The sequence below is a fragment of the Salvia hispanica genome, chromosome 6 (assembly GCF_023119035.1).
Source record: "Salvia hispanica cultivar TCC Black 2014 chromosome 6, UniMelb_Shisp_WGS_1.0, whole genome shotgun sequence".
NCBI classification, from domain to species: Eukaryota; Viridiplantae; Streptophyta; class Magnoliopsida; order Lamiales; family Lamiaceae; genus Salvia; species Salvia hispanica.
Window position 1 is genome coordinate 7,027,292 of NC_062970.1, and position 71,780 is coordinate 7,099,071.

The following is a 71,780-nucleotide window of genomic DNA, read 5'->3' on the forward strand; positions in this document are numbered from 1 at the left end:
CCATTTACCAAAAATAGAAAAAAGCAAAGTGGACAATTTTTCACGGACGGACCAAAATAGTAAAATTGGATAACATTTCAAGAACGGATGGAGTTATTAATTTTAATATAGAATGTAAGTGTAATAAGTTACTAGAAAGTGACCTCCATTGACAAAAATGAAAAAACAAACAAACAAACAAATAAAATGGACAAAATTTTATGGACGGATCAAAATAGCAAAAATGAACAACATTTTATTGACGGAATCACCGGCAGAACCAGCATAGGCCAAAGCCCCCGCTTGAGCGGGGGCTTTGCCGGAGCCGTCCGCCTGTTTATACAGAGAAAGAGAGTGTCCGCCATTTTAGAGCATCCGCAATGGTCGGCTAGCGACCGGCTAGCCGATTCGTCGTGCTGGCCGATCGGCTAGCCGAACCATTGCAGTCGGCCAGCGCAAAATCGGCGAGCGGATCGGCGTGGGCTCGCCGATCGCTCGTCGCTGGCCGAAACGCTAGCCGATCGGCTAGCCGCCATTGCAGAGGCCCGATCGGCCAGCGATCGCCGATTTTCGATTTTTTTTTTTTTTTTTAAATCATATATAAACGCGATTTTCGTTTCATTTTCATTTGCACCACTTGTTTTAACGAGTTTTTCTCTCTCTAACTTTCTGTTCAAGAGCATCATCGAGCGATGGATCACGCGGGTGGTAGCGGTAGCGGTAGTGGTGGGGATCCCGAGGAGTACGAACGGAGGATGAACGAGGCTATGGAGGCCTACATGAACCGCGGGATGGAGCGGTACATGCGTATGGTGGAACAACAGGCGATACCTCGCCCTCCACGAGTTGTCCACCACCGAGCAGTGATTGATCGGGATCACGTAGCTGCATATCAGCGGCTGTACGACGACTACTTTGCAGAGAACCCGCGGTTTCCCGCCAACATGTTCCGGCGGCGTTTTAGAATGCGCAGGGAGTTGTTTATGCGCATCGTTGGCGCATTAGAGCGTCGATATCTGTGTTTCCGCTTCAGGCACGATGCGGCTGGCAGACCCGGCCACACCCCTATTCAAAAGTGCACGGCGGCAATCAGGCAAGGTTGGCCTACGGAGGCGCGGCAGGACATGTGGGATGAGTACCTCCACATCCGGTGAGTCGTCAGCCCTGAAATGTCCGAAGGAGTTCTGTGGGGCGTGATCAGCATTTTCGGTGAGCAGTACCTTCGAAGCCCTACTCCCGAAGATTGTCGAATTTGATGCAGATGCACGGGGAGAAGCATGGGTTCCCGGGATGTTAGGCAACATAGACCGTATGCATTGGGAGTGGAAGAACTGTCCGACTGCCTCGGAAGGGGGCCTACACGACCGGCTACAAGTCAAAGAACCCCACGATAATCCTCGAGGCCGTAGCTAATTACCGGCTGTGGATCTGGCATGCGTATTTTGGGGTAGCCGGGTCGAACAACGACCTCAACGTCCCGAACTCGTCTCCCCTCTTCAACGAGAAGTGCCAGGGCGTCGGTCCAGCCGTCTCATTCGTGGCCAACGGCAACCGGCATGATATGGGCTACTACTTGGCGGATGGGATATACCCTCGGTGGCCGGTCTTTGTGAAGACGATCCGACAAACAAGTGATGAAAAGAAGGCCTACTTTGCGCAACGACAGGAGTCGGCGCGCAAGGACGTGGAGCGCGCATTTGGTGTGCTCCAGCTTCGATGGGCGGCAATCAAGGGCCCAACGCGTTTGTGGGATGTCGGATGCGTTTCCGAGATAATGTACGCCTGCATTATCCCGCACAACATGATCGTCGAAGACGAAGGCGTACAACTGACTAGTTGGGCCAAGTGACGATGAAGCCGGTCCAAGCCACGGAACGGCCACCCCTAGTGTACGACAGGGGTACCTCTCGATGAAGCCGGCCGACTCAAGGAATTTGCCGCATGCGCCAAGTGGATGCTCATATTCAACTCCAAAAGGATATAATTGAAGAGTTGTGGGCACGGAGGACTGCACGACGATAGTTTATTTTCTTTATTATGCATGTACTTTTTTTTTTTTATCTATGTAACTTTTTTAAATGCAATTAATGAATTTTCCCGTACACGTGTCTAAATTTAATTCCGTATTTTAATCGTAATTTTAATTCCGTAAATGTAGTATATTTTGAATTTTTTTTATTGCGGCTGGCCTATGGCTGGCCTAAATCTGACGTGGCAGGTGGTTTTTTTAGTGTTGTTGACGTGGCAGAGGAGAGAATGGCTGGCCTATGGCTGGCCTACCGACCATTGCGGATGCTCTTATAGAACTTAAAAATTGGAGAGAAAGGGGAGGGTGAACTGGGCAGAAAAGAGAGACTGAAATACCCTATCTAGTTTGCAGACTTTTCATTTTTTTCATACATTTTGTGGATATTAGTGACATAGAGTACAGGATATTTTTATTTATAAAACTTTATCCTATGGTTAGAGTAAGGGAAATCATTTTATAATTTTATCTTTTTATACTTTAAACAAAATGTCGATTTAGAGGATGGGATATTTTTATTTTTATTTTTTTTTCTTAATAAAGTTTCCTATATTTTTATTTTTTCAATTACCATTTGAGAATTTATTATAATATTACTCCTTTTATATTGATTCATTATATCTATACTTTATACTCCCTCTTCACTCTAAGTGAATCATTTTCCTTTTTAAAATATCCCACTCTAAAAATAAAAACTTCATTCCCTCTCTCCTACTTTATTCTTTCTACTTAACTCACAAAACAACACTACATAAAATCTCATGCCGAAAAAGAAATGCTCCACTTAAAATGGGACGGAGGGAGTAGTATATTTTACTTCCATTTCGTTAAAACTTTCGCAATATCACAATATCTATGTGTATGTATTAATATAAGTACTATTAATATTTGCTTCACCCATAAATTGATAATTATGATGCGTCATTGCGGACAACTAGTACGACTAGAATTGGCTATCCACTCTCGAAGATAACAACAGAGTCGGCGTTGTGCTATTTTATTGTTAAATTTCAACACCGGCTTCATTAAATTCCTGGTTCCGCCACTGGACGGAATGGAGGGGAGTAATAAGGTATGTGGGCGATATGTGTCACGCCTGCATAAATAAGGTTTAAAACACGGTGAATCACGACCAGGGGAGGGTTAAAGAAGCGGGGAAGAAAGGGGAAAACAATCAACGGCTCGAAACATGAATCAACCTTGGAAATTCATCCATTTAAATCAGAGTATTCAATCTCAATAGTTCAACAATTAAAAGAAACAATATTCTATCATATCAAAAGATAAATGAAATAACGTTTAGTGGAAACATTTCGAGAGTAGAATACTGCTATGTTTGAAGACACAACATATTCTGAACATTTGATAAACATTCTTCACTTTTATGCTCAACATCCACCGTGCTCGTCACAGCTCAACCTGCACATTTTTTACAACAAATGCAGGGTTGAGTACTTTATGCACTCAGTGGACTCATGCCGAAAACATTTTTATAAAAATTGTTTACAAAGAGATAGCGCACGATCTACTGGGTGTATACCAGCCTGAGTAGGGACTCACTCCCTAGTCAGACCCGAATTTGATTAACCATACATGGCAAAAGCCACTTCAGATAGGTCCACATCAACACAAAAATATGGCATGACAAACATATTTTGCACCATTTAAAAATAAATATACTTAGGACATAGTCCTTATTTAAAAAGAAAGTCCACCTCAAATGCTTAACTCCTCAACTCGGCTTTCCATTCCGTTCTCAAATACTCCCTTCGTCCGCCATTAGGAGTCCCGGTCAATTTTGCGCACTCATTTCGTAAAAATAATAAGAAATAGTTAAAGTGGAGAAATGGTAAAATAAGAGAGAGAATAATGTTGAGAAGACTCTTATCAATGTTATTCTCTCTTTTACTTTACCAATTCTTGACTTTAACTATTTATTATCATTTTTACAAAACAAGTGCGCAAAAGTGACCGGGACTCCTAATGACGGACAGATGGAGTAGCATGCAAAAATTCACCCTTCTTATGAAAAATCATATCATGCAAAAATTAGACTTCAGTGAACACAACATTTAATTAAAATATCCTATGTGATATTAAATCTTACCCTTCGATATTACTTAGAAAATTCTGAAATCCTCGTCCGTTGGGATTCTTTTATCCAATCCTTGAAGCTCCTAGCTACTGGCCCAAATTCAATACACCATCACCCTTATTTCTTCTGCTCAATCTTCCATTCAAATAATTTGGCCCAAACTATATTAAGTCCAATTCATCTCTTTTGTTAAAACAGTAAGCCCAAAATTTAAATTAATTCATTAAGCCCAAAATATTTAAATCAAACAAGACCCAAATCCTTAATCTTCCATCCAGAATGGAGTTGAAATCCTCTTCTCAAATCAAAACACACGTTGTCATCTCTCTCTGCTCACTCTTCTACAGCTCCTCCACACGGGGCTGCCACCATCATCGCGTTCGTCGCCCACGCACAGACCATCGCGTCACCTGCTGCTCGTCGATGTTCTCTCTCTCCGTGACAAATCTCCTATTTCTCTCTCAATTTGTTCCCAATTCCAAAAAGAACTCGTCGCCTACATTCTCCTATCCCAAAGCAACTTCTTCTCTTTCTCCCCTTCTCTTTTCTTGGCAACACAGAGCTGTCGCGACGACTAGTGCACAGTCGCCGCTGCGGGTTGCTGCTGCTACTCGCCCTCCAAGTCCGACCCCGCCGTCGCTGAACTGCTGCACGGCTGTTGTTCCTTCGCGCAGCTATTGCCCCTGTTCCCAAACTCGCTCTCTCTGCCCTCCGATCTGTGCTCCGTCGAGCTCGAAGGCTCAGCTCTCTGCCTATCTTCTTCTCTCATCATCGCTGCTGCCTGCTGGATACACGTTCTGCCCACACAGCCTTATTCTCAAAATCATCATCCCCTGCTACTGGCCTCGTAAGGAGCACTGCTTCCTCTTGCTTCTCACGCCACCATCTCCGTCTTACCCGAAAACAATCGCCTCCGCTATCTCTGTACCAACACAGTGCCGATGTCGCCGGCCGTCACCGATCGGACCGGTAACGCCTCACTCTCGTCTCTTTCCAACGCTGCTGCACTCCATTGCAATCAACTCAGTCAGGCCCTCCAATCCGGCGTCGCCGCTTCTGTTCACGACTTGTCGCCGAGGTGCGACGGTCAGCGCCGCTCTGCTCTCTGTTCTCGATTCTAGTTTCAGATTTGCTAGGGTAGAGTTTTGTTTGGTATAGAATAGTGAGAAAGTGATGGTAGAGAAACTGATATGCATATATCCATAAACTCAAATCGAAGATTTGTTGGGATTCATCGTGGAATTTAAAAGTGCAGATAGTGGAACAAATTAACGTTTGTAGCGGAAAAGAAGTGGGATCGTGGTGATTAAGAAAAGATCTCTTTGGGCTGCTTTTGATGAACTGAACAAAAATAGAGCCCAAATATTATAATTTGATTTGAACTTTATCCTTCTTTTATAATACAAAGGATTTAATGAAAGAAAATTTGGTTTGCAAAATTCGTTATCGTTTCGAGCTCAATTAAAAAGATAAAAAAAAGTTGGGGTGTTACAATACCTGAGCACCTTGTGTATCTCTCTCACCCCACATCTCCATGTATTTCTCTCTCATGATCGTCTCTCTCCTAGAGCCCTCTCTATCTTCCACCATTTTTCCTCCCTCCTCACTTTCTCCACGTCCCTTCTTTCTACCAAGCACAATCCGCCAGCCCATTAAAATTAATTGATTTTGTATAGTAAATCAATTAATCTCAGTCACAGTTATATTTGCAAATGAAAGGCGCAAATAGATTGTTAATAAGGCATAACGTTTCATCTCAGCCCCAAATCCAATCTTGCAGATTGAATGAAGACTTATTCTCAGCAAAACATCCTGTAAATTATTCAAAAAAAATAGAATTCAACTATTTCTACTCCCTAGGGATAAATATATGTTGAGTCTAATTTCCCAATAAATCGCGTCTCCGGCAATTGAATCAGAGTTCTTCATCGACGACGGTAAGTTGAATTTTAAAATTAAGAATGAGGCAGACGACGTTTCTGTGAATTTGCTTGATATTGAATTTGAGAACCCAAAAAAAATGATGGAAGAGAGGGGAGCGTGAAAAAATTAAGAGGCCGCCATGGTTGTGAACTCAAAAAAATGGTGTAGAAGTGAGGGATTGAGCTTGGCGTGGTTAAAAAAAGAGGTTGTCTGATGTAAATATGTTTGATACTGAATTTGAGAAACAAAAAAAATAGTGGAAGAAAGAGTTATTGAGAGATCAATTCTCTGTTCTTATATCACCAATTAATTGTATATACTACAGTAATATAGGTTTACACTTTACAGATTCGTGAATGTTATTTAAGCTCAAATATGATTTAGTAGTATGAGAAATGTTCTGCTGAGCGCTCAATTTGAGCGCCAGCGTGAGCGACAGAACAAATTCCCCTCTCTCTCTAATTTTACACGGTTCCGTCTCATAAATTTTATTCTCTAAATTGAAATTTCACAAAACATACTTCCAATTTCTTAGTTCTCCTAAAATCAAAGAAATTTCAAAATTGCAGAGATGTAATACCACAACAAATTTCTTATTCCCACTCTTGCCTATTGCCATTGATATTGCTGCAAATAAAATTTTTTATACCAAGCGTCGAGAATTGATTCAGAAAAAAAGGAGAAAAAATTGGCTTCAATGGCAGAAAATATTGATTTAAGCAACAATTAAGATAAATTTCGCCAGAATTCATATGAACCCAAGTTCTTTTCGTCAAGTTAATTCAATGAAGATAAATTTGTGAATGGTTAAAAGAAAAGTTAACAAAAGCTGATTAATTACAATAAAAAAAAAAAAAAAGAGGAAATTATTCGCCTCTTATTTGGGGATATCAATTTCGTCATAATTCAATTAATCTAAGTTTTCTTCTTCTTCCTCTTCCAAATGACTGAGAATGTCGGTGAAATTTCTTCTTCTTTCTGCTGGGTTGAACCGAAGAGATGAGAAATTGGGTGAGGGTTTCTTCTTTCTACTAGGTTGAATCGAAAGGGTTGAGAAAGTGGGTGAGGGTTTTCTTCTTCCTGCTGGTTGAATCAGAGGGAAGCAAAAGTGGGTGAGGAGAGAGAAATTGATGATAATGAAAATGAATGAAAAACGTGGAAGAAGGAGAGATAGAGAGTAAGTGAGGAAAGAGAAAATATAATGACGCTCAAATGTCGCTCACATAATCACGCTCAGCAGATCATTTCTCTTAGTAGTATAACATGCTCCTACATAATAAACAACCACAAACAATAAAAAAAATCCTCCACTTTAAATAATTCTAGAAAGAGGGTAAAAAAATCAATAGACAAGATACTTTTAGGGTCATGATGTATAAATTCGTTTACTTATTAAGTAATAAAGTCACCGACTCAATTTACATTCGTTTATCTGTGATGTGCCATTTATCTCTGTTGGTTGAATATGAATAAGTGGAAGATAGTTGGTGGTCAAGACATATCACTTGGCAATATGATATGGTATGTTCACTAAATGAATTTTCAACAAATGGAAAGCTATATATGGAAATTAACAAATGTAAATTTAAATCTACTCATAATTCTAAAATATTCTATAAATATTGAAATTTTCCCAAAAATTATTAGGGTATAATTAACAGTTTTTAATATTTAGTAGTAATTTTTTTCTTAATAACATATAAGAAATTCAAGACATTTTTTAAAAATTATGAAATACTATTAAATATTCTTTACTCCCTCCATTCGCCATTAGAAGTCTCATTCATGGGCGGCACGAGTTTTAAGAAATGTTAAGAAAAGTGTGTGGAAAAAAGTTAGTGGAATAGAAGTCTCACTTGTATATATTAGTTTTAAATGAAACGTGGGTGAAATGAGTTAATGGAAGGTGGGACCCTATTACTATTTATGGTAAAAGTGAACCGGTATTTCTATTCGTGGACGGACTAAAATGGAAAACGAGACTCCTATTCGCAGACCGAGGGAGTATAACTGTATAGCATAAAAGTTAGAATAACAATTTACGAATAGAATTGTGTAATATGATTAATATATTCATTATAAGATCTACATAGTCAGTATATATTAAATTAAATCCACTATCGTGAATATATGAATATTTTGTTAGTTATAGAGTATAATATTTTAGAATATTCATGTACGTGTATTATGTATATACTGAGATGCCCATAAATTTTTACGAAATTTTCCATATTTTAGAACTAGTATAAACTAAAATAATAATATAAACGATTCTATAGTGTATAAAGTAAATAAACTATATGAATAATTCTATTTATAAATTATTATTCCAACTATTATGTTATAAATAATATTTAATATTATTTCATAATTTAAAAAATATCTTGAATTTCTTACGTGCTATTAAAAAAATACTCATTAAAAACGGTTAGTTATACACTAATATTTTTGTTGGGAAATTTTAAGTATTATAGGATATTTTAGAATTATGAGATATTTATATTTACATTTGTTAATTTCCATATATGAATCTCCATTTGTCATAAATTCTTTGAATATACATGCCACATCATATTGCCAAGTGGTATGTCTTGACCACTGAATATTTTCTCCACATCATATTGCCAAGTGGTATGTCTTGACCACTGAATATTTTCTCGAATAAGTGATGTTCACAACAGGTCAAGTTCAATGTTTAATTAACCAATGAGGAGCTTCTTAAAAGAAAACCACTGAAATTCATTCATCTTATTGCACTTTCATCGTCTCTCTAACTGATTTACAATCTGTTAATGGCATCTCCTACTCAATGTAAAAATGCATGTGATGCTTCGACTGCCTTAAACAGTCGATAGAAAATCATGTACAAATATTTATACCAACGTTCTTCACTCATTTTCCACAACTAGAAAACTAGCTGATCCTCGTGGAGAAAATACGAAGAACGGGTATGAATAAAATCTAACCTATGAATGCAACGAAGGTAGAGAGCTGAGACAAAAATAACAAGTCAAATTTTAAGGACCTAATACCGTTTCTTGTTAAGTGACTAAGTAGGTATTAGAGCCAATATCTGGTTCTTGATGATGCCCACACACTTTTGTATCTCGGTATAAACAGGAAGATTTTGCGAACTGCGTGGCTGTAGGCTTGTCACAGCAGAATCTAGTATCTGTGCCACGTCAGATGGAGGGAACTGTCTTTCTGTACATTTCTGCAATGATAAAATAATTCCAAATCAGCAAATGTAGGGGAAATACGCTATCCCAACTCTGTCAGGGACTAAAGTACTTTCTTGAGAGAAAGATATCTTCGCTTTGTGTTTATATTTCACCTGAATCATTAGCAAAGTTGCTACACATTTTGTGATCAGCTCAGAAGGAATTTGGGCCTCAATATCAGATGCATTTGTAGATTTAGGATCAGGTCTCTGCAACAGTTTACAGTTAAAAAAAAGATCATAATAGTTGAGGCGATACATAGAGAGAGAGTTAGATAAGGTAAGTAGAAGATTCACCACAGGCATGCAGGAATCGTCTGAGGGAAGCCGGTCATTTACATAGTCTATGGCTTCCTCAATCTTCTCCATGGTATCCTCCCTATTCTTGAGTGATGATATTGCCTGTAGAGGTATGATAGTTCGATTTTTGAATGTGCTCCAAGCAGAAGGATATAATTATTAAAAAGGGTAGGAAATAGATCCAAGTTTTTCGTTTTTTGTTTTCATGTTCAAGGGGCTAGGAATTTTAAATATTTACTACTCCAGAAAGCAACAATGACATAAACTTTGAGAAATTGTAGTACCAACTCCATGCGAAAGAGAGGGCCCAACTCAAAATGGAAAGTTCGTGGATTTCACTTTTAAGGAGCACCACACATTAAAAGGGTCACTTGAATTTGACTTGTTTACCTGCAATGCAGCATCCACCATTGTCCGAGCTTTTGTTCTCGAGCTATCCATGATTTCATTCACATGTGATCCCAATTCTTGAGTTTGAAATGCAGATCGATCAAAAGAATTGAATGTGCTATCCAGATCAGCAAGACCAAGCAGTGGCCTTGGCCATGCAAGTGAAAGTTTTCCTTGATATGTGTTTCGTTCTCTCAAGCGGTGTAAAGCTGAAGAGACCTGCCAACGAAAATAGTAAGCTTATATCTAAATGCAACAAAATTTGGTCCATAAGACTCAGTATCTTTTATGGGACCTCTACCTGTTCATTGGCTTCATTCAATTGTATAAGTACTGCAGCATATTGCTTTTTAAATGGTTCCGATTCTTTTAAAGGGCTATCACCATCCTTCTGACTTTGCACCACATCATCGTTCATACGCCTCAACTCGAGAACAATAGCTTCCTGTACATATTACAAGCAATAAGGCCACATATGCCCAGTTGTTAAATTTCCAATCACCAAAATGCAACAGCTACTTATATATCCAGAAACAAATCATTAAATAATCCAAGGAAGCATTACTTTTTTATCAAGAGCACGAGTCAGTTGTGCTAGAGCTTGAATGTCTGCTTCCTTTGCCTGGATCTGCGCTAGTGTACCTGGCTGAGGATAAGTTTGCTGGTACGTTGTGGTATCACCAGTTCCCAGCCTTGTTGAAACATCAGATGCAACCTGGAGGATAAAATCTACGTGAGATACTAATGCTTTACAGTAACGTGTCATTCTGCGAGTGCAAACTAGCATATTGGATCGAATAGAACATATAGTACAATCAGATATTTCAGGACACAGTATGAAATAAATCAATGTCAATCAATCATATGCAGTGCAGTGCGATTAATAGAATGTGTATATACTGATATAGGGACAACATATCATCAGAACAAATAAACGATGAAATTCGGTCAACAGAGACAATTAACTTTAGTTCAAAAAAATTTGCGAACTCATGCATCAAGTCTAAAAATTCTAATAGGATCAAGTAGAAATAACGTATAACGCAAACCAATGAGAATGAACAGGAAGGAAGAGAAATAATGCCTTTGATTGCTTCAGCAAACTGGCAGGATTAGCTAATAAAGATAGCCGAGAAATATCATCCATATTATCCAGGTTGGTGTTAGGAGAAAGCTTAATATACTCCTTTGCTCGTCCATTCTCTTTCAGTTCATTGAAGCTCTCAAAAAACTTGTCAACTGTGATTGTGTGTCTGCCAAGCATTGCAGGCATGATCTCAAAAGGATTTACAGGCATGCAGTCAATGTCCTGCCACGGGAAAAATCACATATCATTAGGAAAATAAAATAAACATAATGGAGGCACAAGGGCTTCCTTGTACTTCTTAAGCACATAAACTGAAAAATTCTGAATCAGACAAACAAAACTGTTAAGGAAACTTGCATTTTAGGAATGTATGCAATTTCACTACCTAAAGTGGACATGCTGATACTACGACATATCTGAATGGTATCAAAATTTATATATGAAAGGATTAAATAGCATAATTCACCATGACAAATTCAACCCCTAGCTCTTGACGGTCAAATTGAACCCGGCACTTCAAGTGGTCAACAGTTAACACACTTCCATCATGAATCTCCCTTGTTTTTGGATGAATAGCAATGACACGCTGACCAACTGATAAAGGCCTTGCAAGGTCAGTCGGTAGTCCGTCCCTTAGACCTTCACGGAGCTCAGTGTAATGTTTTCTGACAGACTCTCGATACTGATTAAGCTTATCTTTTTCTTCCTTCAGGAACTGCTCTGAAAACCGCCGTGGTTTACCAAGTGAACTGCTTGAACAATAGAGAAACTAGTTATCAGCCCAGAGCTGGTGCAGAACTCGGGTGACAAAAGCACAAAAGTTTTGTGCAATCGGAAAATGAAATATACAAACCTTCGTATGACACCCCACTCTACACGAGTTAATCGTGGTACATGACCCAATCCAACATGATACAGATATTCAACAAACTCCCTCTTTGCAAACCATGGATAATCAATGGCACTGTAGAACCATTCATAAGTGCACCATCTCCTCAGACGTTGATTCGATAAACAATTAGACGGGTTCTGCTTGCCATAAAATGGACAAGGAGAATGAGTATTTAACTTATATAAGAATATGGATTCAAAGAAATTAAAACAAGCCAAACCTTAAATCTAGGCACTGTATCATGGAGTGAACCAAGTGACAGATTATTCTCATCGTTTAAGATCTTTTCAGATAACTTCAGGTCTTTCTTGGCCATTGGTTTTTTAAGATTCATCTTGCGCCGGCTCCGCATTTTAGTAGATAAGTTATTGACGGTGACCTGTGTGGCTGATTGGGCGGAGTCACTTCCTTCTTTCTGCAAATCAGTACCAGAAGAGTTTTCTGAAATTTTCATCACTTTCGGGGAACTGCTTTGGGAAGATTTTTTAGTCCTCATTGATTTCTTGCCTACATCTCCAACCTAATAAAAAAGCGTCATTACTATTTGATGAGCTCTCAACTAGAGAAGGATATGAATTTAAGGTTGCATACTTGTATTATACCTTCCAGTAGTCATACTGTGTAATAAATGTCAAAAAAAAAATTATACAGCTAAAATAAGAGTACCTCAGTCCCTGGTGATCCACTAAGATGAATATCAGCATGAGTTTCAGGCTTTTGACTCTGCAAGTGGTAAAAACCATGCCAAAATTAAAATAGTGTGAGAATAATCAACAATGAAAGATGAACAATATGCCTTTCTCACCTTAGAAACTGGCGTCTTTTGTTTTTTTCTTGATTTGGTAGACTGATGGGAATCCTGGTTTTCTTCATGAACAGAACCACCATAAAAAACTGAACCTTTTCCAGGTTTTGATGTTTTGCTAGAAGCAACTTCAAGACTCGATGCTAGATGTCCTTTTGTTCTTACCCCTGGGGGTCTACGTTTCTCTCTTGGCTGGTTTGCTGGTGGAGATTCTAATGGAACAGACTCATCAACATGGTCATGATGTTCATCTTTAAACAGCACCATTGATTCTGATGTAAGAAAATCAACACTTTTTCAATCTTCATCTGATTTTTCTATTCTTCATATTAGTTGTATCATAAAGTAGAATGAATGATAAAGGCGATGCAAATTTTCATCCAGTGGGACAGTCAAAAGTTATTTTCCAAATAAACTGAATATTCCGAAATGAGATGCTGGTCGATAGGACAAAAATATTTAACTTCAATTTTACCCCATAAAAACTCGTGAACTGCTTGATTTTAAATCAGAATACTTGGATATGACTAATTAACAGAATCTTAAGAGTTTGTATGCTAAGAAAGTAGTAGTGACACCTTTCTTGTAATCTACATGAGAAGGTAATAGCTAGGTGAACGAATTGCTAAATATATTTGGCAACCATCTTAGTCATCTGAATTTCAGTAAACAAGAAATAGTAGATCTGAACACGTACCATCTTCATTATCTGTTGGCATCATCAGTGACAAATCTGCCAATGTTTGCAAGGCATCAAAAGCAGGTCCTTCGTCTGCAAAGATCCATCATAATCTCAAAGACAGTGGAGAGGTATAGTTCAGTTAAGCTACCATCTAACATTCCTACAACTGAATAAGTTTTTGCAAGGAAAAATAGCCCATAAAATATAATGTTCAAACTCTTGAAGGCCAGACAGTTTTCTGAGATATGAAATGCATCCACATTCAACAAGGTGTTTGATTAATGAATCAATTAACTAGTTGGCATCTTTGCATGATGTTTCTTATTCTATACAGAATAATGGGTAGAGCAAGTCAAAAAAATTGTCCAAAAACAAACACTATCTAAACTGTGGAACTTACTTATAAAAGCAAGTAAACCCTAATATCACTTTTCAATAAATAATAGACTGTATAATATGGAATTATTTCCTTAAAGATGTATTGTGAATAAATTTTAACCATTCCTTAAAGATGTAATATGGAATTATTTTCTTTTTTACTGTCCAGCATACCAAAAGTGGTGAAATCCATGATCTGTGATATACTATGATTCAAGGGACAATAATTAATACGGAAGATATATGAAAATCGCACCTCTTCCAAAGAGAACCTTTTTGCTCTTCTTCTTCTTCTGCATAGGGGATCTGGATACCTTAGTGGCATTGACCTCCACATCAAACTTTCTTCTCATTGCACTCAGCAGTTGCTGACCTTCCTCTGTTCCACTGCATTCTTCCTTGATGTCACCCAAATGACTCTCTATATTGTTATCAACTTCATATTTTCTCCCTTCAAGTTTTTTTCCCTTCTGTCTTGTTGTACCAATACTTACAGATTCAATCAAATGGGGCTTATACCTAGACAATTCACCAGTGTCGGCTTCTGTGCTTCCTTCTAAATCTTCTTCATCCGTGTCTGTTGCCAACAGCTTGGCATTTGATATCTCTGCTATATTAGGCTGTAACCAACATCAGTTCTATAAGGGAGGAGTAAGATATATTGTTTCAATTTCACTAGACCAGGTCAAACTATTACCTTTCTTTGAGCATGCCTAAAAGGCGATGACATTACACTTTCAGCTCTTCTATTAAGTGTACCAGAAACCTGGGGGGAACCACCTCTTTGTGATGCCTCCGCCAAAGCTATGGCAATCTCATGAGCCACTTCATCGTCATCAGCGTTGGCCTTTAATTTCAGGCCCTGCCTTGTTGGAGAAAAAAATTTCTCCCCATTGATATTTTCATATGAAAATGAAACAGGGAACCTTGGAGTTCTTTTTCCAACAGGTCGAGGTCTGCTCCCTAAAAGAAAATACCAGCATTTAGCAGGCAAAGAGAAAACAGGGGTGTACTACCCATGCCAGTTAAAAAAGACGTTAACTGTAGAATAAGAAATAAATTTGCCATTAAGGCTCAAGATGTACATTATACAAAGTACAAACATTATATGAAGTAACCAATGAAGGGATACAGGGGACAACGTCCACATAATTTGGCAAATATTTATTTGAGGAAAAAGAGCTAGTTCAGGGGGGGAAAAGGACAGCAGCAAATTAAGCAATGGAGGCTCTCATGTATAGGACAACTAGATGAAACTCGTAAGTACTCCGGAGTAAACATGAGAATGCGCTGGAGAGATTTATACCCTTACATCTTGAAAGCTAAAATACTGTCCACCTTTTCCCTACCTAGGGATCCTATACACAATTAATTCAGAAACTACGCAGCACATAAGCATTGATCCATAGTTCCAAACAAAGACTATATGGAGAATGACTTTCAGCATAGTTACGCACAAAAAATATATTGACTTATCTAGATTCTAACGTACCACCAGAGCGTTTCTTTTTCAATAATGAAAGGCAGCCATAATTTGATGCATTGATTGGAGATTCTGAAGCAATGTACTCATCTGACGCTTTAGGGGTGGGAGGCTGTACTTTACCACGAGCACGCTTCTGTGTCTTTTGGGATGATCCTGCTCCATCATTGTTTTCTTGGTCACTATCACTTCCTGCCTGTAAATCCAAGAATATATTGCATAATTGTCATCATAAAGAAATCAGAAACGGTATCTCGTAACTGACTGATTCATATGATCGACATATGCTAATACTACCAACATTCCGCAGAAACTGGGTTTTCCATCACCAGAAGTCATGAGACTTATGAACAAGTACTTTGTATGTATTGGAATTTAGAGATGGAAGATAAAAATATATACTGACAGCCAAAAACCATAAGCGCACATGTGTGTAGGGGAAACCAGAATAACTGGATAATACCACCTTCTTGTTGTTTGTGTTCTCACGAATATCAGAATTATGTGAACATTTAATAACATGGAGATGGCTAAAGGGATCACAAGATTAGATGGCACTGCGAATTAGATTGTAGTCTCACCAGATTGCTATAGTGATCAGTCATCATGGCAATTAACCCAGCTGCAGAAGCAGTTCCATGTGGAAGAGATAAGTATGCCTGAAATTAACAATTATAGATGAGTTGAAATTGTTGTTGAATGATGCATATCTCAATATGTGTTCTTGGAAAAATCACAACGTCATGTAACACTGTCTACAGAATGACAGCATGGGTTTATATAGATAATTACTGAAATTTGAAAGAATTTTCTTTTAGCATTTGGGGAACCCGTCTTTCCACCAGTAAAGATTCCAGTATATATTTGGTAGTTTGTAGTCAGTAGTCCATACGACCAGTGGACAAAAATGGCTTATATGGACAACTGTCTCACTTTCTTATTTCTAATGAACTGTTGTGAACTTGATGCAATGTGTAATGATACCATAAACCTGAAATCTTATTTATTCATCTGCGGCACACTAAGGCGGATTTTTTTCAATATTGCAATTGTTTGAGCAGATAAGCAAACAAGTGAATCAGATGGTGAAATTGCAATGCTCATAGGCCACTATAGATTTTAGGGATGAAGGACCTCTAAAAGAAAATAAATTTTTTTTCTAGAGCCACCCCAGCATAAAGCTATTCTATGCAGTTAGTACAGCCAGCAACGAACTCCAAAAGGCAAAGAAAAATCTCATTGATGAAAACTAGCTTGATATAAGTGAAGTAAGATCCATAGTAGAAGAACATGGAGTCCATCTAGTCTATAATCAAAATTACCCGATTCATCGTGTAAAGTGCCTCCACCATTTCTGCTGAACGATTTCTGACAGCACCAGCTACCTGTACACATGCAAAAGAAGAAAAAGAGACAAGCATTTAGCAATCAACAGATTAGGTCCTAAAAGAACTGTTGCCATCAACTGACTAGTCTATGAGGGATCTAGCCAATCTGGCCGTTGTTTATGATGATGCTATTGTTATCTTATTAGCATGTTGGCATGTCACAGTTATATTTATGGTTATTTTAGGTAACAAATTCTACATTTCACAATATGAGTTTGAACTGACCTTCTTCCAGTCTTTACTGTGCTTGCGGTAAGAGTCATAAAAGCGAGTTAGCTCTTCCATGGTCCACCGAGGCCCAAGCATGTCAGACAATTTTCTTTTCTGTGTTTTAAGAAAAGAAAACAATGTGGTCATTGTGTTGATACTTGATGTGCACATGCATGACCCCAAAACAAAGAACCAAAGAGATGGATTTTAGGATAAACAGTGAGACACTGTACTGGAATCCAGCAGCTTATGATAACAATTTGAGCTACCAAAAACCAAATTTCACTTAGATAAAAATTATTGCACTTAGAAAAGTTTTCCTAGAAACTTGAACAGCTTGTTCCTTTGGTGTGAAAACATGCATGGCAAGAAACTATGAAATAAAAGGCTCTTTTTCACGCTTTATGAGTCGGGAAAAAGAAAACAAGAACAATATCATGAGATAAGACAAAGGTCAACAGCAAGAAGTGAGTTATCAGAAAACGTGGTAGTAAAAGTAAGGAAACTAATTCACTATAAACTCACCCGACTGTTACTTTTTTTAGAACTATCTCCATCTTTGCTGGGAGATACCTCGTGGATATCAGAATAGCGCTTATTCACACTTCTCGACTTTCTCGTGGGCCCCATAATGTGCTAATATAAGAACCTAAAATAGCATCTAAATATCATGAGATCAAATTGTTAGTCATCATAAGACTGCAGAAACTCTTTAAAAGGTATTTATTGAACAACAAGTACTTTTAAATCCGGAGAAGAATCTTCTAACTCATCTCCCAAATATAATGAGAGCCCATACCCATTGAGTATATATTCAAGAGGTTCAAATAAACTAACAATCGGAATTCAATATTATAGCCATGGAACAGAAAGTGAACATTCAAATACCCATTTTGACAATTAAAATATCTTGACATGTATTACAGCATAGTCCGATTAGCAAACACAACCATATATGTCTTGAATCATAGAGAACAGAAAAATAGTAACCCGGATTATCTTAAAGTATACGCTCTAGAAATATTAACAGCATCAACTCATATGAGACATCTCTAGCTCGGCAGGCGCGCACAACCTCACTCAAATTCAAGCAAAAAGAATCCTCAAAAGTTCAAAATTAATCGCATTAAAAAGACTCAAATTAACGATCTTCAAAACAATCCTGAAAAGAAAGGGGAAATAAGAAGAATCTCCGAGTAACTCAAAAAATTCAACCAGACGAATAAAACAAGCTGCGAATTTGCAGCCAAAAAACCGACATTTATCACTGATAATCAGCTAGACCCGCCAGAAAACAAATCCAAAATCTTTCACTTTAAACCCTACCATTCGGCGCTCAAATTAGACAAAAGGAAACAAAAAACAAATTGAAACACAAAAAAGGATCAGCAAAATAGAGAATATAAAAAAAGAACTCACCTCTTCTCCCCCCTCACCTTTCCGATGAATTCAATTCACAACGGTTGAGGAAAGCTCCAGATTTGAAATTAACGGAGGATTGGTGGCAAAAGGGGTGAGATTACGAATTTTCTGCGATGGAGTGAGACTTTAGAGAGAGAGAGAGGCGAGTTTTTTAGAGAGAGAGAGGGGAGGGAAGAAGGATGAATTTATGATTTTAATTTTTATTTTATTCTGTGAGAGTAATAACCGCGAAACGCTACTTCATTGTATTTGTATTTGTGCGACGAAATAAATCTGTTTAAAAGATTAGCTTAATTTCAATTGAGTCCCTCTATTAGTTTCTTTTCAGCTTTTTACCACGGATGTTTTAAATTCAGTTCCCACTGACTCAACTCTAATATTTTCCGTTTCTTATAATGTATTTTAAAATAGAAAATTCAGTTTCCCATAAATAAATAATAGTATTAATATTTGAGAAAATATTTTTATTTATATCATCGGTAATCATTTTAAATAGATACGGAGAATGTTCAATCGTATGAATAATTATTATTCCAAGTATGTAATGCTAAACAATGTTAACTTCGGCCCAATTGGTGACGAATCTCAAAAAATAAATTCAAAAATAAATAATTACTCTAAAATGTTGAGGTTGTATTGGCTTTTCTCTAAGGATTCACTTATTTTCATTTTTGTATTTTTTAATATATAGTTTATTATCAATTCGCTTATAGTAACATATATAACGAAGGGTACAAATTATTAACAAAACAAAAAACCTTCTAAGTTAAATATTTATTTTGTTTAAGTAACGTAATTACGTAAGTTGACTATAATTATAACTTTTAAATAGGATTCAGCTGGTATCAGATTTTGAGACTGCCGGAGAAAAACATAATTGATTCAAATTTGGTGATTTTATCTGTGAAAAAAATTAAATAGGATTCAATGTTACATTTAATTATCAAAGGAGAAGAATCTCCTATTTCACTTCATAATTATCGTCACCGTCATCATCCCTAAATTCTTTACTCTAAAACTCAACCGGTTCACAGAGCATCCATCGTTTAACCTTCTTGTTAATAGGATGAGGTGTGTGAGGTCTCTGTTATGATCAAGAAACTCCAAATCTTGACACTTGAGAGAAGATGGTGCCTAAATGCGCATTTATATGTTTTGGAGTCCAAGGGGCTGGTCCGCGCAGGTGGGTTGCCGCTAGGGATGCCAATCGGACTACCCGTTCGGGTTCGGTCCAATCCACTCGGGGTGCTGGACTATTTGGGTGCTGGTTAAGAAATTTTTAGGTCATGAATTTTTAACCCTAACCCGTTGGGTTTCGGGCCAATCCATCGGGCTATTCGAGCCTAAAAACTTTCAAAAATAATCTCTTGTGATCAAATTTTCCTCAATAAAATGATATTAAATTTTGATTATTTTTTTCTTTTTAGTGATTGAATCATATAAAATCTTCAAATTTTTCACAAAGATAAATTAAAAGTTAAATCGATTAATTTCAATTAAAGCTTGTATTCTTGTCATTATTTTGGCATTGGTCATAATTAATTATTTTAAAATAAAAAATCATATCTTACATGAATAATTATTAAAATGATAAATATATTGAAATTTTGATGGGTTAATTCTTAATTTTGGTGTTGGTGGTAGTAAGACAGTGATGGCATGTGATGAGACTATGGAATAATGAGTTGAGGTGGAACTTGAAATTTGATAATGTGAGATTGAGTATAAATGTGTAGAATGTAGATTAAAAAGACTAACGATTGTGTCACATGAAATTAAAAAATACAATAAATCCCTAAAACTCTTTTTTTAATTAAAAGTTGCAATCCTTCGGGGGCCAACCCGCCAACCCATTCAGGCCAACCCATTTAGCCCGCTTTGTATTCGGGTTATAAAATTACAGCCCTAACCCACTCATTTTACCGGACTATTTGGACCGGCCCACAGGTTTCGAGTTGAATTGACATCCCTAGTCGCCGAGCATGTTGGAGCATTTAAGCATCTTGAGTTTGGATAATTGCGCATATTGGGTTATGTCATTATCAGGGTAACTCCAAATCTTCAACCCAAATTAACCCAAAATCATTGAGTTTTTATGTGATCAACCCTATAAGGTGTCAAACTCATTATCTTTGTACGCGTTTGTGTCGAATCGAAAACTTGAAGCCCTATTGACAATGATAAGATACAATTTAAGTTGATACACATAATAACAACCTAAACCTGATATTACACAATAAAATCCTATGAAATATTACACGATTAAAACATAATATAATACGATATATAACGATCGAATTATTGTGTCATCGGTTAAAGATGTGGGTGTCAATCCTCGTCAAGGGTGTGGGCGGCTGACTAGGCCTTTTATGTGTTGGGCCAAAGAAGACTTGGGTCACGATTGGGCTGAACAACTCTCACACATTTATTTTGAAAATACCTAAGCCTCTATTTTATTCTATGCGAATACCTTAGTATTATAAAATGTTCAATATAGTTAGTAGTATATCATATTTTCTGATATCACTTTTGAATGTACGGGATTAGCGTTTAGTTATAATTCTCTGCTTCTATTTCATTTATCATAACTATTCTCGTGTATATCGGAGTAATACAAAATTTAATCTCCTTTCTTCTTTCTTTTTTTTCTGTGAATTGTATTGGCTAATTGAATATGGAGAACCTACTACAATCACGTGCTCTGCACGCGCGCAATCTGAAGGCATGGCTTGCTTCAGTGACACGTGTGTTTTCCTTAGTGGGTAGAATCTTGTAAGTGTGCAGCTGCTCCTTATTTTCTTCACTTTTTATCTTATTCATTTTATGGAGTACATCATTTAGTCCAAAATGCATTTTTTGTACTACATTCCACTTCATAAATAATTCATTAACGCCCCTCGAGTTTAAGGAAATATCACAACAGACCAGCCAAAATATCTAGCCTAATCAGTTCAGTAATATGAATATCTGGCAAATTATATGACTCATTATTCTGTTCAATCCAAGTTAATCCTTCCACAATCACATTAATCTTTTCCACTCTTTTTATTAGGAAATCTCATTGGGGATGTAGACAAAAATAATTATATTCCATATTTTATGCATCCAAGTGCATGAAACTATTTTTATTAGGAGTACTATATATTTTTAGGCAAGAATGGCGTGGGAGCATAATCGGTTCTGGTAGAAAAACTTTTTGTGAAAATAATTTCTGTATAATATTTTTCCTGTTTTTCTACTATAAATACAAATCTTGGGTCCACAACTCTCTCACTTTCTCAGTATTCTCTGCTTGATTCTATAAATATACCTGTGGCTTGAGTAATTGGGATTAGTATTATTATGAATAAATTGTAAAAAAAGCCCCCAAAATTCCTAAATATATCCATTGAATGCTACCTATTACAGGGATTCATTAGTCAACAAATAAATACACAACTTTATGGCTATTTTTATCAATAAAGATAGGTAAATATTTAAATGTGCTTCCTTTGGTCTTATTCCTAATTAATAGTGCATGTGTCACAGACTCGCAAGCAACCACATTCCAATTAATGTTATATTAATGACAATCTATTATATATTCTAATGTTATTAGAATAGAATAGAATAGAATCCGTATGACTTTCGGTCGCAGTTATACAAGAAGACTCTTTATATGTTTTTTCAATATATATATTAGCTTTCTTATTTATTGAAAATAATATGATTGACACATAAGCTTAGAAAGTGCAATCTTTGGAACAAAATAAAAATAAAAATAAAATAAAAATAAAAATAAAAATAAAATAAAAATAAAAATAAAAGAGCACACTTGATTAATGTACACGTAAACTTGCATGCTGGCAAACTTTCAAATAAAAAAAACTGTGGAAAAAATAGAAATAAATCTTAAAAAAATCCATAAGATCCAACATCCATAGAATAATAAAAAAAAGGCCGAATAAAAAGAGACGGAATATTAAAAGAAAATAAAATGTTCAAAAAGTGCACAAAAATCAACAAACACACATTGAGTGTGAAATATATATAGAAGGAGTGTGTGAAAAAGCAAGGTGAAGCACTCTCTCTTTCTCTCTCCTCTTCCCTCCTCTCTTCTCACTCTCTCTCAAACCACCAAACCCCCTCTCGATCAAAAACCACCCTTCTCTCTACCTCACTCACAAACAATCACATGCTGCTATGTGTTTCTGTACCTACAGCGTATGCATAGCTCTGTAAATATCTATCTCCGCACACTGTTATGAAACATTTCTGTTGTATAGTGTAGATACTGTATATATTTGTAGAGAGAGAGAGCGAGAGCGTGTGTGTGTTGAGACAGTGTGCGATAAAAATATGGAGAGATACAGCGGGATCCAGGCAATGGAGGCAGTACCAGCGGATCCGGTGGCGGAATGGGCGGCAGTGGGCGGAGAAACCGGGCTCGAAGGTTGAATTTCATCTGAATTTCACTTGAATTTCACTCGAATTTTCCTGAATTGGGGGCGAGTTTTTGTAATGTTGAATTCGTGTGGGGTTTGCTTGTTTAATGCAGAGCCTATGTGGCAATTGGGCCTTGGTGGAGGGCCCGAATCCTACCCGGAGAGGCCCGATGAGCCCGATTGTATCTATTACTTGAGGACTGGTTTCTGTGGCTACGGCAATCGCTGCCGGTTCAATCATCCCCGGGATCGTGGCACGGTAAATTACGTTGATTTATCAAGCTATGATTGCTGTGATCATTTGGTAAAGAGCACGATTTAGTGGTGGTTTTGTGTAGATTTGATTCTAATTTGGGAAATTTATACTTTTCTTGTTTGGTTGGGGGGATCTATTCTGGTTTCTATCATATATCAGTTATAACTAGACTGGGGAAAGAATTTACATTGTGAATGATCGTATGAATAACACGGGTGAAAATTGAGTCTATTAGTTTGTCATGGTTTTGGTGAAGGCAATGTTGTGAATCGGGTACACAGGTATTCGGTAGAAATAGTAGTTTCCTATATCGATTTGATTTGATGGTAAGTCCGGTAGAATTGGAGTCCATGTTGTGTCGATGAAGTTCATCGTTGTTATGATTATGATATAGAAATAGTATAAAGTAGGTAAAGATTTTTATTCACTGATCACCTCAATTTGGTGTATGCGCACTATTCATTTTTTTTCTATCACTGTTTTAGGCTATGGGAGCTCTCAGAGCTGGTGGAGGTGAGTACCCCGAACGTGTTGGCCAACCAATCTGTCAGGTATAATTTATAGATTGTGAAATTTGTTTATAAATTCACGTAAATGGAAAAAAATATTTAACATTTACCAGATAAAAAATCTTCAAAGAAAATTTGATGTCAGTGAGGTGCAATGTGTAAAGTGTAAACTTTTTTTCTAAGATTTAAAATAAAGGTGTTGATGAGGTCAGGCTGAATTTGTACTTTCTATATTGGAAAAGTGTATTTGCTATAACATGCTAATTTACTAAGTTTTCAGCTCATGCCTATTTAAGGGTTTTGAGCTGAATGGCAAGAAAAGGCCTCGAAGTTGGCTGAAATGCATGTGCGACATAATGCTCTAAAAGAAATTGTTAAGTACTTAATTTTTGAAAGATTTCTAGCATTTATCCATGCGTTTGATCTCTGACATTAGCCAAAGTGATCTACAAACTATGATCCTACTGCAGTTTTTCTTTCCATCTGATATTGTCTAGCTTGCGTAAATTTCTCCGAGGTAGTTTTAGATGTTAAAGTGAATGCTGATAAATGTTTACGTACTCTTACCTCTCTCAGATTTCATCTTTATGTTGTCATGCTATAATAAAAACAAAGAAACTTCTTGATTGCAGACTTCTATTTATCCTTTTCTCAGTTGAAAATTTCAAATGATGATTCTAATGCAAATATCCTTTTTAGATACCAAATGATTCTGATTGCAGACCAGTAGAAATATTTTCAACCATTTCTCAGTAGAAGCATCCTTTTTAGATGCTCGTGTATTTCATTTAAGCATTATATCTTCTTTGTGAAACTAATCGTTTTGTTCAATTCACGCCTTCACAATGGATTTGTAGTACTACATGCGCACAGGAATGTGTAAATTTGGTGGTTCATGCAAGTATCATCATCCAAAGCAAGGAGTTGGCTCTTCAGCTCCTGCAGCGCTGAATATTTATGGATATCCTCTGCGTCCGGTCTGCCTCTTTGGATTATATTCATTCTTATATTTTCTATTGCATTATCTTCGATTTGTTTAAAGAAAAATATATATCTTGCTAGCTGTTTCATAGTCTTCCTTTGGCAGGGAGAAAAAGAATGTTCGTATTATGTAAAGACAGGGCAGTGCAAGTTTGGTGTCACCTGTAAATTTCATCACCCACAGCCGGCCGGGATACCAATGCCAGCCCCTCCTGGTCCTGGGTCTTTGACTGCCTCAGCAGCTATGCCAACACCAGCTATGTATCCAGCTGGACCTTCTCCTTCTGTTCATCAACCTTCCCAACAATATGGGGTTATTCAAGGCAACTGGCCAGTTGCCAGGCCTGCTATGCTTCAAGGCTCTTATGTTCCTGGAAGTTACGGTCATATGATCCTCCCCCCTGGAGTCGTTCCTATTCCTGGCTGGACTCCCTATCCGGTAGGTGTTGCCAACAGTATAATGTTTAATGTCCCTACTTTTATGCTAAATTCTGGAAGTACATGTACAGGCACCTGTTAGTCCCGCGGCTTCACCAAGTACTCAACAAACAATTGGTACAGCCCCGATCTATGGGATAACACAGTTGTCTCCTTCGGCTACTGCCTATACAGGGTCGTACCTTTCCGTTACATCTTCTGCTGGACCATCAAGTGGCAGTCAAAAAGAACAAGCATTTCCCGAAAGACCTGGCCAACCAGAATGTCAGTACTATATAAGGAATGGGGACTGTAAATTTGGAGCTACATGTAAATATCATCATCCACCAGAATGGAGTGCGTCAAGGACCAGTTATGTACTTAGCCCAATGGGTCTGCCACTACGCCCAGTAAGCATTCATTTATCTCGTGAAGTTTGCTGTGGTTTTTAATTGCTTACATACGGCATAATAAGATGATTGACCACAGTGTGGCTATGCCACTTTTCACAATTATTAACTTTTGCCTTTATTTGAAGCATCTGGGTGTTATATCCTTTTAGGTTGAAAAAAATCTTTTGATTATATTTTATTTGGGAGGTTTGTGTGATATTAACACTACCATTTCTTTTGTTTTCTTGATCTAGTAATACTTCAACAGAGGCTGTTGCTTCTGATAAACCAAAACCTGCATCTGGATGCTCGCATTAGTGCTCAGCCCCTTGCTCCAATATTACTCTGGAAGTCGAGTTGTATGAGTTTTGGTAGATTTGGAGGCTTCCAGCTCATAGAAATCTTTAGTTATACTTGCCTGCAGACTGTTATAAACCGATTGCAATAAATTGGACAAGTTTCTCTTATTCCTCTTTTTTCTTGATTTTGTCAATTCTTTGGCATGATCTGTTTTGCCTCAGTAAAATGTTGTTTTTTCTTTGTTGTCAATTCTGTGGCATTCCTTGTTCAATTTGCATGATGGTAGGTGTAAGACACTTTTGATATCCTCCATTATGTAGAATATAATCAAGAATCATACCCGTGTTTCTAAATATTGTACGCCATTTCTCAGGGTGCACCACTTTGTTCTCACTATGCACAAAATGGAGTGTGCAAATTTGGGCCCTCTTGCAAATTTGATCATCCTATGAGATCTTTGAGCTACAGCCCTTCTGCATCATCTCTGACCGACATGCCAGTTGCTCCTTACCCGGTGGGATCCACAACTGCAACTCTGGCTCCATCATCCTCATCATCAGATCTAAGGCCTGAGCTGCTTTCTGGGTTCAGTAAAAACCTGCCCTCGTCACAAATTTCATCTATGAGCAGCTCAAGTGCATCAGTTGGTTCAATATTCTCAAATACTGGGGCTCTTCCTCAATCGTACGTTCAGCAGTCCGGCCAGGGCTCTGTATCTTCAAGTGGTGGCAGTAGTGCAAGTCATGGTGGTGAGACACACGCATCAAGCTGATGTGGAAGTGCGAGTCTAGCAACTTCCATAAAGCAAAGTTCAAGTTTTTGGTGCCAGCGACCTTCATCCTTTCAGGTCTTAGCACAACCTTTAGCTACTTCCATCATTGTTCATAAATATCACGTGGCCGCCCCCCTTTTGAAATAAGCCATACATACCCAAAAAATCATATTTAGCTTTTCAACTTAATCTTTCAATAACAAAAAGCCCAAATCCAACCCCCCCTTTAGCTTAATTCCCATCCCCTGCTCGAATTTTGGAGCTTGTTGTCTATTTATGCTATCTTTTCCGGAACGGGAAAGATGAGTCCTCACCATTCTCAAATCTGGACATAATTACTGTTTCTACACCCCTTTCATCCCAACTCGATCTTGGAGTGAGCATTGCTTCTTCTCCCCCTTTTTTGATTGGGGATCTTATTCTCGACCGATAAAACTTGTAGAAATACAGAGGAAATATAATGCTTCCTTTATATGTATGATTTGTAGTTATGTGGTGAATTATGAATTGTGCTTGAATGGTGCTTCACAAATTATCCATCAAAGAGTTCAGAGGAAATATTGTGTTTTACATGTATTTAGGTACATCATTGCACATTACAAACATATTTCTCTGTACAAATATTAGCAGGAAAAGTAGACAGCCTATTTTAGACTTTGCAGTAGATGTCTGAAAATATCATCTGCTTAGGAGTTAAGGTTGTACATTTTGAAAAGTACCATGCTTAATGAATTAGGTCATATTGCACATCAAACTAAAGGTCTTTATCACAAATTTTTTATGTTAATTAAAAGGATCTTACATTTTTTTTGTTAGTCCAAGATCACTTAGTTTTCTAAAGCTGCATGTGTATTTATTTCGGTACGTATATTTGTAAACTATGCAAATAAACTAAACAAACAAGATAGATATATGCCCATGCAAATATTATACCATTGGACTTGCAAACAAAAAAAAAGTGAATCTTTAACATAAGACTTGCATAATTACCACTCAAAATAGAGACTGTCCCAAGTCAGCTGAATCCCCAAAACAAGGATAAAAAGATGAGCAACTTGCTGCAGAGTTATTGCTATTATTAGTTGCTGCATTACTCATCATTTGATCAAAATCTCCCCTATTCTCTTCCATATTATTGGGATTGTTAATCATTGCTGAGAGCTCACAAGAACTCAGCTCCCACTGCTGCTGGCTGTCCCACAATCCGTAGTCGAATTCTTGGTATGTAGAAACATCTGCTGACGCCGAATCAAAGAGGTTTTCTTGATAATTCTGTGATGAGAGAGAGTTTTCTTGATTCTTGCTTGAGTTGGTGTTAGGAGAAGGGTTCAAGTAGTTGTTTGGGACAATGCAATCCAAGTAGCCAGAGCTTGTGTCAGATTTGGACAAGTTGAAGAAACTTTCTTGATCATCATTGGGTGATGAAGATTCATGGGAATGACACGTGTTGTGGACCGGGCCCCGAGGAATGTCGAGGCTCGCAGTGTTGGTGGTGGCATGGTGTTTGGTAGTTTGTGGTGATGGCTGCAAGAAGGATTGGAGTTGAAAAGGGGTTAAGAGGGAGTGGAAAGTGGTTTGATCAGAGTAGATGAAGTTGGTTCTTGCTTGAGTGCCTTTGATGGAGAGGGCTGCCCTATCATAGGCCAGTGCAGCCTCTTGAGCAGTGTCAAAGGTGCCCAGCCAGTGCCTCTCCTTGGTGGTTGGGTCCCGAATCTCCGCCGCGTACCGGCCCCACGGACGCCGCCGCACGCCCAGGAACCGCCCCGGCTCCGCCTGTTTCTTGCGGCCCCGGCGGTCGCCTGGCTGCGCCGCTGCCGCCGTGTTGCGCTGGAGAAGGGTGAAGCCTGTGTCAGTGAGGATGGGCTCAAAGAGGGTGAAGGGTTTTTCATGGGAGGGTTTATGTGATGACATTTTTGTTGCAAGAAAATGGGAATGAGTTTTTGTTTGTGTTTCTTTTTGTTTTGGTGGTGTGTTAATTGACCTCTCTTTTAAAGGCAGTGGTTTGGAGTGTTGGGAGGGTGGCCACATTGAGTGATTGAAAGACGACATCTTTTAATAAATTATTACTATTTGATATAACTTATTGGATTTTTTTGGAAGTACTTATTTGGATCACTAGAAAAATAGAGAAAAAAAGTGTCCTTTGCCTTTCCGGAGTATTAGATTTTTGATATTGACTAGGATTTCAAGATTCTATTCTCTTGACAAAGGGCCTTTCACCAAAATGTGTTGCATTATTTAAGCCACTTTAAAGCTCAAAAATCTTGAATGAAATGTGATAATACATATATTATACTACTGTGTATATATAGGGACACATTAAAATGCTAACTAAGATCGAATCAGGATCGCACGATTTTAATAAACGCCTAAAAAATGGACACATGGCATCTTTTGTTTCTTAAAGTGAATCTGCATGTATATAACAAATTGAATCTCTATTTATTAAAAAAAATATATATATATATACTTATTCAACGTAATCTGTATATAGTTCAAAATGGCTCAGATAAGTTATTAGCTGGGCAGTATTTTTATATACTTTATGAGCATATATACTGATATACAGGTACTTGTACACACACAAGAACACGTCAGGTTGAGATTTTCGTCTTATAAGTATAACTTACGCAATGCCCCATAAATTTTATGATAAATATCCAATGTCACATGGCCAAATTTTTTCTTCTTGATAAGGTATTTCCATGATAGCTCTAATCCACATAATGTCATGGAAGAATGTTTGGATAGAAACACCAAATACTAAATAAAGACTTGTGATTTTATAAGATTAAATAAAGATTATCACAAACATGGGTTTTTTTGGCTGCATACGTTCTCGAGAGACTCAAGAATTTGAAATTTTAAGGCACCAATTTTGTGTACTTTTGTTGAGATGTCACATGTGTTAATCCTCGTTCCATGCAATTAATATATAATCGTGTGATAATTCTGTCTTGTTCTTCATTTTTCAAAGGGGGCAGTTAGGGATCTTAATTCACCAAAATGATTAATCCCAATAATTAATTAAGTAGCATAGTTTGAATTACTGTAATTAAGTAACTGGAATATGTTAGATTTCCTAGGCAAATGTGTGCAGTACGTGCAATGTATGTGGTTAATTTGTTTAAGTTTCTAGGAAATTACCTTGATATTACCTATAAAAAAAATTTATACGAAAAAAATGCTCTTTATTGCTTAAAATGGTAGCAGTAAGTGTGAGCCCGATCCCGGAGAAGATCACCTACGGCAAATCCTGATCCATATGCTCTTTATTATGTTTGTGAGTACGTGTATTAGGAGATGGATCATGATTTGTCGTAGGTGATCCTTGCCTGATTGATCCACTTTTATTCATTTTTTACTCCCTGCTCTTCCGCAAGAGCACAACACCCATATCCATACTCTTCCGCAAGAGCATGCTCAATGGTCCTATCTTTCTATCATTCAATTTAAAAACTTCAATTACTAAAAACAATTCCACAATATTAAAATGGATAAAAAATACTCGAAACACTATTACAAATTACTAAAAAATTAAAAATTACATAATTAAATTCATAAAATTAAAACACCCACTACTCATGGCCGAATTTCTCCCAAATGTGTTTGATTAGGTCTTCTTGTAGCTCAATGTGGGCTTTGGTCTCGCGCATTGTAATCTTCTTTTGATCCTCTCGCGCACCGTCGTATGCACACCTCGGCATGGGGAGACCTTGCGGTTGAGCTTCCGGCTTCATCCTCGTCGGAAAAGTTAGCCGCCCCCAGTCCTTCGTCAGCTATAATCATGTTGTGCAAGATAATACACATGTACATGATGTCGGCAATATTCTTTGTGTACCACAGTCGGGACGGGGTCTTCACAATGTTGAATCGGGCTTGAAGGACCCCAAAAGCTCTTTCGACGTCTTTCCAAGCAGCCTTTCGTGGGCTCCCTCCCGGTCACGAGGGATGTAGCAGCGATTTTATCTCGTTCATCAAGGAAGAGGGCCAGTGGCAGCGGCGACATAGGCGGCACAATATTGTTGATAATTGGGTGGCAAATCGTGCGTATTGTGTCGTTATCGTGTTGACACGATAATAACATACACGAACACGACATGTTAAGAAAATTCCAAACACGAACACGACCCGCTATCCTCAAACACGAACATGACACGAACCACTTTGGGTCAACACGACACGATAACAACACATATATGACACGACACAATAACGACACTATAATAATATTATAATATATTAATATTATATCTAATATTAAATTTTAAATTTTAATTTTAAAATTTTAAAATAAATAAAAAATAATAATATTATAATATATTAATATTATTTCTTAAAGTGTAACACGAACACTCTACGAAGTTTTCGTGTCGACACGATGAGGACACAAACCCAATAAGCCTTGATACATACCCATTAATTTCGTGCGGGTTCGTGTCGTGTTATCGTGTCGTGCCAAAAATTGTCAGCCCTAGTTGATAGTATTCTTGTTCTTTGCGCTCCGCTTCCGCAATGATCTCGTTCGGATCCGTTTCTGAATTTAGAGAGTGTTTGAGTGAGAGAGAAAGATGTAGGTGAGTTGTATGAAAAAATATGAGAGAAGTATGACTGAGAGATAATTTGATGTAAAAAAATAGATGATAAATATGTGTATTTATAGATGATTTTGGGATGAAAAAATAAAAAAAAGGTAATAAAACAACTATATTTTTGGGAATCCGAAAAAAATATATATTTTTATTTTTTGGGATTATTTTCTATTTTTTTTAAAAAAAGAAAATTCCAACGGAAATTCTGTTGGAGAATTAGAGCCCCCACGTCGTCCTGCTCTTCGGCACGGTGGTGCTCTTAGCTAAGAGCGGGGCCGTGCCGTCGGTAAGAGCACAGCGGCAAGCAGGGGTCTCGCCGCGCCGACGGCACGACGCCTGTTCTTAGCTAAGAGCACCGATGCGAATGCATCCAAAAAGTATAAATTGAAAACAATTACTCCTGACATCGCAAAATGTCACAAAATTGTTGCTAACATAAATAAATTAAAAATACGTTTAATATTGGTAGATAGATTTATGTAGCATTATCATAAATTCGGCCATGAAGTAAATAAATAATTAAAAAAGCAAATTTGGTGAGTCATGGAGCGGTGCCTTGTCTAATTAAAAGTGGCTTCAAAAAGGGACTGCAGTCAAAAGGGTAATCAAAGGCTTAAGAGAAAAAAGAATCATGATAACAATTATTTAAAGAACAATTGATGAAACAAAGTGGGCCACTTAGTTAAAAATAAATATATTAATTATTAGTTCTAAGGTTATATAGGTGAAGCTTTTAGCTTGTTTTTTAATGATTAGTTGATTAAGCATATCACATGCCAAAATGACATTGGAAACAACATTAAACCATATGTTATTACCAAAGGGTCAACCCCTTTTTGTCTTTAGCATTTCAAAATTCCATGATGCCACCCACTTCTCTTTTCACCTGTTTAAAACTTTAAATTAAAGTTTATGACTGCATGTTGCCTCTAATAAACTCTTAAATTGATTTATGCTGATGTCATAAAATACTTAATAGAATTATATTTGATTCGATCTAGTGGAGACACCAGTTGATCTTTATAAGGCGTAATTAAGTTATTCCAATCTATCATTATAAGGCGTAATTAAATTATTCATACAAAATATTTCACAATTATTTTCGAGTTGGTATAAAACTATTTAAAGTTTATATAATATTATAAAAATTTTATTTGTGTTTCATTTTAATATATTCTGCCAGCTATATTTAGACGTTGCTATTTTTTTTACTAACGTGAGATATAAATAATGAAACAATGATGAAATTTTGTGTATCGAAATAAAACAGTGATGCTAGTATTTGCATCAAAGAAAAGTACTACGTATGAGTTTTTTTATCACATAAAATGATGAAATTTTTGTACCTTGCATAACTCAATATTTATGGTATCTAAACACATTGGGCTGCTTAATCGGTTCTCCGGTTCTCGGGTACTCGGAATCAGAATCGGAACCGACCGGGTAATTGAGGAACCGGTTCTAATATTTCTAAAAAGTTTTGGTTCCGGTTCTACCTGGAACCGACCGATTCTTACCCGGAACCGAATAATAAATCAATTTTAGATTCTAATAATATTATGAATATCAAATATAAATATACTACATAACTTTCCCTAATAAATAATAATATTATAGGATCCTAATCTTACGGTAAGTTTAACTAAATTACTCATATTTATTATTTACCCTAATTTCCCTCTCCCACCACTTACGCCGCTATCCCATACACGATCACTCTCAATCTCTCACGCCGCTACTCTCCTCGTTCACTCGACGCTAGATGCTGACCTCCCTGGCCCCGCCGACGGTGTTTTTCTTAAGTTTTGAAGTAGTTTTTTTGCCCACTAGAGTATATTTTCGTGTGTATATGACTTTGTGTGTGTATATGTCGCACGGGTGTGTTTATGTGACAATGTGCGTGTGTTAGGGGCTGTGTGTGCGCATATGTCGTGTGTGTTGGGTCTGTGAGTGTGTGCATGGGGTTGTGATGTGTGTAAGGTGCTGTGAGTGTGTGTAAGATGCTGTGAGTGTGTGTATGTGCGTAATGGTGTTGTGTGTGTGTGTTTATTGAACTATTACTTTTAGGAATTAGAATATTGGATGATAACTATTATTATCTTGTTGATTTGTATTTTTGTGTATTTATTTGAATTTTTAGGTATTAATTGTTATATTTGTAGATGTTGAATTATTTAAAAAAATTAAAACGAAAACTATAAATCGGATCCGGTTCGTAACCGGAATTGGCTGGTTCTTACCCGGTCGGTTCCGAACCGGAACCGGCCGGATCCGGTTTCGGTTCTGGGATTCATGAAAATTTATAACCGGGTACCCGGTCAAACCGGACCGGATAGAACCGGAACCGGCCGGTTAAGCAACCCTAAAACACATAGTACAATATGATGAAGTGCATTATAATGAAATACAAATAAAAGTTTACACTACTACTCCCTCTGAACTAGATAATTTGTTTCAGTTTTTTATTTTGGTCCATTCCACATAATTTGTCTCACTTCAAAATTACCAAAAAAGGACATAAAGAAAACCACTCCATTCACCCACCCCACCACTCAATGTGGGACCCCTTTCCACTACATATCTTCATATAATAGAAAGTCAAACAACATTTCTTAAAATCTGTATCGGGTCAAACTGACCCAAATGGCGGAATTTCATATATCAATGTTGTAATTACAAACCATTATTACGAGTATATGTTATAGAGAAATTCATCAACAATTTTATTTATGATAGTATTGTATCATTGTATGAGATCGTATATGAAGCAAGGCGAGATATATATGCATCAAATTTCACATTAAATAACATCTTACCAAAAATTGCATCATTTAAATGTTGGATTTTATTATAACTCAATTAACTCATCTCATGACTAGATTAAAAAATGTAATTGAAATGTTCGTTTTTTTTTTTAAGAATCTTAACTCATCTCATGATAAGATTGAAGGAAAAGATGTAGAATTGGAATGTTGGTTTTTTATTAATTTTAACTCATCTCATGATAAATTTATTTCAAACTAATACAGAGTACTATATTAGTAGTGTCATATAGTATGTTTTAATGTGTTTTTCCCTAAATTTTCCAGGAAAGTATATGGCACGGAAAAGATCTATGACCCCTTGACTCCACTATATTGTCATATGAATGCAATCAACTTCATTTTGCTCCCCATAGGCTATAATTAACTTTTTAATTATATCTAAGAGCATTTCCATCCGTGCTCTTAAATAAGAGCACGGAAGTGGGCTCGGACCCACTTTTACTCCTTGTCCTTAGCTAAAAGCACAACCCACATCCGTGCTCTTCCGCAAGGACAAGCTCAAGGATTCCACCATTCTATTATTCAATTTAAATACTTCAATTACTAAAAACATTTCTACATTATAAAAATACATTAAAAAATAAAAATTACATAATTAAAATCCTAAAAAATAAAAATACATAATTAAAATTCTAGAAAAAAAAACATAATTAAAATCCTACAAATTAAAAAATACATAATTAAAGACTAAAAAATAGATGAGAATGTGATTTTTTTTTGTGTTGAAGTGGGGGTATTTATAGATGAAAATGTGGATTTTGGGGAAAAAAAATGAAAAATAAATTAAAAGTGGGTAGAAAACAGATATAATTTTTTGGGAAGTGGGATAATATTTTTTTTAATTTAAAAACATTTTTTTAAAATTAATTTCGAATTTTTTTTTAAAAAATAAAATAAAATTGAATATGCCAACAGCGGCCAATCAGACAGCGCCACGTAAGGGTGCTCAGCGGCACGGACGTGCTCTTAGCTAAGAGCAGCGCCGTGCCTCTGGCACGGACGGACGGCTTGCAGCGGCGGACGACCTCGTCCTTGCCGCTGGCACGGACGGACGGACGACGATTTTGCAACCGCTGTAGATGCTCTAATAAGATCTTTTTATAATACAGGGACTGAAATAGCATCTTAATAAAGTTTAAAGAGTTTCAATTCTATGAAAATGAAAACCTATACTGCTAATTAACAATTCAATTTTACCAAGAGAAAATGAGGAAGTAAAATAGAAGGAAATCAAATATTCTTAATTATATGTAAGTAGTCTCCTTTTAAACTGTCACATGGATCCCTAGTTTAGTCCAATATCATATCACCACTATTCAAATGCATAATTAGAGATGAACATGGAAATCACTGTTTTTTATATGAGTTCACTATAAAAGCGTTTCTAATTTATAATACGGATTTGAAAACATAAAGTGAACTAAAATGCCATTATAATAAAGATTTAGTTTACTATAAGAATATTTTAGTTCACTATAAAAACATTTAGTTCATAACACATATTTGAAAACATGAATTTTAACAAAAACGCCCTTATAATGAACTCCGTGTTTTCAAAATCCATTCCATCTCATCCTTGCATTTAATTTAATTTACTAACTGTGATTTATTCTCTAATTGTATATTAAGATTTAGTTATACATTGATCATTCATATATATTCATCTACTATATTAACTCGTAACAAATTTTATTCTTTTGATCTTTTTTTTTTTTAATTTCTTTATTAGTAGTAGTAGTATATTTCAGCTGGGTGCATGGGGTGATTAACAAGTAACATGATATACATCTATACTTTCGGCTCAAAACTTCTTTTCCTTGAGATGAGGATTTGTATAATAATTAACTTTATATCACATCAGAAAATTAAACCTTGAATAGTCACAAAACTTGGCAATCATGTAATTTAGCTCAAAACCCCATTAGGACAACCGTGACTAATTAAAAAAAATCATGTGTGATTAGTGAGTTGCAATGGTGACAAGAGAATTGGTTTAGTTGAGATTGGTATTTTTGCACAATCCCCAAAATAATGGACAAAACTTTTGTGTAAATATATTTAAGGCCATCCGGAATTTAGGGATAAAGATTATGACATTCTAAGGAGAGAAAAAGACCTGGACTTTGACTACATTTTAAAACCAATATTTTCTTTGATGTCTTTGACCACTTCTTGAAAATAACTTTACAAAAAATCAATTCAAAAGAGATTTCAGTAATTCTAATAATTATATGTTGCATTTTTACAAATAGTTTCGTGGGATGATGAGGGAAGCCCCTCTTACCCGTGATATGCTTTGTTTTTGATAAATTGATTCGTTTATGTATAAATTACCAGTATTATTCTATAGTAAATCAATATATAAGAGGTTGGAGGATGAATATGTTTTTCAATTTTCATAATATTGGATTAAGAGGATTTTCTCTATGCGTATAAATTGCTCTATTGGAATCCATCACAAAAGAACGCTGACATTTGGGTGAGATATGTAATACTCTTGATTAACCATATATGTTGAATAATGGTCTATATATTATGGATACAATTATGCTATGCATGTGTATGGCAAAGCTATTTTATTGTTTAAATCTCTATCCTGACCAAATATAAAAAAAAAAATTGGTATTCAAGATTAGGTTCATGTATTATCATCATATTTTTACTAATTGTATTATAAAATAATACGGAGTTATAATCAAATGATAACTAATTAAGTCTTACTATTTGATAACTATTTAGATTATTGGATTCAGAGATTTAATGATAATGCTATGTATTAATTGAAAATATTATTTTAATAGTAAAGTAGTATTATTGTTATTCCTTACATAATAGTTTTTGTGATTCTCATAATATCAACATAATATATTTTAAAAACCAACCCAATAACATGCATATGTGAACCGAATTATATTGGTGATGTACGTGAATTATATTGACATTTATTATACTATATTATATGTTGACATTGAGCAGATTCTCAAAATATATGAAAAATTTAAATAAATTTTATCATTCCAAATATGATATCAGTTAAAATCCTTATAAACTTACCTTTTATTTAAGTACTACTACGTTTTGTAATTGAGATCCGAAAGACTAAAATTAATGATAATTATAACACTAAAAAATTATCATCTTAAATTCTAATGGGACTGTTTTGGGAGTCCACTAAAATAAGACACATTCCTTAATTATATTTATTTGACACATTTTTTATACCTTATCGTAATTTACATACCGATTAAAAAAAATCAAGCATAGTTCGCCTTTATCTACACTAGTCTCACACCCGTGCTATGCACGGTCCATTTTATTTTCTTCAAAATATAAAATATTGATTTGAAATATAAAAAAAAATTATTATATGGGTTAAAATCGTACATTGTTATAATTATTTGACCTTTCAAATAATAAAAATAATTTTAATTGATATATAAATTTGTAATTAAAATGACATTGTTTAAAAAAAATTTAACTCTCCTTTTATATATGGAGTTATAATTATTTGACCTTTCAAATAATAAAAATAATTTTAATTGATAGATAATTTTTAATTAAAACAACATTATTTTAAAATTTTCCAAAACTACCATTTTATATATGTATATATAGATATATTCTAAATATCCAACAATAATAATTATTTTATAAAATTATTTCAAAAATAAGAACCTTTTTTTGTAAATGACTAAAATATAATACCAAAAAACAGAAAATCCCCAACTTTGTAGCATATGAAATGTAAAATTAATTTAAGATATTGTTTATCAAAAGCTATAATTTAAGATTGCACAGGTGAGACACTTTTTAATCGAGCTTCATTTCATTGCAATATAGTGACTCTATACACTAAAAACCCAAACCCTGAAACCTAAACCATAAACCCTTAACTTTAAAATATACTCATCATGACCAACAAATGGGCCAAATATCAATAAAATTCTCCCTCTGTCCCACTTCAATTTTACTCTGTTGATCACTTATTCTATTTTGGGGGTTTTAGATCTGTATTCGATATTCGATATCTTACACTTGGTCGGCCTACTTGATAATCCTTACTGATAGTAGAGTTTTTTTTACTAAAGCTTGGCTGTAAATCTGTAACTAAAGAATTGTCTTAAATAAATGACCATCATCAATTTTAATGTTTAAGATTTGATAAGCCAATATCATCTATGTTATTTTGCTTTAAAAACTTTTTGTTTTTTTTTTCAATTTTTACTAACTCATAATGTTAAAAAATAAAAAGTGACCATCATCTAAATTATATTTCTCTAACGTTTTAATTAATTCATGAAAAAATAAAAATACAAAAACTATATTGTGTTGTTAAAAACTCAACCAAGACTTTTAATAAGTGTTCTAAAATTATTGCTCGTTATAACTAAAATTTATCAGTACCCGTTAGTTAATTTTTATTTGAGTGAAATATTATTTCAATTCAAAGATTGCTTATTTAATGCACAGGCATTTTATTATTTTAGTTTTTTTCAATCATTCTTGAACTTGTAAACACATTCAAATAATCAAGTTTATAAATAATTTTTAACTATATAGTAGTAATAGATTCGTATATTGTTTAAAATACACAAAAAAAATAAAGAACATGCAAAAAATAAGGATAGATAAAAGAAAAATGATGATTTGTTGATCATTGTGATATTGACATCAATTTTTTAGTCAAGAATATGTCAAAGTAGGAAACAATTCACAGAAAAAAAGGAAAGGAAATAATTCAATATTAGATTTATATTGCAACCAAAAATAGTTCTATAGAGCTTTATTTGTATGCCTTACTTGTTTCTATAAATAAGAGGCTGTAAACATGTATAGTAAACAATATAATGAAAATACACAATATCGAACTCATCCTTGCGCTCGCGTAGCAAATCAAGACTCGAGATATTATTTCAAAGAGTGCTTATTTAATATACATTGTATAACATTTTATTATTTTTAGTTTTTTGTTGATCATTCTTGAACTTGTAAACACATTCAAGTTTATAAATAATTTTTAATTATATAGTAATAGATTCTCTTAAGGATAGATAAAAGAAAAAAGTATGCTAAATTAAAAACAACTATTATATTCCATTTTTGAGTTAAAATAAGTATAATTTCATTAAAAACAATAGATTTGAGTAATTATGATTTCATATTACCATTTACAACTATTATATTCCATTTTAAGTATTGTGTTTTTAAATAAATACATAAATTTAAATATTAAAAAGGAAGAAAAATATGGTAAAAATGTGTACCGTAAATCGTAATTATCAAGGTGGCTCATTTTAACGGCCCACTTTAATCTAGTAAAGTTTAAATAAACATAGTGTTACTAATATTTACCATAATGCGCTGATTATTATTCTTATCTCGTATCTGTGTCTTCACTCCCCTTTTACACCGCCCTCTTCACTCATTCATGGAAGATTACCGTTGCTTCTCACCATACAATCGCGTGCTTTTTTCGTTGTTGATTTTCAATGGAGATTTTTCGGTTAGTAGTTAGTTATTTGGATGTTGTCGGGGTTCCTCCATCCTCTTCATGCTTTATCTTCTGAAATTTCTGGTAAGCACTCCATCTTCTTCGGAGTAGCGTCTATATTCTTTGTTCTCCAGCGACACTTTATAGAATATTCACTGTCAAATCGTCAGGAATTTTGGTGCATAGCGGCGGTAGAGAAGGTGGCTGAGAGAAGAGAGAATGAAGAATGAGTATATACATGCCCGTTTATATATGATTGGGTGATGTTATGAATGAATTTAATTAAAAGACTCTTTGTTTCAAATTCTCAACTATTTATTTTCATATTTATTGTTATAATTAAAAACGGCTGAATTAAATAAATGATTTTAAATTAATAGAGAATTGTAACTGCTGTCATTATATATGAAACTAACACAATTATCCTAATGATGATTTGGAAACGCCATAATGTATATAAATGTAATAATATATTATAACTGTAACCGCCACAATTTATTACCATGTATGTTTATGAAAATAAAAGAATTGTTCAACGGAAAGCAACGTCTATACTATAGTTTTTATTCTTATTAACTATACTTTTTATTTTCTTATTTTTTTTCGTATTATATACATGTTTCCTAACTATGAGTTTTTACTTTTATTTGAAATTTAAAAAATATTAGACTTGGTACGATTTATTTTTTATTTTAAAACTCTTCAAATATGTTAATTTATATTATATGTAATAAAGTTTCATTGTATATTTCCTCTTTGATTCTTAGTACACATTTGCCTTTATTTGTGTATCTTATTTTGATTAATACATGCATATTCTTAAATATAAGCATCATTATCTCCTATTTGTCCTATGTTTTATTATATTTTACTCTACTCATATCGGAAATAATAATGTGTAAAATTGTTTGTCGAATGTGACATATTTCATTTAGAGTTGGATGAGAGAAATACAGGTCGAATGTAAAATTGTTATTGTTTATAATGTTTTGAATTGTTTATAATGTTATGAATACTTATTTTAATGAACATTTATTTTTAACTATAAACATTAGTATCTAAATTATAATATTAGGAAATTTTTTCTCTATTTGTTGAGACATAACATTAGGGATGGATCATAATATTAAATTAAGGGAATTTAATACATTTTTATTATATATATTTATGATTTTTGAATTTATATGATGATATTGTTTATTATTTCGTAAAATTATTTTACAGTATAAAATAAGTGTGTGAAGAAAATAAATGATTCGTGCATAGACATAACAATAGCTCAACAAATAGAGGAAAAATTTCAAAATGGGATTCTTTAGCTAGGTTCAAACTACATGCAGATATATTTTGTTGTCTCAATTTCGTTTTTCCAACTATTTCTGTTATTTATTTTGTATAATTTTAATTAGTATTTAATGTCATTTAATTTGGTGTCTCATTTGCATTTTTTTTTATTATAAACCATTGTTTTAAAATTTTTAAATTCGGATTAGTTATTAATTATTGAGATTGATTCATCCAAAGTTTGGGTATATAATAATATATTTTAAGAATAAATTATAAAATGGCAATATTATTAGTGTGACATGATAAATTCAAGGGCATGGATATTTTTCGGATTTAAACAACTTTGTTATGTAAACCTTTTAAAATTAGTTAGGCAGTTTTTGTAAATATTTTCAAAACTTCCCTTTTATATGTGTATAGATAGATAGAAGTGTATTATTTAAACAAAATACACGAATTACCACAAATTTAATAAAAATGTGTTGCTTATTACGATAAATCAGAATTAACCACTAAAATTAATAATGACCACAAATAAAAAATAAAATAATAATTAAAAAGAGCGAACTATTATTACTACACGTTCTGAACGAAACTAAGCAAATTAAGAATTTTAAAATGTCATTTATGTCAAAGAATATAAGAAATTATAGCACCTTTTCATGTGGCAGAAGCTAATTAATTTTCGTGAGAATTTCATTCCAGTGTCAAGAATTGTGATTACATAAATACCCCTAAAATTCCCCTTTGTAATTCCATAAACACCTCTAAAACTCCCCCTTTAATTCCATAAACACCTCTAAAACTCCCCATATGTATAGATAGATTAATTAACATAAAAGAAAATAAAGTGAGATAATTTCTCTACTCATAAAATATAAGTTACTTAAATTTTTTGTTAAAACTTGTGGCATATTCCAAGGCCCACTATTTTACGGGATCGGTGGGGGTGTTATTATCAAATTGAAGAGTTATTCGTTCGAATCTTAATTGAACTTGAATATGCATAATATTTTGAAATCCAAAACTGTTCCCACTTTATCACTTAAAAATTTGGAAAAAATGATTTATTTTTACTTTATTTTGAACTTCATGATAACTTAGAATGCTGTAATTATACATCACATCGAAATGATATAATTATGAGCATGCATTGATTGGTCTAATCTGTTTGACGGACAATTTTATAATTATAAATATAATTGGACAAACTAAAATTGAGGATAATTGTGATGATGATTCGAGGTATTCGAGGTTGAATCAACATTTTGAAATGATTGTTGGTTTAGGACAAAATCAAGAAGTGTGATTAAAGTGTTTTAGTGATAACGATTATTGTCATCAACTTGCTTATAATCATTCTCAATTTATTTATTTTTTAGCTTTCTTACTACTATTTGACAACATGTCTGCGTCTCAAAAAATACCAATCAGGAAATGAAAAAGTCGACAAATTCAAACCTCAGATTTAGAAGAGAGAGAGTGAGCATGCCTAAAATTGCTATCATTTTCCTTGACTGTCAAATCCTTGTTTCCGCATCCTTATCATTGTTAAATTTGATTTTACATTATTGTTAATTTTTGTTTTTATGATAAAACAATAGTATTTGAATCAATAGAATTCAACTTGGTGGAGTTTGACTGCATGATAATTAATTTGCATGATGCATCTCCTATTATTAAAATTGATTTTTTTTATAACCTACTTAATAAATTTTACACTTATGGCTATTCCAAGGAAACACGAAGCTGTATTATACTATTATGTGACCAAATTCCTCTTTAACCCATATCAAATAATCAGGATCATTATCAAGCCGATGAAGAATAAGATTTAAGAGATTTTAACAAATCATAATTACCACGATGAAGATGGTACGCGGTTAGTCATTTAAATTTATTTATATTTTTGTTGATGCTAAAATTGATTGTAGATCCTAGTCCTTAAAGAGAAAAATTGTGCAAAAATAACTTCGGTCACAAACAACTAAGAATGTCAGCTCAGTTCACAGTTGGTATTAAGAAAAAAAAAAATTAAATTGAGAATCAAAAATTAAAAATCAATCTCTAACATTATTAACAAGATTGAAAAATATAAATGGTTGGTCCAATTTCCTTCCTTAATATTAATAGTAAAATCGATTTGAGAGGTATTGATGGAGAGTGAAAATGAAGGGTTACTATCAGTATAAGTGAATCTTGAGTATGGGACACAGTCAAAGATTGCATGTGTTAAGGTACAACTCTCAGATTTCCTCCGTATAGATTTTGTTACTTTAAGAGATTCTATTAAATTTGAGTAGTTGGGTAAATAAAACTTAGTTACCACATTCATGTGTTTTAACTTTCTTAGCATGCGAGTGCCCAAGCCCCAAGCTATTGAGCCAGTTTTATTGGGCCATTAATTAACATAGTCCAAATCCACTAGTGTGACAGTTCTAAATTTATTTGTATCTGGTTTCCCAGTACAGATTATAATTTCAGTGAAATTTTTAGATGATTTTTATGTTAAATTGGAGAATCTGCTAACTTGTACCAAAAAGAATATGACATGTTTGAGATGCATCCTAAGTTCCTAACTAATTATCCAGTAAAAGAAGTATAATAAGCAAAAGGCTAAGAAAGAAGAGTATCAGCTCATGAAAAAGATTGGCTTACCTTTCTCAAATAATTCCCTACAAATCATCTCAAAATTTGGACGATAATTTAAAGAAAGAAAGAAAAAAAGAATATAAAGATTTATAAACTCAGTACTATAATCTATACATAGTAACAGTGAAGCCGGGGTTGGGAAGCTTTCGTGAGCACCTCCGTGAGAGAGCACGTGGAAGTGCACAAATTTGCAGAGAAGATGCACACTTCCATCCAACAAGATGACTGTATAGGAATGCAATGAAACGACCAGGGGAAAGATAGTAGAGGATTCGGGGTTGATCATCGAATCCATGCCGAGCAGTGGACACACCAATGCTTAAGTAGGTTAAGATCTGCGTTCGTGCTCTGCAGAAATGCAAAACATCTTCATAGGGAAAAAGATATAACAAAATAAGATGACTAGTATAGCATATGAAATATGATCATCTTTTGTTAATATGTTTGCAGTGATAGTAAGATAATGAAATTTTAGATACATCCATTTCAGTAATTGATATTGAAAACAAATGAAATATGTGTGCAGTCATACCTCTAAATATTCTTATCAGATGGTGATAATTTAACCTTGACAGATGATGATCTGAGTCGAATTCATTCATCCGATTCTGCTGTCCTCCGCCTACTCGTGTGGCCTGAGTCTGCACTATCGTACCACACAAGCTCCATCTAGAAGGAATCAAGATGAAAGCTTTGTAAAGATCCATTTAGAAATAGATGCCAATGTGCAACAATTATGTAGTCGGTATTCCAATTTCAGATCATTATAGCTAAGTAAAATATTTTGCTCTCAAATCTGAAATCATGGGTTTATTAAGTATGATGTTGCAAGTTAAATAAACCAGAATGCTTGATCGTACCCCTCCAACGACGACTGTATCGCCCTCCTTCACGCCTCGTTTCTTCAGGGATTTATTGACGCCGCATGCCTCCATAACATGTTGGAACCTCCGATCAGAGTCGTTATACCTGTTCCAGAGACATGGAAGAAGTAAACATGAATGTAATAGGAGCAACAGCTAAAGCACAGGCAAGGCGTGCTGCTACAACCACACAAAGAGAACGAAAGGCTTGATTTGCATACCTCCAGTTGGTCATTTGGACAAAACGCTGCAAGCCCGCTCCTTCCACGTGCCACGAACTGGTGCTGCTATCGTGCATAATCTCAAACTCGTCTAGAGGAGCTGCCCGCTGCTTCTGCATCTTGTCAGCCACGTAATTCAAATCAATCGGACCCTCGTAACCTGCAATAAAATGAACACACAAAGGTTAAGGTGATGATATTCCTTCATCACTTGCCAAAGGACTTTGGCAAACAGTAAAACGAGAATGTGAACAGTTCCCCACCATCTGTATCTGCTGCATTCTTCTGTACAAGCTCATAAGCAGCATTCGTAACTTCCTTGGTCCCGTTTCTAGTAACAGCGCTCATGCAAAAGGGATCGAATCCACGTGCTCGTAGAGCATCTCTGAATGATGGCCAGTTTTCAGATGTTTCCGGTAGGTCCATTTTGTTATACACTACTAAGTAAGGCTTTTCAGCCAGCTCAGGGCTGAACATCTCCAGCTCAAGGCGGACTGCATCAAACTCGTATTCAGGCTGCTCTGATGAGCCGTCCACTATATGTACCTAACTCCCCAGTTCGGAAGTTTCTAATTAGTTCTAGAATAATGCACTTAAATGTAAGGTTCTACATCAAGAAGTAAAAGCACAGAATTGACAGACACAATGAAGTTATAATGATATACTTTGAAGTTGTAAAACAAACAGAAATCACAGATTGCAACTAAACTAAAATACTCACATTATAAGATATACTATCAAACAAGCATCATCATATAAAAATGATTAAATCTTTATCATCATAACCAAAGCATTCGGGTAATTTACCAGAACCGAACATCTCTCAGTGTGCCGAAGGAATTCATGCCCTAACCCAAAACCTCGATGAGCCCCTTCTAGTAGTCCTGGCAAATCTGCAACTACCATTGTAGCATCATAGTCAAATGAAACAACACCAAGATTGGGAAGCAAAGTTGTGAAGGGGTAATTTGCAATGGCTGGTTGGGCAGCACTGATGACACTGAGAAATGTGCTTTTCCCAGCATTTGGAGCTCCGACAATCCCAACATCTGCAACCAATTTCAGCTCCAAGTCGAGCCACCTGGTCAACACACACTTTCAAAATAATGGACTAATACTAATGTACTGGTGACAAAAAAATCAGTGGCTATGACACTAGAACACCAAACCAAAACCAAGAAATATTCAGAAATCAACAAAAAAGGGTCATGACTCATGACACAATGCGTGTTAACCAGATGTTAAAGAGAAAAAGGCATGTTCCAGTATGAGCTGCTTGAAAAAGGATACTATCTATGAGAGTTAAGATAGCTAGTTTTAGCCACCGACATCTTAAGACGATATACAAATGGCACTAAATCATTGCATAAATTCTATACCAACTCAAAGAAATTACCTCAGTTACTCGTGTTCTTCCTACATTAAGATGCTTATAATCCCACTAACCAAATATTAGCACAGACAGTAAAAACAGCGACAAGATGAACAGTTACAAATAACATAACATACAAGACAAAGCATATATACACATCAAAAAGCAAAACACAAGCAACCAAAGGCACCTACATTTCAGGCCCTTCTTCCCCATTCTCTGCAATCTTGGGCGCCTTATTCATCCCCGTCTTAAATGAGGCATTGCCCCTCCCACCTCTCCCTCCGGGCATAAGCAACGCCCTCTGCCCTGGATGCAGCAGCTCGAAGAGCACATCCCCACCACTCTCTCTCACAACAGTCCCCGGGGGCACCTTAACCACCAAATCCTCGCCCTTTGCACCACTCTTCTGCTGCCCCTGCCCGTGGCTGCCCCTCCCTGCCCGGAAATGCACACTCTTCCTAAACGGCAACAGTGAATTCATAGTTCCATCCACCTCCATGTACACATTCCCTCCCCTCCCACCATCCCCACCAGACGGCCCCCCTAACGGCACAAACTTTTCCCTCCTAAAAGCCACCACCCCATTCCCACCATCTCCCGCTTTCACAAATATCTTTGCCCTGTCGAAACATCTCATCACTGCTGGCACCCCTTTCTCTTTCTCTTTAACCCCCTCTTCCTCTTCATCCTCATCACCTGACACCATAAACCCTTCATCCCCATAAAAATCATCACCATCACCATCATCATCATCGTCGTCATCATTATCTGACCCCACCTCATAAAGTTCGTATCTTCCGTAGTCATATCCCACTTTCTTAACAATTCCTTCATCCTCATCATCAAATTCATCGTCCACCTCATGATCAAGACTCAATTCTTCCTCAGTGACGCCAATTTTTGGAGCAAAACCTCTTTTTTCTCCATGATTTGGATCAATTTTCTTGGTTTTAATAGCTGGGAATTTTATATCAGCAAGCTTGACTACTTGACTTACCGAGTGTGAAGCTAAATCATCGAAACCAAAGTCGTCTTTGGGAGGTAGGCGGGTGAATGTCGTAGCTTCTCCGCCTTCCCCGGCGGATTGGGGCGGATTTGGCGGCGGCCTGAAATTCCGCGATTTTTGCTTTCGGGACTTCGTGATTTTTGTAGGGACACGTTGTCCACTTGAATCGGTTTCGCGCCGAGATGCTGATAATGGTTTGAAATGCATAACAGTTCCCGAAAATACAGCGGAAAACGCCATAAAAGAAAAAGAAAAAAAAAAGGAAAGTATTGAGCTTGAAATGAATATGAGAAACCTGCAGAGTTTTGTAATTGAGAGACGATTACATGGAGGTGAGGTCTTATCTTCTTACTTTCAAATATTTGCATTTAAGTTGCTTTCTATATTTAGTTTGCACATTTTAGTCCTTGTTTCTTTGCACCATATACTGATATTTGAAAGTAAAGAAATTTAAAAAACTAGTCTTTGATTCTTTAAATACACAAAATTGCACTTTGGCTAATATTGAAGAGTTCTTCCAACAATATTATTAATAATCAGAATTGCTTTGCGAAATTCTAGATAATAAGTAGTGCAAATAATATTAGCAAAATTTTGGTTGAAAACCGATTTCAAAAAAGAAGAGCGCATCCTTCCTTCACTCATCGCTCAGAGACACTTCACACAGTACTCCAACTTTTCGATGGATGTTCCCAAAGACCAATTGCACACCCTTCTCGATCATGGCCTCTTCTCTTCTGCTCAAATTATGGTACAAATCGCGTTACCCTGAATCAATCCCATAAAATTTTGAGCTCGCGTTCTCGCTAATTATACTTTTTATTTACTAATTACCGGAGGATGATAATTGTTGTTTGCTCGAACTAGGGCTGTTTTGCTGTATCTTCGACATCGATACATCCCGAGACGAGCCCTCATCTTAAAGCTGAAAGCTTGGTACTTTGCGATTGTTATTGTTTTTCAAGTAAGGTGAATTTGTTTTGGTAATGGCTGTGTGGTGACAGGTTCTGTTTGGTGATTCGCTCTTTCGAGGAAAGGAGTTCCGAAGAGCAATTGTAAGACCATGACATTATGTTGAGCTTGCTATTATCATGATTTGGTGCAAAATTTGTGATTAGCTCTTGTTTTTTATATTTGTAAAATTCCCAAAATCTACAAATGCAAGTCCCATTTTTAAAATTTAATTTTGGATGACGTTTTGACAGTAAAGTATAAAGTGGCAACCCTTTGTTGGTAGTTGTACATTCATAGAACATACACTGTTTTGGTTGTTACTATTCCATGGCTCCGACTAAACATTTTGGATTACAATAGGGTGATGATAGATTCTTAACTTCAATTGATAGCTTTCAAGTCCCTATTTAGTTGTTTGGTTCCTCTATTTACGTAATTTGGTAATGCATTGGGAGCTATTGATTCTTTAAAGTTGATGTCAGTGTGCACATTTGATCCTCCAAAATTATGCACTTTTGATCCTTCTAAAACATGCACTTGTGACATTATCTTTTGGGAACCAACCATCTTGGACTTCCCACTTAATTAGTATCATCTATAATGCCAACAACTTGTAACAAAATTTGAGTTTGTAGTTTGTACCTTATACGCTCTTCTTCTTTATTTCTTAACATATGATATTATGTATAGTCTGTTAGTCCATTTTCATCTAAGTTTCATGCATCTTTCAACAGCAAGTATATAGACAAGCTTTGCAGTACCACAAAACACTACCAAAACAAAGTGTAAATACAACTCCAACAACCAGGAGCACATTATCAGCCTCTAATAGATCTTCTTCTCCAAATTCTAGCAACACCTCAGCAATAAACGAAAATGAGGTAATTCAGTTCATAAGTTCTCCAGATATTTTCATTTTGCTAAAACCAAAATGACTATCTGTATCATTTTTTTTATCTCATTGCAGGTGAAATTCCAGATTGCCACGTGTCATAGCTCACTCGGTGATAACAGAGCTGCTCTTGCTGAGGTTTGTACTTGCTTCGAGTTAGTCATGTTTAAAGTGTTTGTAATTTTTTTTTTTTTGACAAGTTCTAGGTACTTACTCAGTTTCTTATATCGATGATGCATTGCAACTGTATCTGGCTTAGTGCTTTTTGTACCTTGGATTATGAAACTATAGCATGAAAGATAGTTTGACAAAAGTTAATATGAATTAACAGATGGAAGGAATCCCAAGCAAGTCAAGAAATCTGGAGATGAATCTTATGATGGCAAAGCTCTATCGGAATTCAAGGCATACTCGAGCTGCAATTGGTTGTTTTAAGGAGTGTTTGAGGTTTGCTACCTTGGTATAGTAGTTTTGTACAATCCGCAAGCTTCTTGGCTTACTTCATAAAATGTTTGCAGTGGAGATGTTTAACCTACTTGGAAGACACTCAACCAACAGATTTCTTTTCTGAAAATCCTTTGAGAATTGATGCATCTAATGTCTTACTGTCTTTAGATTATTATTGATCCAAGTGCATAATTTCTTGTTATGTCATACTTCACATTTTGTGATATGTTAAAGGTTTCAACTTGGGTTTGTCCTTTCTGGCTGGACAATGTAATGTCAATAACCTTGTCTCTTTCCCTTTGTGTATGTGAACTTGCAGTATACCTGCTGAGTTTGTTTATTGCTACACAACTTACACTTATTTTAAATCGTACTATTATTGAAGAGAATTTGAAGAACTTTACCAATGAACTTGGTGTTGATGTTGACAGGAATTGTCCTTACATATTTGAGGCCATCATAGCTTTGGCCGAATTAGGTGTTTCTGCAAAGGATATTATTTCATTATTTCCTCAGGTTTGTTATATCTCTGGTTCCTTTAATGGGTATATTGGTGCTTACTGGACATTTGGGTGGTGTTTTGTTTACTAGATAAAAAGTAGCAAAATATAATCTAGGATTAAGTTGTGAGATTATTTAGTAGGAGGGGGTTGGCTATGACTAATTATTACATGACTATCCATCTAGGATTAAGTAATGAGATTCAATCTCATGAACCAAACATAATACAAATTTAATCATGGGATATAATCTTGCAAACCGAACACCCCCTTGGTAGACAACTTTCTCATTATGTCAATTAAAATTTTTATCTGAGGCTACCCAGATTAGATTAGGGTCTCACTCTTAAGTAGTACTCTTTTCCTCCAATAATTATTTTACTTTCCATTTCATGTTACCTTAGATTTTTGTTATATTTAAAGCCTTAAAGGAAATATGTGTGTAGTATCCATTATAATTAGCCAGCTGATGGTTTGCCATCATAGGCTTTTTATTTGTCAAGGTTCAATTCCTGATAAGCATGAATTCAACTCATTAATTATTATGAGATCCATATACTTCCTCTTTAAAGCTAGATGAATTACAACTTTGAGAAATACTGTATATGTTGTTCAGTCGTTGTCGTCAAGCAATTCTCTTAAGTCTCTATCATCTTCATTTTGTACAGTAATTTATGATAGAGGTAGGGAGTAATTTATATAACACTCAACAGATTTTCCTTAATACTCATAGAAGCTCTATGCCCACTAATTGTTTAAGGCTGCATTTAGGTATTTCAAATAAATTTCTTGTTAAGGCAAAAATTCTAAATGTGTGCCTCTCACTGTGTTTTTGCATCCCAGACACCGAGTAGAAGTGGAAGACCTCCTTCTGATCATTTTGATTCAAGTCGATGGCTACCAGTAAGTTGTTTCAAGAGTAGATCTATTTACAAATTAAAACATTGGGATGTTAACTTTTAATCTTTTGATGATCTTATTTAACTAAACCATGGATTTTGGCAACAATATTCTTCAACCATTCTTTTGCTTGCCGTTCTATTGAACATCATATTGCTGAGTTCTTTTGTGTACTGTAATAGAATTTCCCCTACTATTGGTGCAGCGCTATGTTGAAGCCCAATGCTGTATTGCTTCAAATGATTACAAAGGTCAGGTTGGCTGTATATATATTTATCTCCTGCAAAGAATCTATAGATGAAAATTGCTTCTTTTCATGTTCACAATGCAATGCTCATGCGTGCCACACTGATATTATAATTTGTAGTCTGAGGCAGCATTTTCCTGGGAAGGCCGTTGGCGCTTCACTCGAATATTCTGCAGAAAGTTCATGATTGAACAAACACCATGCCTTTTTTCTTATTTTCTTGTGCTTGGCTATCAGGTGGGCTCGATCTATTTACGGAACTGCTACAACGGTTTCCTAACAACATCCACATATTACTCGAAATGGCCAAGGTTTGTGGAATGAGGCCTAACAGTTTAAGTATGTTCTCAGTTGCATGCTGGTCTTTGTAGAAGCTTTAGTCTTTAGGTTTCAGTTCGTCGGCAGGTTTCCTTCAGGATGAATTTTTTAGGCGAATGCAATTACTCTTTTTGTCATGACAGCTATAGCTGGTGAGTAGTGACATCACTGACACTTTTTGTGAATTGCTCTCTGAAGGTCAAAGCTGTCATAGGAAAAAATGATGAAGCCATTTTGGATTTTGAAAACGTGAGTAGTTCACTTATTATAATCACACAAAAAGTTCTGTTGTGAAGCACAGTAAAATAATCAAATGGCTTCTGCAGGTCCTGTCAATTGATCCATACGTTGTGACTTATATGGATGAGTATGCTATGCTTCTGAAGCTTAAGTCAGATAATTCCAAGTTAAATAAGTTAGTTCATGATCTCTTGAACATCGATCCTACAAAACCCGAAGTATTAGTGGCCTTAGCTGTTCTGTGGGAAAAGAAAGATGAGAGAGGAGCTTTAACATATGCTGAGAAGGTTAAGTTTCTTGTCACTGAGTTGATTAGATTGCTAGAAGTATTTTATGATTGTTATTTATTTACCATAAACAGAGCATCCGGATTGATGAAAGGCACGTAGCTGGTTACATAATGAAGGTATGACAATCTTATTTTCATATTTCCTAGATTGTCTCTTTGTTATTTGGATTTCTATACCTAACAATTTGAGATTATCCAGGGAAATCTTTTCTTGTCTTTGAATCGACCAGAAGCAGCTGTCATTGCCTTTAGAGGAGCTCAAGAACTAAGGCCTGATCTTCGCTCATATCAAGGTATGTTAAGACAATTGATTGATGTATTACATTCTGATGTTTTTCCAAGATGATTAGTACGAATAGTTTTTCAATTAATGAAATTCATGTAACTAGCAAGGGGGCATAGTATGAAGCTCGAGATTTATATTATTGCAGGTTTAGTTCGCTCATATCTCGCTGTTTCAAAGGTGAAAGAAGCTCTATTTGCAGCAAGAGAGGCAATGAAAGCTATGCCTCAGTCCGGAAAGGCTCTGAAACTAGTTGGGGATGTACATGCTAGTCATGTCACCGGAAGAGAAAAGGTATGCCTACAGCAAATGAGTTTAATCTGTAGTTTTCTTTCTCTGCCAATGGAGCTGTGCACATGATGAATCCGTTCGCGACCCTGTCTATAATTTTGAATTAATTAGCATTACCTAAATTGGTATCCTTCCTGAAATTAGGGATAATTACGCACATTTTTTCTTGCATATCTTTGCAGGCAAAGAAGTTTTATGAATCAGCCCTCAGACTTGAACCTGGTTTTCTTGGAGCCGCGCTAGCTTTGGCTGAACTCCACGTCATGGAAGGTCGAAATGGAGATGCGGTCTCCCTCTTGCAGCGTTATTTGAAAGATTGGGCTGACGACTGTTTGCATGTCAAGCTTGCTGAAGTCTTTGCAGCAACAAACATGCTACAAGATGCCCTTTCACATTATCAGGCAGCGTTGAGGTAAAAACACTCTGTCGTCGCCCTACTTGTGACATTGCATGATACCCCCTGCTGAATTTCGATATATTTCAGAATAAACCCCCAAAATGAAGGTGCTAAAAAAGGACTAGACCGCTTGGAGAAGCAAATGAAGGTCTGCATTATATCTGCTCAGTCTTTGAATATGATGTCCTTGCCATTAACGAGTAATTTGAATCAAATCTCTGTTTTTAGGGAATTGATCCTGATGCACCTGAAGAGGACGAAGATAATGAGGTTGATGATGGCGATGGAGATCAAGAAGAGGTCGAGCTATTATGATTCAAATATTGTTGTAAAGTTTCATCATGGCCAGAAATATCATATGTAACATTGCTGTTACGGAATGTAAAATTTCACAATACATAACAGACGAGAATTTGAAAATTCCACATCAGAAATTTCAAAATATAAAAATCTTCGGAATATAAATCTTGTGATCTAATTATCCATCCATATTTATAGATTACTTGGTGGGCTTGGTAAGTGATCCAATGAGATTTGGATAGATATTCTGCTATTAAATTAGCCTAATATGATTAACTAATCTATTTTAATAAAATTTCAAAATTAGAATTTACATACACAACAACAACATTTTTTTTTTAGTATATATACCCGAGCAGGGTGGCGGCAATTGGTTTGAATGTTGTTCCACTTATAAAAAAAAATATATCAATCAATTATTAATCTCTTTAGAAGCATAAATAATGTACTTATGTTCATTATTAATCTTTCCATATGATATACGAGCGCGCAAACTATCGTATATATATTCTTAACCAACCCATGCATGCATTGTGACGGAAGTTTTTTACTTTTGTATATATACTTAATGGAAATATATGAACAATGGAGCAAGGAAATCAGCAATTATTCAAACTATAGTTTCATAACTCATAGTGCAACTTCAATACAAAAAGGTTGAAGTATACACAGATTATTCATATAGGAGAACTGGAAGCATAAAAAGCTTCATACTCTCCCTACACACCTATCTACTAACTAGTATATATCCTAGTCGACTCATATACGACTATAATTAAGTATCCATAAAAACTAGTACTACATTTAACACCATGGTATCAATTAATTAATTATTAAACCCACAATGCACCTGCCCTTTTGAGCATGGGCTTCAATGACCTCTTGAGGTGGAGACTCATGATTTCATTGGCACCGCCAACAAATTCACCACCTATGAACACCGCTGGCAAGGCCTGGTTTCCCCCCAGCCGCATCAGTGCTTGCTCGATCTCTTGGCCCCACGACATCTCGTCCAGCTCGTATATTGTAGGGTTCACACCAAAATCATAGAAGAGGGACTTGATGGTGTGGCTCATGCAACACTCCGTCTTGCTAAATATCACAATAGGCTTCTCCGACACCATTTTGTTCACTCTCTCCATTGATATTGCAAATCAAATATTGATTCAATATATGTCACCTTCCAAAAATGTGTTGTGATTTGTATGTATAGGAAACTTTGTTTTGATGTGATGAATATGTGGAGCATGGGAGCATATATATATTAGGGGAAGGAAAGATTTGGGGTAGAATTGGAATATTTGCTTTCTCTCTCTTTTGTTGGAGAACATTGGATTGGAGGGGTTGGGAATTAAATTTTTTTGATATGGGATATTTGATGATATCTTTTTTTGTGAGGGTCTAAAAATGAGAGTGATTGATGTGCCCTACTTCATAAATAAAATAAAGTAGTAAACGACGACGAATATTTGCATACGAAAGAACGTGTCCTTTGTACGGGTGACTTATACCACCATGCATGATTTAAATGTTAGTAGTACTTAATTTTTTAAGGATTAGGATATGTCTTATGATAGCCACAATTTACTAAAAAGATATTCCCATAAAATAATTAAAGTGGCAAATTTCTATCAAATTGGGTGATGTAAGAATATTTCGTATTCTTGATTAGTCGATGTTATCTGATATTATTATTATCCATCAAATCTACTTTATTCTAACCGTACATGATTTGACTTTTGCAATCTCGGAATAGAAGTGCAATTTATTCGACAAATCGCATTATTTCGTTATCTTATTTAGGTATAGTTGTCTTTGTGAATTTTTTTTATCTAATCATATTTTAGAGAGTATATATATTTGGTGGTCCAATAAAATTGTGTGGTGTATGTTTAGTAGATGCATCCAGTGAGCCGGAGAAAGAAATAAAAGTTGGATTTATCCAATTGGGACCTCTTACTTTTCTTTTTCTTCTTGCTCCAAAACATATATTCCACCCACACACAAACAATGGTGAATAGGATCGAATATAATTCTTTTTATTGGATATATATTGTATTTCGTGATCGTTTATATAAGACGAATTTTAAACCTTTTAATTCTATCTGCCAATCGAAGTTTGTGATGTGGTATTTGGCAATTGGCATTAATAATAAAAAAATAATATGATGTTAATTTTTTAATAATACGTTTAAAGAATGTTCAAAAATCACATCGAATTTATGATTAAGTATCACGATTAGTGTTATAATTTAAGCGTTTTAAACCTAACAGATAGAACATGTGTTCCATTACAATTTGCAATTAATTGATAATCTCATGTGTAATTAAGAACTTGAAAAACTTCTCTCGATCATTAATTATTTAGTTTTTGGTAGCGTAACTAACATAGTACGATAAAACTACAAAAATAATCTCTTAGTTGGGTGAGTAAATTCTTATATAGTCCCACAGCAACATTAGGGTTAGCATTTTTAGCCTAAGAATAACATGAAAATTCTCCTGAATTGAGCAATTAGGTTTATAATCTCTTAACAACTTTAAACACTTAATCCTAACAAAATTAAAAATAGTAGGAGTACTCTACATATATGACATATTTTTATCATTCATGTGGGCACAAAAATATAGAAGCATTTTTTGTGCGAAGGTATATATAAAAAAAGCAGCATTCAACTTTCGCAGCAGCTTTTCGTCACACATTCGAATCTATTAAAAAGAAGAAGAAAGAAAAGCCGACGTTTAGAATGTGTGTGTATGCTTGACAGCCGTCCAAGCTTGTATGTACACCAAGTAATCGTCACACGAGATTCTCTATATCATGACCTTAACTATAGTAATGAAGTAGTATAGAAGAGACAACAACACAATGAGGAATCGTCAAATGCTGGATTCTAGAGTATAACTTAAAGCTGCAAGAGCAAGTGTCCATATGTAAGTGGCCCTAAAATGCCCCAAAGGACAAGAGACATCTTACATAACACATTTGTGTGTCTGTGTGAAGCAGATGCCATTTATAGGTACAACTTATACATGTATACATAATACACGTGTGTGTATGTGTTTGCATAATGTAAAACTTGTGCAGGTTTAGAGACGAGTTCGGTTTTGAGCATCCCATACATGTACTCTAATTACCACCTTTTTTATTTGGCAAAACACATCAAATGATCCCTAAATTTTGATTTGTTTGTTTCATTGGGTTCTTATATACAATTTTTTATTTTAATAAACCCTTATACATTTAGTTTTTATTTCAATATCCTTGTATTATTATTTTTGTTTTGTTTTGTTTTTATTTTGTTAAATCCTTATTTAATGGATTTCATTAAAATTTTAAATTATTTAAGTAATAGCAATATTAATAAACTGTTAATTTATAATAAAAAGTATTTTGCCAAAAAAAACTTGAACTTGACTATTTAAACTAGAGGTATAAATAAAAATTATATCTGCGTTATAAGAATTAAACTAGAGCAAATTAAAATTAGACGTGGGCATAAGATAGACAAATTCTTGAGGTGGTTCTGATTGCGAATAAAGAGGTATGGTGGGCTAAGAGGACTAAGCAAAAGGCCGTGATCCTTATGCTCAATTTTTAGAAAGTCTACGACACGGCTCGGTAGGACTTCTTGGAGGAGATTATGTTAGGCATGGGGTTTGGAAATAGGCGGACAAATTGGGTTATGGAGTGTGTGAAAACGGTTATACCTTTCTGCTAGCAGAAGGACTACGTCAAGGACACCCGTTGTCATATTTTCTGTTTCTTTTGGTGGCTGAAATATTAAGCTTTAATAGAATTGTTTGTTGAGGTAGGGAGCTTGGGGTATTCGTAGAGTTCAAAGCTGGGAAGGACCGAGCCCCAGTCACGCATCTTCAGTATGCTGATGATACAATCATCTTTGCCCCGGCTGATATCAGGATTCTGGATGCCTATAATTTTTTTTCTCGATATTTCGCTTTGCTTATAGGATTGAAGATAAACTACAAGAAATCTATCATCAAACCGATGGAGTATGGATATTAAATAGATGTGTTATTTTATAATGGCCGAGTTAAAGATTCCATTATAAAAAAATATAGGAACTTGCAAATTTTTAAAAAAAATTGTAAAAAAAATCTAATTAACCATAAATTTAAAACAGAAGGACCTATATATGTATCTATTTTCCCTTTCTATTTTGTATACTAATTATGTGAAAGCAACAAATATGCTTATTTGCTATGGTTGCATCCTGTGCCAAGAGGATTGCACGATCGAGGTTTGAGCATTTGTAACGCTCCACTTTTCGAACCCTAATTTTAAACCATAAAATTTTTGCATTAAATGCTTTTAATGCTATGAAGTATGCGGATTAAATGATGAGTGAATTAATTGCATGATTTTTTTGTGACCTAATTGCAATTTGGAGTTGAGATTGATTTGAAAAGTCAAATCTGTTGAGTATATGACATGACTGTTGAATAGTTAATATTGTTGAAAATGTGACGTGGTCGTGGAATGGTCAATGTCGTTGAAAATGTGACGTGGAGGTGGAATAATCAAAATGGTTGAAATTTGCGACATGATTGTGTGAATATTTTGATGCGGGGTGAAATATATTGTGGTGAATTATTTTCCTAAGGTTGAGTGAGATTGAATAGATTCATCCAGAATTATTCCACCCATTTTATTGAAATTTTCGACCACTATGATTTATTCGAGAAGAATCCTATTTTCTTGGATTTAATTAATTGCTTGGGATATTTATCCAATTAAATCCAAAACTCAATTATTCTCCCTATGAGAAAAATCAATCCCCATGATATTTCCAAGGAGATTTTGAAAATCTCCTATTTATGGAGAGGAGGGATTATTTATTATATTATTTGATCCCTTATTTATTCCCTTCCATGAATAAATATAAATATCCTAGCATATCTTACCATATCTAAGGAGATATTTCCATATCATATTTAAATTAGGATTTGAATTTGATTCCTTGTGAGAGAGACTCAAAATCCCGCCACTTTCCTACTGGGAGAATTATTATTTTTATTCTGCTCCGTGAAATCTCTTGCTCCGTGAAAATCTAAATAAATCCTACGCATAACTTAATAGGCAGAAATCGCCTACTTCTTATTTTAATAGTGTGATTTATTATTTTATTCTACTCCGTGATATTTTATTCTACTCTGTGAAATACCAAATTAAATCATATGCTTATTAAATAACATATAATTCGAAATCCCTATTTTTCTCTCCCTAATTCACTCTAACTTCTCCCCATCAAATCTTCCCAAATCTTTTATTTATTTATTTGGGGATATAATTATTGCAGTCTATAAATACACGAGAGAAAACCTAAACCTAAATCAAAATCACGCCTCCCTCACTCTTGAAGTTCACGCCCCCACTCCTCCACCCTCTCTCAATTTTTCTTTTATTTTTCTCCAAGAATTCTTCATCTTTTGAGAAGAATTAATGTTGAAGCCTCAAGAATTATTGAAGAATCAAGATTTTACTTTGTTTCTACCGATCGTTTCTATCAAGAAGAGATATTTTGATCTATCTCTCTCATCTAACCGATTAATCGGTGTTCCTGAACCTTCATGCATATAGATTGAGTGAAAAGGGGAAACCAATTTATAAATGGGATACATGTGTGTGTGTGGATCGACGTATGTGTGTGTGTGTCGGCGTATGTGTTTGTGTGTGCGTGTGATGTGTGTTGAAGAACACTCATGCGTGACCATGATTTGATGATAGATCTGGAGTTGTAGTATGAATAAATTGATATGAAGATCATGTCTTGATTGTGACTGTTAATATAAAACAAATCGATGGGAAAAGGGAAACGTTGGGAACATGCATGAATTCGAGTAATTGATTGAGACTGATTTGTGATACACGTTAATTTAAAGGTGATAACTCGCGCTCTAAGCGTGATAGCAAAGGGAAGAAATTACTTGAAATTTGAGCAGTCGAGGTGGACTTTATTCTCCTAAACTCTTTTATATTGAAAATCATGATTACAGCGTTATAAGGGTGGTTTAAAATGTTATGCCATGCCTGTGATTGTTTTGATGATGTCGTTTGTCTATGTAAATTGAGTGCATCCAACTAATCAGGAAGAGATTCCCGACCCAGCTGAGTCGTTGGTACGATAACCGGGACCTGGCTTCAAACAAGTTTTCTCAACCCACTTCTACTTGCTAGTATAATGGAGGTAAGGGTCGAATCCCATGAGGATGGACACGTTTTGATAACTGTGGTGACTTTCCTGGGTGTTTTGGTTAGCTACCACGCTTGGGTTGAGATTTTACCTAGACAGGAAATAAAGGTGGTACTCTACTGACTAGTAGGCGAGAAAATAACAGACATGTGGGAGTGTTCGTGAAAATAGGGGACAAGGTGTATCGGAGACATATGGAAAGTGGACAGTTACTAAAAGGGGAAATTTAGACAACAAGGTATATCTGGTGGCTGGGTGCCTCTCTGACAGGTCTGGGCAGTACATCTGAAAAGTAGGGAACAAAAGCAAAAGTAACTTAAAAGTAAAAGTGGTTCAAGCTAAAGTTGATTTTGACGTTTTCTTCTTCACCAAGTATTAACAGAATTCAGATAAACACAAACACCATGACTGAACTTCAGATTCACAAATTCAAACTTAAGATCCATCGATTTAAATGCTCAAACTTAAATTAAACAGTGAAACTGCAACTTAACTTCTACTGACTGACATGCAAGGTGGTAATCACAACGCAGAAAAGAACTCATGCACGAAAACTTGACTAAACATAGCTACACTTTGAATCAACAACTCTCGATAAGAAAACACTTAGAAATTGAAAGCAATGACTAAATCTAACTTTCCTAGGCAGAATGAAGCAAACTCGAACCAAAGTGACATGCGAAATAGAAACTTCATAATGTAAATGTTGGAAAATAACAAAGTACTTCAAAAGAGCAACAACGATGAGTGTTTGCAAATAACTAACGATGAAAACAAGTAAACTTTAAACTAAGAAAGCGATTAAGATTGTTTTTGCCACTCCGGGCGATGATACTACTACACTGCTACGATAACTGGCTGGAACGGCGGACTGATGACTTCTCCGGCAGACTCTCGGACGTCAAGTGACCATGGTCAGTGTGGCGAGGAACGAGAGGTAGGATAATGCTGAAGGATCGATCTTCTAGAGAGAATTCTACTAAGTGTGATTGTTGAACTGCGAACTCCTTTTCTCTCTCCAAGTGACTTCTTTTATAAGGAGGCTTGCCCTTGCTTTTAGGGTAGACTTTTCCCGCAATTTGACCTTTTTGCCCTTGTCAATGATCATCCCAGCTATTCTCCTTCTCCATCTCGAGCCATTTCTCTGGCATGCATCCTGGTAAGTATGGCACCCTTCTGGCGCCCTTTTCACTTGCGTAACCTGAATCGTCTCCTACTGACTTGGATCCTTCAATCCTGCACACTTAAGCAACTGTTTTGCAGATAATACATGAATTTCACGACATACTGACCAGTAACCAAGGCTTAGAATACGACTTATCACGGCCGTGACAGCATTGGCCTCTCGCTGAAGATCCAACGGCATGGTTTTAATAATAATAATAATAATAATAATAATAATAATAATAATAATAAAAGTAGATGAAAAGTTAAAATTTAAAACCATAAACAATTTTAATTTCAATTATATTGTTAATTAATAATAAAAGAAATTGTAATTTACTTTTAAACTTTGTCACAATAGAAGAATCTGTAATTTACTTCCAAATTTTGTCAAAGTCTCATATTGCAAATTTGCAATGTCAAAAAAGTTTATTTTAATTTGTGTACTATCAATTACTTATACTTATAATATCTCAAATTCAATAAAGTTTCTAAATATATTTTTAAAAATAAGATCTCTCAAAGTTAACAAGTGCTTAAGCAATACTACTATTTTAAAAATAAGATAACCTTTCACTTATTATTAGAGAAAGGTTTTCAAATTTTAGATCATTTAAAGTTTAAGTCTATTAAAGAGCCTAAACAATATATGTATTGCTTGTAAATAGGAGTATAATAATAATAATAATAATAATAATAATAATAATAATAATAATAATAATAATAATAATAATAATAATAATAATAATAATAATAATAAAAGTAGATAACAAGTTAAAAGTTAAAACCATAAATAATTTTAAATTTTTATTATATTTTTAATTAATTATAAGAAATTAATTCAAATTTTTTCACAATAGAAGAAATTGTAAGTTACTTCCAAATTTTGTCACAATAGAAGAAATTGTAAGTTACTTCCAAATTTTGTCACAATAGAAGAAATTGGAATTTACTTCCAAATTTTATTAAAGTTTCATAAGTCATATTGCAATGTTAAAAAAGTCAATTTTAATTTGTGTCACTATCAAATATCTCAAAGTCAAGTGTCTAAACATTATTTTAAAAATAAGATCTCTTAAAGTTAATAAAGTGCTTAAAAACTAGTATGTTAAAACTAGTATAAACCAATTCGGTTAGTTCGGTTATAACCGATAACCGACCGGTTCTAACCGGTCAGTTAATTAAGTAACCGAATTAGTTTTTTGATGAAATTTTGGGGTCGGTTAACGGACATGTCGATTCGATTATTAACCGAACTGACCGAATACCCACCCCTATTATTACATAAATTTATGATATTGGCTAATATTACATTGAATTTTTTTTTTCAGTTGCAGATAACACACATGCAACCAACTGCGGATGAATTAGAGACATCCTATATGAAGTCTTTGGATAATGGAGATTTGTTCAGTGTATTCTATATTTCTGTCAGGAAAAATAAAGATCATGATGAAAAGATATCGGTGAAGGTGACGGTGGATAAATTGAAAATGCTAAGGGATGAGGGACCTAATGGGGTCAAAAGAATCGACAATGAGTTGATCAACAATCTGCATCTTGACATTAGTCGTACTAATTGCATTCTTTCGGAAATTAATAATAGTTTCTTAGAGAAGAAAAACTCAGCTGCTAGAAAGAAAGTGAAGAATGCGATTCCACTCCTTGAAGATCTTATTAAACAGATGAAAAACTTCACTGATATCAGCAGTGATGAGGGCAAGGGCAATTTGGGACAAGGACAATCAGAGGTAATCGAATAGAATTTACTCTAATTATAACTGATATCAACAACAATGAGGAATCAAATAGAATTTAATCTAAACACTGCATTTGACAGAACTGTTGGAATTATATCTGATATCATCAGCAATAAGGAGAAGGGCAATTCGGACAAGGACAATTAATTAGTATAGAATTTGGATAAAATAGTGTTTGCATTAATAGAAATTAAATCAGAAAAATATTATCAAACTCATGTTTTTTACTAGCGAGGAGCCTAGATTGATCTTGATATCAAGATAGTTACTCCCTTCGTCCACAAAATGTTGTCCATATTTGACTCAGGACATGTTTTAAAAAATGTAAAGAAAACTGAGTGCAAAAAGTTAGTGGTTTGTAGGTTTCACATTTATATATTAGTTTTATAATAGAATGTGACTGTAATAAGTTAATGGAAAGTGATGACCATTTACCAAAAATGAAAAAAAAGCAAAGTGGACTATATTTTGCGGACAGACCGAAATGGTAAAAGTGGACAACATTTCACGGATGGAGGGAGTAATCGTCATATAGTTTTATCTTTACTTTTCAATCGGTGTTCCAAGTTCCAACGGTATAATTAATTGTAATATAAAGTAACTTTTTTTATTTTATTTTATATAGCCAACTATATGATATTACTATTTGTAATATAAAGTAACATTTTTTTTATATTTTATATAGCCAACTATATGATATTACTACCTCTGTCCCTGAAAATTTGATATATATTACCATTTCGGTCCGTCCCTGAAAATTTGATACACTTCACTTTTACCATTTTTGGTAGTGGACCCCATATTCCACTGACTCATTCCTACTCACATTTTATTATAAATCTAATACTTTAAAAGTAGGACCCACATCCCACCAACTTTTTCAACTCACTTTCCATTACATTTCTTAAAACCCGTGTCGGGTCAAAGTGTAGCAAATTTTGGGGGACGGAGGTAGTACTATTTTTTCAATGAACTTGTTACATATAAAAATGCATAACAAAATATAGGGCACTTTTAGGTCATCGTTAGTTTATTATTAAGTCATTTTAATAAATGATGACTTAAAATGATCTAAACATGACATCCAACCCAATTTTTATAAAATGACCTAAAATTGATTAATAATGATCTTCCTTGTTTTTGGTTAATTATTAACCATTAGAACTAATCCTTAGGCCAAGATTTAAGCTTCATTAATGGATTTAGTTACATTCTTGTTTGGATCATCTCCCTATATATACATATACATACCTGAGATGGAGTTGGCACAATCACCGATTGTCCACGTTTGACTTATTCAGTAAACCGTTTGCCTCTCGGATTCTTCTTAACCTTCGGTGTAAGTACATCATTCTCATAAACTTTCTCGAACGCATGTCAGATTTCATCAATCACGTATGCACCATCAATAGTGCACGGTAATGTGTGTATCTCAGGACACACATTTGCTCCAACCCTCTGTCCAAAGAGCTTCATATTCTTCATAGGAACCCGTGCATATTTAGCCGCAACTTGTTGCTTCAATGGGACTCCTACATGAATAAAGGCTGAAAAAAGGTTAAGTAAGATTAAATCAATAATAAAAGAAATAATCAATATGGAATTCGTATCACTCACTGGGATGTATTGCTGATCTAATTGCGAGAGCACAAAGAATGTACGTTGGCCAGGTATTCCAATTTCCAGCAAAACAGCCCATATTTTTCCCATTGACGCGCAAACGACCTAAATGGTAGAGTCACCTTAGTTGGATCGGTCGCGTTGGGAAAATACTCCATGAGTTCTTGTTGGCACGTAGTTTCAAACATCTATAAAAAAACTATAATTAATTATGTAGACAAAATATCATCTTCAAAATGACAAGAAACAAGGGTATAGTAAAACGGTGTTGTCGTTGATTAAGTGTTTAGCATAATTAATGTCTACGTCATTTTTATTTCATAGTTCCGATTAGGCGACGCCTCATGATTATTTTTAGCAAATGATTAATTATAATTAAATTTTGTACAAAAGACTATGTTTTGCCGGTGGTCTCAGCCCAATTCTCCGGTGGTCCTAGGCTTGGCTCAACCCAATTCACCGGTGGTCCTAAGCTTCTGAATTTATAAAAAGAAGCTCAGCCTAATCTCCGGTGGACCTGGCTCATAAGCAATCCGTGTAAGGGGAACGCATGTGCTGATCCAAAGCTCTATGTACATCGAAATTGTTATGAGAAATTAGGTTTTTACTACTAACTTAACTCTGACATTTATGTGTATACATAAAAGTATAATAGGTATATATGAAGATATAATCTTAATTTTATCTTAAGGGGGCGTTTGAATAACTAGAAAAGGGTAGATATGAGCCCTTATCCATGTTTATTTTTCTGTTTGGTTACAATATCGATTTTTACACATGACCCGGTAAAAACACACTGACCCGAAAGATTTTGAGATTGGTATCACAGTTCAGCGAGAAAGTGAATACCTCTTTTCAATTGCGATAAGGCACCCTTCCTGATGCAGCAATTTAGATTGAAATTTTGGAAACAATTTTACCCATATCTTCCGTCGTTTAGCTCTCTTCCTCTCATTTCTTCCACACAATTTCTAGTTGGCAGTGTATAGCTCGTTCACCACGCCGATTATTCGACTTCCACAAGCGATGGACGCCGAAGATGCCCGGCGAAAGCAGGTAACGCCCTCGTCATCCCCCTTTGGCTAACTAGTCCGTCGGGGTTCTAATCGTGGTTATGTGAGTAATTTTGTTCCAATCGTTACCACCTAATTTGTGCAGCTCATTCTCAATTGGATCCAATTTGTTATTGCTGGACATGGTAGTCTGATATTCAGCCCCAATTTCGTTATTCCATGTCGAATCCATACAATTCGATGTCGCTTGTGGGCATTTATTTCTATAAATTTTGGGTGTAATCGCCTCATTCAATAGCTTACTTTGGCTTGTGAAATAGTACCTTTTTGCTCTACTAATTCAACTTGTAAATTATAAAATGGGTCAAATTAGGTTAAAGATGAAAGTTGCAAGTAAAGTTAGTTTTTAATAGACTGTGTTTCTCAACTAGTAACTGATCTAACAAATGTGTAATCTTACAACTTAGTTCGACACAAATTTCATGTTGATAAATTAGGAGAATTTTGTCTAATCTTGCTGCCTATGTCTATGTTAGATTTGTTTAAGAGATTAGTGCAATGAGTTTATGACAGAATGTTGAGAAGAAAATAAAAATCACATCTTTAATTAAAATGGTGAGGTGTGTTGTGGTTGTTGATGTCTAAAAGTATTTTAAAGAATTGGAGTTTACAGTTGATACACTTTATAGTTCAATTGGAGTATCATGTTGATAAATTAGGAGGAAAATGTCTACTCTGGAAATTAGTTCAAAAAACTTTCTCTGCATTTGTTCCCAAAATTTTCTTCTATGAATTATCAAGTTTTAATTATAGTTTCTACAGATAAAGCGCCGCCGCATAACAAGTACTCAGTTATTGCTTTTATTGGAGGAAATCATTCAATCTCATCAAATGAACATGCTCCTCCTATTGACATTGGTTGTATCCCTCATCGATTTACCCCGAAGGAAATGGCATATTCATCAATTGAGGGGGAGATATGTACTTGTTGATAGAATTCCAGCTCAAGTCAAGCACATGGATAGGCTTGTAAGAGTTTCAGACCGATATTGCTTTGACAATATGCGCATGAACAGGAATGCTTTTGGTCGCTTGTGTCGTATTCTTCGCCAATACAGCGGCCTAACTGACTCCAAGTACATAAAGGTTGAAGAGCAAGTGGCTATGTTCTTATGCATCTTATCCCATCACAAGAAAACTATAATTATTGGTTTTGAATTCACAAGGTCCTCGCATACAGTGTCCCGATACATGCACAACGTTCTGGGTGGTGTTCTCAAACTCCACGAAACATTATTTGTCCAGCCAGAACCTGTCCCGGATAATTGCACCGACCATCGTTGGAAGTGGTTCAAGGTTAGCATCTTCACTGAGCTAATGGAATAATTTTGTTGTTTATTCATAACCTCAGTTATTATTTGCTTTGTTATTCTTGAATGGTGTTGGATTGTTGTATTGTTGTAAAAAAATGACTTGTTCTTTGCTGCCGTGAATAGTAATAAATTGTTTTGTTTGTATAGGGTGCCGTAGGAGCATTAGATGGGACATACATAAATGTGCGAGTGCCCATTGAGGACCAACCCAGGTTCCATTCTCGGAAAGGGCAAATATCAACCAACACTCTTGCTGCTTGTGATAGATTTTTACGGTTCACATATGTACTTCCTGGCTGGGAAGGATCGGCCGGGGATTCGAGGGTTCTCCGTGATGCAGTCTCAAGGCCACACGGGCTGCGCGTCCCCATAGGTACGAATATGAAGCATCAATTACATTGCTTTGCCAAATCATGTTCTATTTTGTTACTGAACCATTATGTTTTCTTTTATTTGTAGGCACATACTACCTATGTGATAATGCATATGCTAACAACGAGGGTTTTCTCACACCATACAAAGGAGTGCGTTATCATCTTAAAGAGTGGGGTCCTGCCGCACATGTGCCTCAAAATCCAGAGGAGCTCTTCAATATGAGACACACCAAAGCGCGCAATATCATTGAACGGGCTTTTGCCATACTGAAGATGCGGTGGGGAATACTAAGGAGTCCTAGCTTCTACCCGCTACAGGTTCAAATCAGGCTAATCACATGTTGCTTTATTCTTCACAACTTTATCCGGCGTGAAATGGATGACGACCCTATCGAGAACCAACTTGACATCGAACTAGGGGAAGTTGCAGAAGGTGAAGAGCTAGGGGAGAACCTCGGTTATGTTGATAGCATTGAGCCTACAGATGCATGGACTAACAAGAGAAGAGATTTGGCATTGCACATGTGGAATAACCGAGATGGTCATTAAGAGAGAGACCTACGACTAAATCTATTTGACTAGCGAACTTTGGTACTCTTTTGCAGATATTTTGTATGGAGTGACTTCAACTAATTAGCACTTGTACTACTTATTTGGTTGTGTTGATGAAATTGTTATTTATAAGAACCTAGTGATGCATTTCAAAAACTCTACGTTTGTCTGCATTATATGGCTGATTCTTGTCAATCATTTGAGCTTCAATTTGCAACACTGATATCATATTATTTCGAATCATAACATTCAACAAATAAATTCCAGCTCAACAAACAATAGAGGAGAGACTTAGAATTTTTTATAGATAATATAATCATTCATGAAATAATTAACACAGTGCTGAGCATTCAACATTGGAGTCACAAGATGCGCACAATTTCCAAACTAATAGTCTTTTACAAAATTTTACTCTACCTGCATCTTACAATATCCAAACTAGTAATATTTTGGACAACACAGATTAGTTACCTGATAAGTAGCATATTTCATAGACAATATCCATAATGGTTTTTGTACAAAATAGATGGTTCACCAGGTGCATATATCACACAGTAGAGGGTGGACACATTTAAGAGTTTTGTATTTCAGCATAAGAGCACAAAAGATTTCAACGACCATCGTTGCAAAAAGGTCAGATCTTGCACCGAAGACCAACCATCTAACCGATGTTGTTCTCTTCAAGGAGGAACATGACGAAATCTGGCCTATCAGCCTCATCCATCCCCCGGAATAGGTCGAGCATCTCAGTTTCCTTTGCAAGTATTTTTGCAGCTGTGAACTTTTGTGTCTTGGTCAGCCCCTGGACCACACCAAGAAGTTGAAGCACCTCCTCCCTTTTAGTGGTCAAGTCGAACTCATAGCCAATCCTAGTGGACAGGGTGTGTAGTCGCTCGTTTGTGTCATCGTTAATGCGTTTCATCATCTCAAGTACCCCATCCAATGCTTCTCCAGCCTTGCGTTTCTTATTTGCTTTCTTCAATGTGGGACTGTTCATGTCAGTGTCACACGCACTATCAACCACAGGAATCGCACTATCAACCACAGGAATCGGATGTTCCCCTTCTCCAACTGATTCTCCAACATAAATGCCATCCATGTCGGGGTAATAGTCGTTCTCCGTGTCCACGTACGTGTTCTCCTGGGTGGCACGAACACGCTGAGTAGATTCAGCTGCGTCCTCTGCACTTCCGCCAATAGCTCGGTCCTTGCCATATATAATTTTCCATGCTTCGAAGTAGGGCCAAGACTTACCTCTAATGTACTTTGCATCCTTATTCGACTACACATAATTGAGACAAAATTCATTGGCAGTTATACACAATAGACCTTATGGAAAAAAGAGAACAACTACCTTGATAATTTGGGCCCATTGTTCCTCGTCACACTCTATTTTGTGATCACCATTGTCATTGAAGCCGACTCCGCTGCGATTGAGTATGTTACAGAGCAAGAGATAGTTCTTTTTCCATATCGATATCTTTGACCAAATGTGCGGATGGATTTTCAGATCAGTTTTCGGGTTTTGCCGGTGCAAGTCTTCTTCGATCCTTTTCATGTATCCAGTACGAAAACCGTTATCCGCTTTCCATCCATTAGCAACAAGTTCTTTCATGGACATGATAAGAGTTTCTTCCTCCTTATCTGACCAACTCCTACGTGTCCTGTCACCCTTTGGTCCGCTAGACCGTCCAATGTTTCTTCCTGTCATTTGTAAATATTTGTAAAATTCAAGGTGCTGTCATGAGTTGCATTATCAGGAAAAATTATTTACATTGTGTATTGATTTGAATAATGTCATCGGGTGAAAAAGTACATCGTTCCAACAATAATCGTAAACAATGTGACATGACTTACAAAAAAATGCAGCAATGGCACAATAATTGTTAGGAGGCAGGTACTAGTGACACAAGCCAAATAAGAGATGCATACACGAGAGAGGCGCAAATACAAAAATGCTTACAACATACAACACATTCAAATCGTAAAAGAGAAATTATCTTCCGAACATATGTGAAATATAGCAATATTCAATACTCGAGCTCCACAATGCTACTAATTTTGTAATGAGTAAAGTTTGTAGACCAACCTTCCATTGTAGGGGATGCTGAAATCCAACACCAAGCAAGTGCAATCCAGGTTAAAAATTTGCTTTGATTTTATGTTCTTCTAAGCGTCTACAATGGCAGGAGCGGGAGAGCGGGAGAGTGGGAGAGCGGGAGAGATTTTATTTATATCGGTAATCTCAAGTAGGGTTAGATGTAGGACATAAATGGAAATTCAAATTTTAATAGAGGACACTTTGGTCATTCCATAAAAAAGTTGATCATTTTTTTAGGGCACGCTTTGCTTTTCTAGTTGGACTAGAGACATCCAATTTGGTACCAAACATCCTTTAACTACAAAGGTTGAAACCAACATGAGTGGGAAAAGTGGAAAAGGGCCCATATCCATAATTTACTTATATACATATTCAAACGCCCCTATCTTAACCTTTGTTGTTGCATACATTTATCTATTCCAACCTAAGTAAGGATTAGATATATGTTTGTCTACGTTTTTGCGTATCATGAACTTAACAAGTATCCTTTATATTCTTACACTTGTATATAAGTATCTCAAAATCAATAATTAGTTAAAGACCATTGTTTTAAAAATCGAACTGGCAAGCGAATTGACGAAGTTACTTGTTCACATTTCAACTATTGGTCGACCCGCTTACTGTAGCATATATAATTAAATATATATTATATAAATACATCAAAGTTATTATACTCCATCCGTCCCACTTTAGGAGTCCCGGTTGAGTTCTGCACGAATTTTAAGAAATGTAAAGGAAAGTTAGTGAAAAAAGATAGTCGAATGTGGATCCTACTTTTTTATATTTTATAATAAAATGTGAGTGGAAAAAGGTTAGTGGAATGTGGGGCCTAATAGCATTTATGGAATATTCCAACCGGGACTCCTAAAGTGGGACACCCAAAAACGGTAATTGGACTCCTAAGTTGGGACGGATGGAGTATAATAAAATGTATTGTAGTTTTGATCAAATTATATTATAATTTAGTTTATAATAAAATATTATTAATAATTCAGGATAAGTAGAATTAAATTTCAGTAAAACTTAAATATAACTATATAAATATATACCTAATGGGGAGTGATCAATTGCTAACTAATTAGCAATCTCAAACTAAGACTAAATCTTAGCCATTAGATTAGAAGATCTAGTGGTTGATATAATGCCACATGGATTATATTTTTAATTAAAAAAATTAATAAATAAAATTAGCGGGTATTAATGTCAATTCTCTCTCATTAAAATCATCTTAAAACTTTAAATTTACGTAACTCTCTCGATTTAAATTATTTTTTCGCAAAAAATATATCAAATTAACGATAATTTTATAAGGATTCCAACGAGATCTCAATTGCATATGTTCCGAAGACGTTTGGATGATGAAATTTGATATTTTTTATTTTAGTTTTCGTAAATGTTGATAACCAGATTTTATCAACAAATACATCAAAAAATCTCAATAAAATCATGTAAAAATCTCAATAAAACCATGTAAAAATTTCAATAAATATGTGTTGATATTTTCTTGTACTAATGTTGATATTCTTATGTCATATTGTTGATATTTGTAATGCACTATGTTGATATAGAAAAACTTTCACGAAAATTATCATATTGTAACATAATGACGATATTACCTTTTTGTTGATATTTTGTCTACTATTTATTGAGATTCGTAAGATTTAATCTCATCCATTCATTTTAAAATCTAAAGGTGGAGATTTGGTTTTGATTTTGGATTAGGATGCTATAAGCATTAGAATATGACCCCTACCTAATATATTAAAACTTATATATCATTAAATATGTTATGATAATATTCAAATTTTCGTGTGATAAGTTACTATTAAAACTTATTAAATAACGATAACTGTAATTTATACTTCATCGTCCAAAAAAAAAATATATGATTCTCTCTACGGAGCCTAACTTGGTCAAGCGGATTCAATGTCTTGAACAGTACTCCGTAGAGAGGAAATTGAAATCTAGTTATAATTATACGGAAATTTTGCTTAATACTAGAGTGATTTTTAAAAACATTAATTCTAATTACAAGGAGTATTTTTTTAAGCGAAAAGTTTGTTTGAGCGACACCAAACTAATACTCCATCCGTCCGCGAATAGGAGTCCCGGTTGAGTTGGGTGTGGGTTTTAAGAAAAGTTTGAGTGTAATAATTAAATGGTGTGATAGAGGAATGTGAGACCCATTTATATTATTATTTGCTTTATTCTTTGGAATAATGAAATCTAACATTAGGAGAGAGAGTGAGAAATTGCAATCAAAGTGGATTAAAATTAATTGCAACTTCTAAATTAAGAGAACAATGGGGACATTTTTTATACTCCCAAGGTAAAATGTCTAACCGGGACTCCTAATGGCGGACGGATGAAGATGGCCAACCGGGACTCCTATTCGCGGACGGAGGGAGTATTGTTTTCCTGAGAAATAATGTAATAGTAAAATTTATAAATATGGTTGTAATTGCAATATTATAATCTTCAGGGTAATTTCCAACAATAAAATCAAAATTAATGAAACTGCCTTCCAACTCATAGAAAATGACTGGAAAAATGTAATTAAGGAACATTTTAAGATGCCTCGTTGCACACAAATAGCATAACCCGGAAAAAAGATGTTTTTATTTTCAACAAAGATAATGGTAAGGCAAGTGGATAAGTAACTATATATATCCATCTATATCACTCTACTTTAGAGCATTCGCAGCGGTTGTTTTTTTTCCGTCCGTCCGTGCCGCTGAGCAGGCGGCGTCCGTCCGCCGCTGGAGCTCGTTCGTCCGTGCCGCTAAGCAGCCCTACATGGCACGTCCTGATTGGCCAACGGCTTAGCCGTTGGCAAATTCGAATTTTCTTTTTTAAAAAAAAAAATTCATAAATAATTCTAAATAATACCAAAAAATTAAAATTTTT

General features: G+C 35.2%; 6 protein-coding genes across 11 annotated transcripts; 2 read left to right on the forward strand and 4 right to left on the reverse strand.

Moving 5' to 3' along the window:
• Window positions 1-8,741: 8,741 nt before the first annotated feature.
• On the reverse strand, window positions 8,742-18,478 carry LOC125195792 (protein ALWAYS EARLY 3-like). 5 transcript variants are annotated; one of them, XM_048094029.1, is made up of 21 exons: window positions 18,278-18,478; window positions 17,384-17,519; window positions 16,874-16,972; window positions 16,583-16,645; window positions 15,842-15,919; window positions 15,270-15,456; window positions 14,475-14,740; window positions 14,034-14,397; window positions 13,415-13,489; window positions 12,718-12,989; window positions 12,579-12,635; window positions 12,133-12,432; window positions 11,874-12,049; window positions 11,487-11,769; window positions 11,018-11,242; window positions 10,499-10,648; window positions 10,235-10,378; window positions 9,934-10,152; window positions 9,541-9,645; window positions 9,358-9,453; window positions 8,742-9,237 (listed from the first exon to the last, which is right to left on the reverse strand). In XM_048094029.1, the coding sequence occupies exons 2-21, from the start codon at window positions 17,486-17,488 to the stop codon at window positions 9,073-9,075; spliced, it is 3,429 nt and encodes a 1,142-aa protein (XP_047949986.1). In that variant the 5' UTR covers window positions 17,489-17,519; window positions 18,278-18,478; the 3' UTR covers window positions 8,742-9,072. The 5 variants fall into 5 exon arrangements, with proteins under 5 accessions (XP_047949986.1, XP_047949985.1, XP_047949984.1 ...); XM_048094028.1 differs by having other exon boundaries at window positions 9,358-9,645; window positions 17,384-17,507; window positions 18,295-18,478; XM_048094027.1 differs by having other exon boundaries at window positions 9,358-9,645; window positions 18,295-18,478.
• Window positions 18,479-22,344: 3,866 nt separating this feature from the next.
• LOC125196278 (zinc finger CCCH domain-containing protein 58-like) lies at window positions 22,345-26,889 on the forward strand. Of its 2 annotated transcripts, none has more exons than XM_048094728.1 (7): window positions 22,345-22,712; window positions 22,818-22,963; window positions 23,446-23,511; window positions 24,327-24,446; window positions 24,557-24,889; window positions 24,960-25,277; window positions 25,933-26,889. In XM_048094728.1, the coding sequence occupies exons 1-7, from the start codon at window positions 22,619-22,621 to the stop codon at window positions 26,329-26,331; spliced, it is 1,476 nt and encodes a 491-aa protein (XP_047950685.1). In that variant the 5' UTR covers window positions 22,345-22,618; the 3' UTR covers window positions 26,332-26,889. The 2 variants fall into 2 exon arrangements, with proteins under 2 accessions (XP_047950685.1, XP_047950686.1); XM_048094729.1 differs by lacking the exon at window positions 25,933-26,889 and adding an exon at window positions 25,514-25,726.
• Window positions 26,890-27,301: 412 nt separating this feature from the next.
• On the reverse strand, window positions 27,302-28,268 carry LOC125196279 (ethylene-responsive transcription factor ERF086-like). The gene has a single exon (XM_048094730.1). It carries the CDS (start codon window positions 28,240-28,242, stop codon window positions 27,325-27,327), a length of 918 nt encoding a protein of 305 aa, XP_047950687.1. The 5' UTR covers window positions 28,243-28,268; the 3' UTR covers window positions 27,302-27,324.
• Window positions 28,269-43,163: 14,895 nt separating this feature from the next.
• On the reverse strand, window positions 43,164-46,931 carry LOC125197257 (GTP-binding protein OBGC, chloroplastic). Its single transcript, XM_048095979.1, has 7 exons — window positions 45,829-46,931; window positions 45,070-45,343; window positions 44,526-44,808; window positions 44,263-44,422; window positions 44,039-44,147; window positions 43,711-43,847; window positions 43,164-43,526 (listed from the first exon to the last, which is right to left on the reverse strand). Exons 1-6 carry the CDS (start codon window positions 46,881-46,883, stop codon window positions 43,773-43,775), a joined length of 1,956 nt encoding a protein of 651 aa, XP_047951936.1. The 5' UTR covers window positions 46,884-46,931; the 3' UTR covers window positions 43,164-43,526; window positions 43,711-43,772.
• Window positions 46,932-47,181: 250 nt separating this feature from the next.
• On the forward strand, window positions 47,182-52,884 carry LOC125192557 (anaphase-promoting complex subunit 7-like). Its single transcript, XM_048090167.1, has 18 exons — window positions 47,182-47,394; window positions 47,511-47,579; window positions 47,648-47,698; window positions 48,332-48,478; window positions 48,565-48,627; window positions 48,821-48,936; window positions 49,368-49,452; window positions 50,280-50,339; window positions 50,542-50,587; window positions 50,821-50,894; window positions 51,100-51,150; window positions 51,228-51,428; window positions 51,503-51,547; window positions 51,630-51,723; window positions 51,862-52,007; window positions 52,187-52,416; window positions 52,489-52,549; window positions 52,630-52,884. Exons 1-18 carry the CDS (start codon window positions 47,326-47,328, stop codon window positions 52,714-52,716), a joined length of 1,695 nt encoding a protein of 564 aa, XP_047946124.1. The 5' UTR covers window positions 47,182-47,325; the 3' UTR covers window positions 52,717-52,884.
• A 414-nt stretch (window positions 52,885-53,298) lies between these two features.
• On the reverse strand, window positions 53,299-53,936 carry LOC125196877 (monothiol glutaredoxin-S5-like). The gene has a single exon (XM_048095537.1). It carries the CDS (start codon window positions 53,841-53,843, stop codon window positions 53,535-53,537), a length of 309 nt encoding a protein of 102 aa, XP_047951494.1. The 5' UTR covers window positions 53,844-53,936; the 3' UTR covers window positions 53,299-53,534.
• Between the last annotated feature and the right edge of the window lie 17,844 nt (window positions 53,937-71,780).

Excerpts from the sequence above, each read along its gene's own strand:
- LOC125195792 (XM_048094028.1), bottom strand. The coding sequence starts at position 17,488 with ATGGGGCCCACGAGAAAGTCGAGAAGTGTGAATAAGCGCTATTCTGAT. Across the intron at positions 12,050-12,132 it reads ATACAGTGCCTAGATTTAAG|AACCCGTCTAATTGTTTATC; the intron begins GTTTGGCTTGTT and ends TATGGCAAGCAG. Across the intron at positions 10,649-11,017 it reads GTTTGCTGAAGCAATCAAAG|GTTGCATCTGATGTTTCAAC; the intron begins GCATTATTTCTC and ends TTTATCCTCCAG.
- LOC125196278 (XM_048094728.1), top strand. The coding sequence starts at position 22,619 with ATGGAGAGATACAGCGGGATCCAGGCAATGGAGGCAGTACCAGCGGAT. Across the intron at positions 22,713-22,817 it reads CGGAGAAACCGGGCTCGAAG|AGCCTATGTGGCAATTGGGC; the intron begins GTTGAATTTCAT and ends TGTTTAATGCAG. Across the intron at positions 24,447-24,556 it reads ATGGATATCCTCTGCGTCCG|GGAGAAAAAGAATGTTCGTA; the intron begins GTCTGCCTCTTT and ends TTCCTTTGGCAG.
- LOC125196279 (XM_048094730.1), bottom strand. The coding sequence starts at position 28,242 with ATGTCATCACATAAACCCTCCCATGAAAAACCCTTCACCCTCTTTGAG.
- LOC125197257 (XM_048095979.1), bottom strand. The coding sequence starts at position 46,883 with ATGGCGTTTTCCGCTGTATTTTCGGGAACTGTTATGCATTTCAAACCA. Across the intron at positions 45,344-45,828 it reads GGGGAAGAAGGGCCTGAAAT|GTGGCTCGACTTGGAGCTGA; the intron begins GTAGGTGCCTTT and ends TGTGTTGACCAG. Across the intron at positions 44,148-44,262 it reads GTCCAAATGACCAACTGGAG|GTATAACGACTCTGATCGGA; the intron begins GTATGCAAATCA and ends TCTCTGGAACAG.
- LOC125192557 (XM_048090167.1), top strand. The coding sequence starts at position 47,326 with ATGGATGTTCCCAAAGACCAATTGCACACCCTTCTCGATCATGGCCTC. Across the intron at positions 50,588-50,820 it reads TGCTTCAAATGATTACAAAG|GTGGGCTCGATCTATTTACG; the intron begins GTCAGGTTGGCT and ends CTTGGCTATCAG. Across the intron at positions 52,417-52,488 it reads CATTATCAGGCAGCGTTGAG|AATAAACCCCCAAAATGAAG; the intron begins GTAAAAACACTC and ends GATATATTTCAG.
- LOC125196877 (XM_048095537.1), bottom strand. The coding sequence starts at position 53,843 with ATGGAGAGAGTGAACAAAATGGTGTCGGAGAAGCCTATTGTGATATTT.